This window comes from Diplotaxodon limnothrissa, linkage group LG6 (genome assembly GCF_057381915.1).
Source record: "Diplotaxodon limnothrissa isolate DT_005_m linkage group LG6, D_limnothrissa_male_GT1.1, whole genome shotgun sequence".
Lineage (NCBI taxonomy): Eukaryota > Metazoa > Chordata > Actinopteri > Cichliformes > Cichlidae > Diplotaxodon > Diplotaxodon limnothrissa.
In genome coordinates, this window is record NC_140601.1 from 2,317,400 (window position 1) to 2,389,488 (window position 72,089).

At 42.7% G+C, this 72,089-nt stretch overlaps 1 protein-coding gene across 1 annotated transcript; it reads right to left on the reverse strand.

Annotated features, from left to right (window-relative positions):
• Positions 1-4,979: 4,979 nt before the first annotated feature.
• LOC146629894 (teneurin-3-like) lies at positions 4,980-36,410 on the reverse strand. The gene is made up of 7 exons (XM_085355360.1): positions 36,338-36,410; positions 34,409-34,417; positions 21,991-22,102; positions 19,469-19,539; positions 15,521-15,863; positions 5,371-5,508; positions 4,980-5,043 (listed from the first exon to the last, which is right to left on the reverse strand). The coding sequence occupies exons 1-7, from the start codon at positions 36,408-36,410 to the stop codon at positions 4,980-4,982; spliced, it is 810 nt and encodes a 269-aa protein (XP_085211486.1).
• Positions 36,411-72,089: the final 35,679 nt, after the last annotated feature.

Sequence of the window (72,089 nt, forward strand, 5' to 3'; positions counted from 1 at the left end):
AGTTACATCCTAAGGTTTTAAAAACTGAGCTTAAATAAATGATTAGCGGTAATAAAAGCCGAGGGAGGTCAACAGTGGTCGCTGACTGTTTTAGGAGCTTTTTGAGATTAAATAGAAGAAAATACAAAACATTAAACATGTTAACAACACAAAAGCCATATTAAACGCAGACTACTTTAGGCCCGGAAGTAGGATTCGTCACGTCATCACTTAACGACCGGATAGACACTGAAAATGTGACGTCATTTCCGGGGTAAAACCGCAAAGGATTGTAGTTACGAGTGGCAAGTGGCACTAGCGCACGCAGGCTTTCACATGAAAACAGTCACACAGCGATAAAAAGAAACACAAAATTGGCAAGAGGCTGTTGTATTACTAACTGCAATAGCCGGTCGCATGACATCCACGGGAAGCCGATGGGTAAAGAGATCGGTTTTTATCGGATTCCGTCGTGGAAGAGAAATTGTTCAAGCCATGTTTCCGAAGTAACAAAGAGCCGACGGATGGCCTGGATTGCAGCCATTCGAAGACCAAATATAACGTCTCAGAACACTCCAGCTCACACGTGAGTCTGCTCCAAGCATTTCCACAAGTCTTCTGTTGTAGTTATTACGTAATTTATCATAACAATATTGTTGATGTAGGTTACAAATAAGTCTTATATTGATTTGAATTGAGTTTGTTGCGCTATGCTGCTTTGTTCACTGTGGCTTTGCGGGCTAATGTTTGTTGTGTTTTGTAGGAAAAGCAGCCTACAAAATGCTGGAAGGCGATCCAGACTGGGCCCCTCTATCAACCTGGGTCATACTGAGTTTAAAGCTGCTACCCCAGCCAGATTTGATCGGTTAAGAGGGAGAGCGATATCGAAACAGCCACGAAACGTCCCGCATATATGTGCCCAAGTGTTGTATCGAAGCAATCAAGTGATGAATAACTGTTTCATTTAGAGATGGACCGATTCGATATTACGTATCGGTATCGGTCCGATACTGACGTAAATTACTGGATCGGATATCGGAGAGAAATAAGAAATGTAATCCGATCCATTAAATATCAAAAAAGCACCTCACAAAACTTGCAACATGGCATAACTCGGCTCATAACCGTAGCACGTGGGAGCAGTGTGGTCACGTGATAGAGCGGCTGTGTGTGTTTGGAGCCTCGCTACCAATCCAGCATTTCATCTCCGAGGAAGTGATCCCAGAGAGAAGCATTCCCACATTAAGCTTAACAACCGATATATGGAGCGACTGCCTCTCTCTCTCTCCTGCTGCTACTTCAATCATGAAACTGATCAATGATCAGCTGATCGGCTTTTCTGTCGCGAGTCCGTCTCTCTTCTTTGTTTTTGGCCCACTTTGCACCAGAAAGAGGAAACCAGCGGCTGAACAACAGCAGCACGTTTAAGCTTGATAATCTGTTGTTAGCATGTATTTAATATTACTTTCTACTCGAGGATCTTTTTCTACAGCTGACGGCTGGTAACTGTGCAGGGGCGGATCTAGCAAAGTTTAGCCAGGGGGGCCGATAGGGCATGAACAGGGAAAAGGGGGCACAAAGACATACTTTTCTTTCTTATTCTCATTTAAAATGGCGAGCTTTTAATAAATAATTATCTGACTCTGACACCCAAAGTTTTAATCTGATGTAAAATGTATAGAAGTCCATTACTGTATATAGTAATTGTTAAGTCTAATATACCCTAGTAAGCTATAGTACTTTTTCCTTTGGGAAGGTACCATCTGTGCAGTCTGCAGTTCTGCTGAAGAAAGATGTTGAATCTATTTAATTATTCTTGAAAAATAATTGATTTCTGTGCATTTTTTTTTCACACTGCATCAAATTAAAGTTGATTACGTTGATTAAGCATCATGAGGTGGAGGGTGGGGGGTGGTTCCCTTTGTTTTGCTGGGAGTTTGCAACCCTATTAGTTAGGTTGCTTAATATTTCTGCTAAGTACTCTTTAAAATACCAGAACAGGAAGGATGGAGCAGGTTTAAGTTTATTAGATTGATCAGTTTTGCTGAACTATGAAATATTTTGGGTGCAGTGTATTTTTTTACATACAGGTATAACAGAATAGCTTTAGTGTTGTTTATTTAAGCTTGAGTATGAACTTATACAAAATGCAGCAATATATATATATATATATATATATATATATATATATATATATATATATATATATATATATATATATATATATAAAGTTTTATAGATTAAAAAACACTATATCGGATTCATATCGGTATCGGCAGATATCCAAATTTATGATATCGGTATCGGTATCAGATATAAAAAAGTGGTATCGTGCCATCTCTAGTTTCAGTATGTTGTTTTGCAATAGTTAAGGTTTTTTTTTGCATTGTTTATTTGTTTTTCACTGAAGCAGCTAATAAAGGAAAATGGATTTTTACAATTTTGCCTCTTTCTTATAAGATTCTATAATAGAATGAAACAATGATGGCAGTTATAAATAAAGACAAATTGAATGAATTACGAAACACTCATTTTATTTCTATTAGATCTGAAAATGTTGTGTAACACTACAACCTGAAAGGACAAACAGATTGTGTTGGCCTGTACAGGAGATAAAGGAAAAAAACAACAGCTGTGAGATGGAATAGTCCAAATCACCAAAGTAAACTGGACCTGGGCTTGTTGCAGGGATCTGAAGTTACTAAACATTTTGTGAGTGTATGCACTCACACTTAGGACCATATAATAATAAATATGTGCGTGATGAAAGTCGGGCAGCACGCTAGCGTCCTTACTCCACTCTGTATGCTCGTATGGGTCTGACACAGGGGTCCCCAATCCCAGTCCACGAGGGCCGGAGTCCTGCAGGTTTTAGATCTCACCCTGGGTCAACACACCTGAATTACATGATTAGCTCATCACCAGGCCTCTGGAGAACTTCAAGACATGTTGAGAAGGTAATTTATCCATTTAAATCAGCTGTGATGGATCAAGGACACATCTAAAACCTGCTGGGACACCGGCCCTCGTGGACTGGGCTTGGGGACCCCGGTCTGACCCTCTCACTCTGATTTTTTCCTCCTACTTTTTTTTGCCTTTTCACCACGTCTGTCTTTGTACGGAGCTGCCGTGTTCTCCTTCATTTTGAACATAACTGTTTTTGGGGCAAATAAAATGCAAGTAGGGATTAAAACTGCAGAATTAATGATTACCGGTGCTGGAAATGCTAGCGCTTGATGCAGTGTTTTGATTTTGCTGCCACTCCTACCCACAATGCAATGTGCGAAAGTCACGTGGTCTGTCGATCTCTATTAATCAACCAAAGACCCAGACAGAGTTTTAATGTATTTGAAAATCTGAATCTTAGCCTTGTCCACACTAGTCCAGACAGATTTGAAAACGGTGTTTTCGTCTGGAAACGCTCCGCGTCCACACTATCGTTTTCATTCGTTTTCACAGTTGTGCGTCCACATTGAAATGGCCGAAAATGCTTACGTTCCAGTCCTGCGCATGCGTGACATGCATGACGACTCGACCTGCCTCATTTCTTTCTGCCGCTTATTTACTTTCCGGTTCTTTGAAACGTTGCGGCAAAATGTCGAGGAAAAGCACCGAGTTTTTCAAATAGACTAACAATGAGGTGGAGTTGTTGCTGCGAGTAACACAAAAGTACAAAGTTGCAAACGCGAGTGAGAATTAAAGAATTTGAAGAAAAGATATCTGGAGCATGTACAGACTGATATTAATCTTAATAGGGCTGTCAGAACTGAGAGCAAACGAAACAACTGCTGTATAATGCCCTCCGCTATCTTAGTTTAATTGGTCACATGACTGCATCACATGACTAAAATGCGTCATCACTGTTTTCAAAAAGGCTCCGGGTTCGCTGTCTACACTGGGACTCGAAAACGGCGTTTTCAAATGTGTCCACTTTGGAGAGCGTTTTCAAAACGCTTCGTTTTCCTTGACCAAAAACGGCGTCTCAGTGTGGACGGGACGCCAAAACGGAGAGAAAAAGATGCGTTTTCAAACACGCATTACTGTGGACGTAGCCTTGTCCACCTTAACTGTAAACCTCAAAATACTGTTTTGTTTTTCGTCGCCCTTGACCTTATACTGTCTGATTTCTCAGACTTTTTATCAGACTTAGTTCTGAGCTCAGATAAAATAATTATTGTGGGTGATTTTAACATCCATGTAGATGCTAAAAATGACAGCCTCAACATGGCATTTAATCTGTTATTAGACTCAATTGGTTTCTCTCAAAATGTAAAAGAACCCACCCACCACTTTAATCACACTCTAGATCTTGTTTTAACATATGGCATAGAAACTGAACATTTAACAGTGTTTCCTGAAAACCCTCTGCTGTCTGATCATTTCCTGATAACATTTACATTTACAATAATTGATTACACAGTGGTGGAGAGTAGACTTTATCACAGTAGATGTCTTTCTGAAAGCGCTGTAACTAAGTTTAAGAATATAATCCACCCACTGTTATCATCTTCAATGCCCTGTACCAACATAGAGCAGAGCAGCTATCTGAACGCTACCCCAACAGAGGTCGATCATCCTGTTAATAGTATTATATGTGAAAAAAAACCTCACTAGAGTCAGAAGTACTTGACTCTCTGGTATAACTCTCAAACTTTTAAGCTGGGGAGGAAATGTTGTAGCACCAATTTAGAAGATCATCATTTAGCCTGAAAAAAGATTATTTCACTCTATAAATATTGCCCTCCATGAATCCTACTATTCGTCACTGATTCAGAATCAGAATCAGAAAGACTTTATTTATCCCCAAGGGGCAATTAACAAGCATAACACTGAAGATAAGGACAACAAGAACAGGCAATAAGAGTGAGATAATAAATACACAGTATATACAGTTTTAAAATTAAAGTGACTGAAAGGTGAATAAATAACTGTAAGCGACTAAAAGTGAACAAAGTGTGTAGAGTGTAGAGTAGTTTATGTTTCTGGTGTGGGAAATGTTCTTATCGGCTGGAGTTAAAAAGCAGAGTGGCTTTGGGGACAAAGGTGGCGCTCCTCCTCTCAGTCCTGCAGGAAATGCAGCAGAGGCGTCGCCCAGAGGGGAGCCATTGAAATGCAGGGTGAAGAATGTGAGAGGGGTCGTTGATGATTTCGGCTGCCTGTCTGAGGGCCTGTTGGCTGAAAACCTGTCAGAGTTCTGACAGGCCAATGATCTTAGAGCACACTGATGCAGTGTGCTGCAGTCTGTTCCTGTATGAAGGCTGAGGGAGTGGAACCAGCAGGTGATGGAGAAGGTCATGATGCTTTCCAGGAAGGCATAGTAAAAAGTCATCATGATGGGGGTGCTGACTCCAAAGCAGTTGAGTTATAAGGAGGTGTAGCCGTTGGTGGCACCTCCTGAGAATCTCCTCTGTGTTGGCAGAGAATTTCAGGAGGTTGTCAAAGATGGTTCGCAGGTATTTGTACTCCTCAGCTACCTCCACTGGCTTCCCGTGGATGGTGGTGGTGACTGAGGCAGCCAGATCCCTCCCTCTGGTTGAAGAAAATAAGAACAACCCCAGGTTTCTCTTCAGCACAGTAGTCAGGCTGACAAACAGTCAGAGCACCGTTGAGCTAACCATCCCTTTAACGTTAACTAGGAATGACTTCATGAATTTCTACATTTATTTAGTCTTCATTCTTACATTGTGCTGTTCTTTATATTATGGCAAAGCTGTCAGTGTGATCAGGGTGAGAAATTATATAGCAGTAGGTGTGGCTCTAAACTGGTTGGTGTGACAGCCAGCCAGACTAGCCTTCCCACTCAACAGGCCTGCACAGAGACACACAGGCACACTCACTCATGTTTGACTAACCAGCCTTTGTTAGTGTCATAATCACATTTAGTAGCAGCCATATGACAGTAGAAATAGCAGCCAAGGAAGACAAGGCAATGTGGGAGTCTGTGAGTTTGAAAGCAACTAAAGATGAAAATAAATAGAAAATAAAGCTGTGTGTGTGTGTGTGTGTGTGTGTGAGAGAGAGAGAGAGAGAGTGTGAAGTTTCTCAGTAAAATCACCCATATGCTGAGGTCAGTCACACTATCGCTAGCTTTCCAGACACTTTTGACAAGTGTGTGTGAGAATGAGAGGGTTGGTGGGTGAATCATTAAATGTGAGGCTAGTTATCCATCTGCAATGAAAAGCATTGCTTCTTTGTATAATCTGAGTCAATTTTCCAAATTAAGTATGTTGAAGAGTTTCTTGCAACTGCAAACCTTTCTTCCCCTTTGGGCCACTGAAGTGTCAGTGTCAGGAAATAACTGTTATAGTAATTATGGTTAGTGTGTGTGCAGCCTCAGAATGGCCGACGCGTTTGCTTAATCTTTAAATTAATTACACCTGAAGAAAAAATGCACAGCTCATATATAATAAACACTTTACTTTCCAATTCCCTCTGCAGTGTATTTAATTATCTCTGTTAGCTCGGGCCCAATTGATGCACTACCATTGCAACAGAGCTGCTGACAAATCACGTAGCTCCAAATGACAGAATTCCTTCAGGTTTATGATGAGAGACGGACTCTTAGTGGTCACCAGGGCTGCATCTACAATAAGTCCATATCAGCACAAACGCTGTCCTAAACAGGGTGTTTTTTACATTTTCCTTTCACTCTGGGTCCATGTTAATAAGAACACATGTACACAACCAAACATCCAAAGCCATATAGATACATAGGAAAAAACAGGAAATGTAATGCCCTTATGAGATGCAGAGGAGAAAGGAAAATGAGAAAGATGAAAAAACGAAGGAGGAACTGCATGGGGCAGGAGACAGAAGGCTACTGGTAATGCCCTAATGATGTAGTGGCTGTCAGAAGATTTGCTTCAGTGGCCAAATGATCCTGTAAGAACAGCACATTTATCGATCCAGCTATTAAATTGCTTCACATACTAATGATTCTGTGTGAAAGGGAGAGAGAGATGAGACAACAATATGAAATAAAAACAGGTGAAATCCTTTAAATGAAAGAAAACGAGGGGACCAAAGGTTCAAAGAGCCTGTATTTACAAAGCTGTGTGCACGGGAGATCTCTCTCTATTTAACCAAGACCCTCTAATACAAATCATATTTGAGTTTTGAGAATACCTCATGTTAGATTTAGTGAAGTTGCACTTAGGAATGTCCTTTGCAGTGATGGAAACATGATTCAGTGTGGGTGTGCTTGCAGTTCTGACATGTCTTTCCCTTAGTACTTCCATTACAGTGTGATAGCTATGAAACCATATCTGAACCTGATCTGTGTGATATTCGATATCAGTTCTCACCTTGAATGTTTTCAACAGCTTTCCACCCCCCCACACTCACACCCCCCCCCCCCCCCCACACACACACACACACACAATCATCTTTATGGTCAAAAATCACAGAGAAATCGTCACATTGTTTCTTTCACCAGCTTTTCCCTTTTGTTTTGCTGATACAGATTTTTTTTCATTTAAAAAGGTATTTTTGGTATATCAGTGTTGAGGTCTATAAGATTACATTACTCACTGCTTTTGTAAACAAAGTCATGTACTACATTACTTATTTACCTACAGTAAACGAAAGCTAATAAACTCTCGTAGCTCCACAAATCTGAAAGCCAAACTGGGGAAATCCAGCCCAAAGATAAGTTAATAAAAAAGTGGGCAGACGTGACCCACGTCTTCAGTGCAATCCCCGACTGCGCATCACTGCTTTTATTATCAATTAGAAATCAAGCTTTGGTGTTCTTGGCTGGGGTTGGCATCTACTCAGCTTTGGCTGGGATTCTTTCTACCAGCATCTTATTCTTACAGATGCTGGTGTCAGCAGCTCCACGTGTTCTGGCCTCGCTGCAGTTTGTCCTCTTCTGTTGTAGACCGCTCTACTTTATTTTCATTTCTTAAACTCTAACCCTGTTTAACTTCAGAATGTTTATGATGTCAGTGTTACGTCTTTTGAAAGAACGTAGTGGTGTCCCCACTATCATCACCTCCAACTCTAGCATAGGAGAGAGGAACAGAGAGTCAGTGACAGAGCACATGAAAGCCGCTGAAGCATCATGCAAACAACTGTTCACCTCAACACAATGCTGTAACTCATAAATGCTGCTTTTTTGGTTCTTTTAACAATGTTTGGAATTTAGGCTGTCAGCATAATAATGCAAGCAAAAGTCAGTTAAATCAGCTGTAGCTGCTATAAACGTGCTTTGCTTGTCTTAAACTCAACATCGATCTTATGATCAATAGGAAATCTGACTGTGCACCTTACTGAATATAATTTTACATAAGTTGTTATAATGATCAGATCAGCACATCCAGTGGAATAAGTGTGTATAACTGCAAAACTTCCTGATGAGTCTCCACTGAGATGAAAAATTAATGTTTTTTAAAGGCCACATGACGTTTGTTAAATTGCTGTTATAAATACATTAAAAGTGAAATATCATCACTTTCTATAATAACAGTTATGCAGACCCAATGCTGTTCAACAACATACTGCAGCACTGATGAGAGGTAAAACTTATCCTATTGTGTCTCATATCCTTTTGAAAATGCTTCTGATGTGAACAATAGTTGGTTAGAACAAAGATGATCATGCTCAGTGTGCTGCTTGTCATTTATAGTTTATGTCTTATATCATATTTCAAGCCGGACTTTGTTGTCTCTGGATGGGGCTCTCAGTCGGCCCTGTTCAGGGTTTTTTTTGGATTTTATGTGTAAGTTTTACTCTTTCATTTCTCCTGCGGAGACAATTTTTAATCAATGAGGAAATCAAAATAGAGCAAGAAATGTTCCAGTGGGGGACTACTGTTAATGAAAAGCAAAATATTTGGAATTCAGCATGTTGTTTCTGCATATAAGTGCTAAAGTAAAGTAGTTTAACCAACACGCGCAGAGTTAGCGTATGAGGTTTGTGCAGAACTGCAGTGAAAGCTTTTCTGTCACCACAAGTAAAAAGGCCATCATCTATCAGAACTCAAGGAAACTGAGAAACATTGCTGGAGAATTTATTAGGTTGAACGTTCCCTCCATCTCCCTCTTTCCATTCCCCTCTGTCTATCTAACTCACTAGTTCCTTCTCCCTCTGCACTTCTGGTAATGGATTCGGCCTAAATGGGTTCTGAGAAACACAAGTGAAGAGGGGGAAAGGATGGAGGAGGAGGAGGTGAGGCAAAGGGAAAGGAGACTTCAAAACTTGTTGCTTGTGATAGCGTTATAATTACTGTTACTGTAAAAGCACTGACACTACATCATCTGTCAGTTGTACAAATAACTCAGTCGTCAGTTGTTACTCTGGATAACTTCATACAATATTTAGTCTTACAATACTGCGATCACAACTGCATACACTGATGACAAAGAATGAAACAACAGCAATGACTGTATATTCTGTATATTTTGAAAGACAAAATAGGATAAAAGGAGCCAGAGCGGAGGAGGGTGTGCAGAGCAGTGGTGTATGGTTAATGATTTAATGTTAGCCACTCCATGGAATCAAGTCTTCTCCATGTTAGTGGCGCCAAAGTTAAACCCTCTAGTCAGTTAGTCTGTTATTCATTGATTTCTCTGGTCAGCACTAGATTGTTATTGAATATGACTGGCACCAGCATCTTGTGTGTCTGTGTGTGTGTCTGTGTGTGAAGGGTGTGCATCTCGAGAACTCGAGTACATTTCCGCTTCGGCTGAAAAACACATTTTTCTGTATGCATGTGATTCTCCACAGCCATCTGTGCGCGCACAGACACACAGACACACACACACACACACACACACACACACACACACACACACACACACACACACACACACACACACACACACACACACACCTTTGATAATCCAAGAGTGAAGGCAATAAGCCTAAAACACAGCAAGCGCATTCACTGCCACTTTAAAATGATCACAACGATACATTATTTATTCCTGAAGGCTGTTTAAATACACAACAGCATCTGCACACAAACAAAATCAACAGTAATATCTGTGTCTAAATACTGCATCGAGCATGAGAACACCGACTCTAACTGCATCCTGGTGAGTGTGCACGGGTAATCTTTCTAGTTACATATGCACTTTAGTTATTGCTGCTATCTGTCTTCTCCAGCAGTCAGATCTGATGTCTCCTGCTATAGCATCACACTATATGCTCTGTAATATATGATAATATATGTGTCTGCGATTCAACAAACTATTCCATATACACTACGTGTGAGTAAATAAGTCTTGAGCACACGGACGCAGCATTAGGACTACCTGATGTATAGTTTAATAAGCGCACAAAATAAATATTTTATGAAATACATATTCTAAACAGCACATTATCACAGCACTGCACAACACTACAGATTTACATTTCATCTGCTTTTCAGCTGGACAGTTTTGGAAACGTTCAGTCTAAAGCTCTGTTACACTTTCCACTGATTACTTGTTGCTAGGAGATTTTTACCTATTTTCCCCCCAATAGATTCACACTTCACACCTTGAAAGCAATGAGTCAGAAAGAAAGTAGCCAGTTTGCCAAATTGCTTATTTGTAAAGTAATAGCATTAGCACTTCTGCACTTCTTTATTAGGCTTTGTTCTGTGTAAAAATACAAACTAGCACAGATACTACGGCACTGCTTCACAAATCATTTAGATCCAATTTATTTAGAACTTTCTTTAAAAAGAAAAAGAACTCTAGAAACAGAATTGCTTCTGTGAGCGAGTCCCCGTTTAAAGTTTCATTTTACATAAAGGTGACAGGACTTTTACCTCATCCATTTGTGTTCAAGAAGTAACTATAATAATGATAACAAAGCAATCAGAATTTTTGGCAGGTTTCTTAAAATTTAAAAAGTGAGTCTCCTCCAAATGTCTTTTCTCTCTAAGACTGAGCAACACAATCAGCATTTTGGAGGCTTCATCTGTACCTTATGTTTTGGTCATTAGATGTCATTGCCATAGATGGGAGTGGGTAAATCAAGGCATCAACTAATGTTTGGAAAAGCAAAACAAAAACAAAAAGAAGTTTCACATACATACAGCAATTAAAATGACAGAAATAGATCAAATAAAGTCTGAAGTTTAAATATAGAGTCCACGGCCCACAGTCAAAGTCACCTTTTTTCTTCAGCCTGGCTCTACGTACAGCCAACACTGATCAGCACTCATCACCTCAGAGATCTAGATCTTATGCATGGTAGTAGCTCACTGAAAATGGAGGCAGCTGACTGTAGAGGGCTCCGAAAGTGGTCACCAAATATTTAAATAAAACCCTAAATTTTATGAGGAGCTTTTGTAAGAAATCTCTGTCAGACGAGACCATTTATGGACCTGGTTAGAAGCCTCGCAGCAGCATTCTGGACCGTTTGCAGGCGATCCAGGGACAGTTTGCTTAGGCAGAGGAATAAGGAATTGCAATAATCGAGGCAGGATGAAAAAAGGTTCTATACATACTAGAGATGGCACGATACCACTTTTTTATGTCCGATACCGATACCGATATCATAAATTTGGATATCTGCCGATACCGATATGAATCCGATATAGTGTTTTTTAATCAACAAAGCTGTTTTTTAAATATCTTGCTGCATTTTGTATAAGTTCATACTCAAGTTTAAAACAACAACTACACTAAAGCTATTCTGTTATACCTGTATACAAAAAAAAATATTTCATAGTTCAGCAATACTGATCAATCTAATAAACTTAAACCTACACCATCCTCCCTATTCTGGTATTTTAAAGAGTACTTAGCGTAAATATTAAGCAACCTAACTAATAGGGTTCCAACTCCCAGCAACAACAAAAATAAATAAATAAAAAATAGGGAACCACCCCTCACGCTCCACCTCATGATGCTTAATCAACGTAATCAACTTTAATTTGATGCAGTGTGAAAAAAAATGCACAGAAATCAATTATTTTTCAAGAAATATTAAATAGATTCAACATCTTTCTTCAACAGAACTGCAGACTGCACAGATGGTACCTTCCCAAAGGAAAAAGTACTACAGCTTACTAGGGTATATTAGACTTAACAGTTACTATATACAGTAATGGACTTCCATATATTTTACATCAGATTAAAACTTTGGGTGTCAGATTCAGATAATTATTTATTAAAAGCTCGACATTTTAAATGAGAATAAGAAAGAAAAGTATGTCTTTGTGCCCCCTTTTCCCTGTTCATGCCCTATCGGCCCCCCTGGCTAAACTTTGCTAGATCCGCCCCTGCACAGTTACCAGCGTCAGCTACGTAGAAAAAGATCCTCGAGTAGAAAGTAATATTAAATAAATTCTAACAACAGCTGATCAAGCTTAAACGTGCTGCTGTTGTTCAGCCGCTGGTTTCCTCTTTCTGGTGCAAAGTGAGCCAAAAACAAACAAGAGAGACGGACTCCCGACAGAAAAGCCGATCAGCTGATCATTGATCAGTTTCATGACTGGAGTAGCAGCAAGAGAGAGAGAGAGGGAGGGAGAGAGAGGCAGTCGCTCCATATATCGGTTGTTAAGCTTAATGTGGGAATGCTTTACAAACATTCAGAGATGAACTTACACACTTGCTTCTCTCTGGGATCACTTCCTCGGAGTTTGGCAGCGAGGCTCCAAACACACACAGCCGCTCTATCACGTGACCACACTGCTCCCACGTGCTACGGTTATGAGCCGAGTTACGTCGTGTCGCAAGTTTTGTGAGGTGCTTTTTTGATATTTAATGGATCGGATTACATTTCTTATTTCTCTCCGATATCCGATCCAGTAATTTACGTCAGTATCGGACCGATACCGATACGTAATATCGGATCGGTCCATCTCTAATACACAGCGATGGTAAAAGGAAAGTGTTGAAATCAGAAGCTGTGCGGCAGGCTGAGATGTTGAATAAAGGGAAGGTGTGAACACAGATAACTGGTGAAAGTTGGGCAGGTTGCTGTATGAGCGACTGTAAGGACACAACGGTTTGAAAACGGCACCTTTATTATGTTTCCTTTTCAACACGACTGACATGAACAGGGACATGAGTCCCATGTTGTGTACAGCCTCAATAATGAGTCATTTGTGCAAAATAATTATTATTGCCTTCTGAAAAACATCGGCTACTCTGAAGTAATGTTTTGAGCAGTTTATAAAGTATTCTTTATATCTTACTGTGTTTATGAGTTTGTGTTGCCCTTAAAGCTTTGATGGGTGCTGCAGCTGTCTGTGAGTGTCTCTATAACAGTTTAGGTTACAGTGTTAAGCAGCTTAGAGATGCCAAATGGATTAAGTGTTTTGTTCATACATAGTAAAGTAATCTGGTTAGCAAAGATGATACATTCCTCCTCCTCTATCTGCCCACACTCCTTTCTTTTTCCTCCATATTTCCACATTTCTTTCCTTTCATCCCTTTCAGTTAAACACACACATACATCTGCAGAGAGCAGTCTTATAGAAAGTGGTCTGGAGAGGTCAGCTTATATATTTTATGCCCATCCATGATACAAAAAAATTCCATTTGCAGTAGGGTAGTGTCTTTTTTTCTTTTTTTAGCAGCTGCGGTGCTTCTGTGATTGTTTTTAATGCAACATTTTTTCTACTTATTCAAAATAAACATGAATTGTATAAGTTCAGTATGTCTGTGTATGTGAGAACAGCACCTGTAAGTATGTTCAGGATGAAAATCTTCCTTTTTCTGTCCCTGCAGCTCAGATCACCAAGTATCAAGTAGCTGGGCCCTCGTGGGTCCGGACACAATAAGTGTTTATATCTGCCAATGTGCGTGTGCATGTTTGCAAGTGTGTCCTTTGCCAGCCAGACAGCTCTGCTCTAATATTTTCTTGGGTAATATTACCGACAATGCAGACAGGCTTCTCACTTTCCCTTTTGTGTCTTTATTCTCCACTTTCTGTGCTCCTGTTTTGAACTCTGAAATCTCGCCTCTCATCATTTTCTGTTTTTCTCACATCTTTGTTTTTTTTTCCATCTTACTACAACAAAGGTTGCAACAGAGCCAGAAGCCTTACTGTCCACACACACACACACACACACACACACACACACACACACACACACACACACACACACACACACACACACAGTAACCTGCAACAGTATCAATGGATGTATTAAACCGCAGTGACACTAACTTTCCTCCTATACGAACCTTCTAAAGAGGGACAGAATTAAGCGTAACATGTTTTGTGATTGCAAATCCTTTAGGTTCAGACTTCATGTCTGTTGTTCTACACTAGAATTATGTTAAAGTTTCAACAATTTATTCACTCAACCAAATCAGTTCATTTTCTTTGGGTGAAATGACGTGATGAAAGTCCATCCCTTCATCTTGTTCGGCTTATCTGTTTCAGTGCCTTGGCTTTGGCTGAGCGTATCCTGTCACAGGGTGAAAGGCAGAGTACATCCTGTACAGGTCACTGAACCACTGCAGGACTAACACAAACAGACAGCTGCTCATGCTCACAGTCACACCTATGGCCACTTTAAACTCTCCAATTAACTTAAAGCCATGGATGTGTTGGAATGTGATGGGAAGTCAGAGTACCTGGAGAGTACACAACAAGGCCCCAGCCACCTCTTAGATTCAAACTCAGCACCTGTAAGGCAACAGTGCGAACTATTTCTTTAAAATAGTAATTAAAACATATCAAATACTTAAACTGAGATAATTATAAAAATCAGTTTGCAGCATGTCTCAGAAGCAACAGTTGCCTTTGAAAATTGAATAGATTCTCACCAGGCAGCCTTGACTTGCCAGATATACGTACATTTAACTGGCAGGGCTTTTTGGTTTTGCCCCCCGCTCGACCACCATGCGGGACACTTCCTGGGAGTGTGCACAATAATCTTGGATATCACTTTAAATGTCAGAGAACTAAGTTTCTCAAATCCATGTTTGTGCTGTTTTGTCTTAAACAACTTAATGGTTGCAATTAATAGATTTTTACATAAACCCCAAATATCAGAATTAGGTAAAGTAACATGTTTGGAAATTGTTATCAATGCTTTTATTTACAACTTATGATCCTTTAATAACAATAGCTGATAGTTTTAGATTGCTTTTTGTAATTACTGAAAGAGGTCTACTATTGCATTACATGAACAGATAAATGACTATCATTGACCAAACTGTGAAATAAAGTTCTATACGTTTATATACATTTCTGTCTAAATAGTGTAGCAGCTGGTGCTAGAACCATCTGTGCTCGTCTCTACTGAGACTGAAGAAGGCAAACATGTGCTGCATGACATTCAGCAGCCCAGGTTTGAGTCTGACCTGAGGCCCCTTGCTACACGCCTTCCCCTGCAATCTCTCCCTGCTTTCCTGTCGACTCTCCATTACGGCAGCATCCAATAAAAGGCAAAAGGCCCCAAAAGAGATTTTAAAAAGTAAAAGTGCAACTGGATTTCTTGTAGCATTTTAACAGTATAACGTTACTTTCAAGTTGGCCCACGAAGATGTCTAACCCATCAGCTACACAACAGTTGAATCAGAAAGACCGAGCTAACTGTTGTGACTTGTTGTTTCTAAGTGTGACAGAGATGAATAAGAACTGTTACTTGAGCACAAAGCAGGACATGATATCAAAAATGGAGCGAACAGTTGATCTCCTACCATTGTCGCTGTCCGATTTGTTCTCGTGCTCAGTGTCAGTTAGAGTCAGCACTGAGTTGGAGCGGCTCGACAGGCAGGAACTCCTCCCGGATGATTTACCCAGACCTCCGCGGCCCCACAGATGCATAGCATGCTCTGGGGACATGACTGCCTGACTATCAGTGTCTAGCTCCTGAGCTGTACCAACTGAGAAACCACGGTGGGGTGGAGGCATTTCAGGGCAGAAAGGCAGGCCGCGACGAGACGGTGGCTCACAGATCCCCAGCTGACGAAGACTGAAGTGTTGACCTGAAACAGATGGCCGTGTTCAAATCATTTAGAAATCATTAGATCATCGCAAATGACTATAGATCTAATACACAGAGATGGTGTGACTATGGCATAAAATATACACTATATTGCCAGTGTACACTCACCCATCCAAATCATTGAATTCAGGTGTTCCAATCACTTCCATGGCCACAGGTGTATAAATTTAAGCACCTAGGCATGCAGACTGCTTCTACAAACGATTGAGAAGAACAGTAACTCAGCCACAAAGTGGTAGGCCATGTTAAATCGCAGACCGGGGTGCTGGGTATGCAGAGGTCACCAACTTTCTGCAGAGTCAGTTGCTACAGACCTCCAAACCTGATGTGGCCTTCAGATTAATTCAGGAACAGTGTCTCTTTATTAATCTCTGTCTCTCTTCCACAGCATGTCTTCATCCTGTCTTCCTTCTCTCTCCCCAACCAATCACAGCAGATGGCCCCGCCCCTCCCTGAGCCTGGTTCTGTTGGAGGTTTCTTCCTGTTAAAAGGGAGTTTTTCCTTCCCACTGTCGCCAAAGTGCTTGCTCATAGGGGGTCATATGATTGTTGGGTTTTCTCTGTATGTGTTATTGTAGGGTCTACCTTACAATATAAAGCGCCTTGAGGCGACTTGTTGTGATTTGGTGCTGTATAAATAAAACTGAATTGAATAGAAAACTTCATCGAATTTGAGTTTATGACCAAGCAGCTGCAGTCAAGCCTCATATCACCAAGGACAACGCAAAGCATTGGATGAAGTGATCTAAAGCAGACTTCCAGTAGACTCGAGAGCAGTGGGGATCTGATCTCCGGGGTGACAAATCGTGTTTCTTTGTATGGCAATATGATGGCATCTGAGTTTGGCGACTGCCAGGAGAATGTTACTTCGCTGTCCAGTGTTATATTTGTTGGTGAGGGGATATGGTGTGGAGTTGTTTTTCAGAGCTGGGCTTGGCCCCTTAGTTCAACTAAAGCAAATCTTAATATTCAGCATAACAAGATACAATTTCAAGCTCCCAGCTATGTGGGAACAGTTTGGGGGTGGCCCCTTCCTCTTCCTACAGCACTGTGCACCAATGCACAAGGACAGAGTCCTGACCTCAACCTGACAAACACCTTCGGGATAAACTGGAAATATAGACTGAGATCCAGGGGCTCTCGGCCAACATCATTGTCAGATGTTGCAAATGGTCAAAAAATTCCCCCAAACTCACTCCTAAACCTTGTGGAAACCCTTGATCTGAAGCTATTATAGCTGCAAAGGGTGGGCTGACATCACATTAAACCCTATGGATTAAGAACGGGATCTCACTCAAGTTCATATATGTGTGAAGGCAGACGAGTGATTAATTTTGGCAATACAGTGTATATACAGCAGGTGGAAGACAGCTATGGAAAAATAGTCAAACAAGTCTGTGACAAAGCAATTCTTATGAGACTGAATGAATAACTCAGAAGACAAACCAGACAAAAGGTGCCTCAAATCCAGTTAGACGTTGAGAATATAAGTGCTTTAAGTCTCATGTATGGTGGTGCAGCTCACAGTGACATGTACATGTTTAATATAATCAATATGAAGCTGTGCTTTAGTTTTGTACACAGTTTGTTCAGATGTAAATTAGAGAGTTAAAGATCAATTTTACTGCTAATTAAATGACAACCTTTACTCATTATTAGTGTTATTACAGTAAAAGCAGTAAGTGAAAAATAATAATAAATAATTATATGATAATAGTAAACATTATTGATTTTAACAGCTCAACAGCTTTTTAAACAGTGAATAGCATTAAAAAACATTTACCGTTTGTACCGACACTTTCCCAACTCACTGTAGTCAAATTTGGAAGGTTTCTAAATAACAAGCTAAGTATGTGTGCGGGAGGTGGAGCGGTCTAAAAAGAAGGACAGGAGCCTGATATAAAATAAAACAACGAGAATGTATTCAGGGCAGCCAATAACCCAGAATCATCTTGATGCACGCTCAATCATCCAGGTAAGAACATCTCCAAAAGCTGGTTCTGTTCATCTGGATATTTTCAGTGGGAGAAACGTTTCGTCATCTTCAGTCTCAGCTGACTGCAGGCTTCAATCTTATAAACAGGACATTTGCATGATGACTGAAACCAGCCCACTGAAGGAACAATGGGCTGGGAGCTCAGTTCCTTAGTCTTAATTATGCAAATTCTCATGACCATTGATCAGCAACCACTGATCAATACCCACTGATCAATGGCCATTCACAGATGGTACTCATGGCGAAAGTGACGAAACGTTTCTCCCACAAAACGCTACGTCCAGAATCAACTTTTGGAGAAACCCAGAATCATGTTTACGCTGAGTGTCTGATGATCCTAGCTTTCCTGTCAGAGCCTGAGCTTTAACAGGTAACAAAGGCAGTGACGAGCAATAACGTTTCTATGCTAGAATCACTGCAGTTGCCTTGAAGTCTGTTTGGGCTGGTTGTCATCTTGGTTTGTCAGGTGTGTGCTCATACATAAAAAAGATTGCATGTATTTCCTCAGTAAGACAGGGATCTGTGTTGGTGTGTGAGTGTAGCCTCAGGTTTATTTATAACTGATGTGTTTCAGGGCATTTTACAGAATAACAAAGTAACGTACGTATTGTCGAAATTACTTTCTATGATGAGTAATTAAGTGAGGTACTGCATTACTTTTAAGAAAGGTAATGAGTAACATGTAATACATTACTTTTTCTCAATAATGACTGTAACATGGGAATAAAGTAGTCTAAGTAAAGTCTGCGTTTTTTTCCCTCCTGTACTCTTGTTTAAAAATCTGCTATAATTTAAAAATAGATACAATACAACAGAATGAAGACGCTAAATAGTAAGTAAAAGTAAATAAATAAAATTCAATTTTCTATTTCAAATGCTGTTTCTTTGATATCTGTATTTCATATGATTTAATTACATTTAATTGGAAATGAGGAGTAACTGGAATTGAGCTCAAATCGTTTTCAAATAACAGGATAATCCTTAAAAACATATTTAAAATCTAAGTGTGTGCTTCATTTTCAATCAGCAGATATAAAACCATTCTATGATTAACAGCACAGCAAGAGAGAAGCCGTGGTGCTGTTCAAATTCATGTGACATGAATTCATCCTCTCCACTTTAAATAGCTGCAAATATACAGGTGATAGGATAACTGACTAATTTTCTATTATATGTTCAATAACGTATACTGTTGTAAGTGGACTTGGAGAAAAATGGGTTTAGTCTTTTGTTGATTTTTATTCATTTTACTGTGTGATTTTTCTCTTTTCTCACTTTTTCACTTTCATTGGGCGATTATAGCCTTCAGACTTATTATCATATGCTTCCATCCTCTTTCTGGACTCCTGTCATATATACTTTTAATGTTAGGTTATGCAGATTTTATGCATACAATTCTAGGTTGTTTAAATTTCATTTATATGTACTTTAATGTCTCTACATTGTAATCATATTTTTAAAGAAAGACAATTCATATTTCTAAAGTAACTGATGGAAATATCTTTTTTACAGTAGTTTTGTTGGTCTTAGTGCACACATACAAATAGATGGGGATAGCATTGCTGTCTGTGCACTTTTGTAGACTCTCACCTTGTCTGTTAAAATCATCCTTTTCATGGTGAACCATGTCCTTGTGTCCCTTGGTTGTTCCGTACAGTAACCTGTCAAAAGCCAAGGGCAAAAAGGATAAAGGAAGGTGCTGCACACACGCTGTAGACTTTTGATGATCCATGTTCGGAACTATACAACTACCACATCATCATTATACCATCATCAAAAATACAGGAAACAAACTACACTCTGCTTTTTTATGAATGTTATGTAACTAAATGTATCAAAGTGAAAAACAGACAAAGTGCAAATTCTTATGATGAAAAAACTGATACTAGTAAATAGGGCTGGGCGATATGGCCTAAAATCCATATCGTGATATAATTTGAAGCACGTGCGGTAACGATATATATCTCGATATATTCTTTTCTTCTGTATAATGTATTTTCCACACTATAAGGACTTGAAATCCTTTGATTTTCTCAAAAATCGAGAGTGTGCCTCATGTATGAATTCTGGTTGTGCTTACTGACCTCGAACCAATTTTGGCTGCAGAAATCTGTTAAAAATGTTTTAGTACAACTTTGGTAAGCCGCACTGCTTGATGGATTGTCAGAGCATTACGGCTGCCGTAGTGAGGAGCTTCACGGAGTAATCTGGGTCCAAAACTCCGTCAGCTTCAGGTCCCAAAGTCAAAGGAACACTGAGAGTTAAAAACAGTCTAAAGTCTTTCATCTTTAATAAAATCATCAGCGTTGCTGCTTTACCAGGTGTAACAATTAAGTTTAACATCCAGGCATCCATGAAAACAGAATTTAAATTTAACGGAGTTACAAGTTAACAGGAAGTTAGCTCGCTAGTTTCCACCTAAACATGATATAGCATGTTCTGACTGAGAGATTTTTGAAACTAATTCAAACGTACAGCTCTGCTACCACTTCCAACATAAATGAAGACAGAAAACTAACCAGCAGTGGCGTTTGCAGGGTTACTGAAGTTGGGCTAGCTGGTATATAATGTTGTGCTACGTGATTGCTAGCGACACAGCTATGTTAGCATAACATTAGCACAGTGAAGCTGGAGGATGAACGCCAACTTTTTTTCCACTCGATAAAAGTTAACGTGAGGGATTCTGGTGGTCAGGGACAAATGCAATCGCATAGCAGGATGCTGTACACGGGCCAACCTTCAGTCAGGAGAACAACTGAGATTATTCATCCACAATACGAGGTTAGTTATTAATATACTGCAACAACATGGGAACAGAGCAGCTGCGAGAGAATTCAACATTAATGAATCGATGTTACGGAAGTGGAGGAAGCGCAGTTTTTGGCTTTCCCCATATTTCAAAAGTGCTTCATCTCTTTGCTGTGACTGTTGCCCGCCATAATTTACAGATGATAATGGTTTTAGCCGCTGCGATGCTTTCAACCAAAACAGGCGCAGCTTGATGACATTATCAACATGCGCTATCGTGATAGAGCGGTATAATCAAAATCTCTATCGTTGGCCAAATTTATATCGTTTCTATCGTATATCGTTTATATCGCCCACCCCTACTAGTAAATTAACCTACATATATTTACTGGAATTATACAAAACAGCATTAAGTAATGATTACTGTAAGATGATTAAATAAATGTCTATACTAAGAACATTGTATTTGAATGTCTTTATGCATGCTGAGTCATTGAGGTAAGAAAATCCCAGAAAGTTGATTCTGTTCATGTGGACAGTGAGACACGTTTCACAACTACAACCACAATTTACTGGTCACGTTAACTTGGTGGACAAATACATTAATTTCACTAGAAGAATATGAAAAATGACAGGCTAGCCTTCTTAGACTGAGATTTCCTTGAGTAATGGGGGACATTTAAAGTCGATGTGCACCGTAAACAACATCCGAGATCTCAGGAGAGCACAGTCCCACGAACAGCTAAGATACTGCGAGGGCCCTCAAGCTCCCAGGCCTCTGGTAGAGGACCTGAGCTTGAAGGACAGACGGGAGGGGTGAGAGGGGAATTTTTTTAATAATATAGTCTCATCATCCACTGGACACAAATATCATCAAAATGACCCAACACAGAGCGAACACCATCACCACAGACACAATGGCTAGGGAAGAAGAAGAGCATCATATCAAAAAAGGCCCTGACTCCCTCTGTGACCATTCATCGATGGTCAAGGCTGACCTCATGGTCCGTTCTTGTCAGTGGTGCTAGTTTCGGTCATAATGCAAATGTTCTGCTTATAAGGTTGGGAAAAGCGGCAGCTGGCCAAGACTGAGGAAGGTCTACGTCAACCTAAGTCTTTTTAAGTAGAGATAAACTTTGCTTATAAATTCCCATATATGTAGGTTTATTCAATAGAGTATAATTAATACGGTAGATTTTCAGCCAGCTGTTTACAAAGGTGAATTACACAGAGGAAAAAATAGAGATACTCACATACAGAAAAGAAATTCTAATCACGGCAGTTTGTGTTTTTGACATTTTTGACACAGTTCTGATATTGCTCAACAAAACAGAAGATAATATGCGTGTCATCTATTTTCTAACCTGGTCTGGTCTTGGTGCTGGTCAAAAGCCTTCAGTGTTTCACTGGAGGAATAGGACTTCTGGGTGGGGACCCGGAGTCCCTGGGAACCAATAGCACAGCCTTCACTGTCCCCTGATAAACATAAAATAGACAGATTAAAAAGTCTTTATGTAGATGCAGCTCAAGCCATAATCCATCACTATGTACAGTTAAAGTAGAGCATCAAAATCAACTCTGAACGAGAAGGGTGCAAATGTCTGCCAGGCCCAACACACTTTTCAGTTTTACTTGCTTAAAATGTTGGTAGTTTAACCTCCTAAGACCTGAACTCTTCCACGACATGCATTTTTAAGTTCTCTTTGGTATTTGGGCTGATTGGGACCCGATGAATGTAAAAATAAAGAATTACCAGATGGTTTGTTTTTTTTTTACCTAATTTTTGTTTCTAAGAAAAATGAGAGCCACATATGAGGATATTTATTTAAAATTTCAATAGAACAGTAGCAGTATAATGTCCTCGTGAGTGGATATCGGGCCTTTGTAGTGCTAAATTGAGTATTTGGTCTAAATAACCCAAAATGTGATGTCCACATATGTGGACACCAGGTCCAGGAGGTTAATTTACAACAGCAAATATTTTGACTTCCAACAAATAATTTCATTGAGGAAGGATACAATAATATAATCAATAACCATCAATGAGACACTTTCATTTTTATCAGCACAAGTTACAAACAGTGCCAACTAAGGTGCTGAAAACGAATGCTCAATGGCTTGAAGATGAGCTGTGAAGCTGTAGTTTACTTGCTTTACTAATTACTTCCGTCTCCTCATGTCCTACACAGAGAACTTCTGCTGTTTTCTACCTACATGTCCCTAGGCTTTAAATACACACTGCAAGGGCTAATGAGAAATGACACAGAACTAAAGAACTAAACCAACCTTGACTAAAAGAGGGTAACCAGATAGGTAAATAGGTTAAGCACAATACACAAGTGATAACAAAATAAAACAAGAAGTGAGATGCAAAAACTAGCAGATAAACACCGGCAGAACTGAGCTAAGTATAGGGGAATTCCCAGAGACAGGAATGCTGTGAAAAAACTGAGGGAATAAACACCAAGGCAAACCTTTAAACAATAAGCAACCTAAGAATTAAACCTAAGTTATTAAGTGATTCTTGGCATAAACTGAACTGAACTGTTGATATTATTTTATGTTACACGTTTATGTTAAACTATTATAACATAATAGCTTCAAAGAAAATTTCAGGATTACTGACAGTAGTAGTAAGCTCTCCACCAATCATTTCACCATAATTTAGCTTCTTCTTTAATCGAAAAAAGACACAAAACAAATAATGAAACCAGGTTGCATTTACTGGATTTACTGAGGAGGGTAAGTCACTGCAGACTACGTGATTTTTATGTTGTGTCTGTTCCATTAATAACTAACAGAAAGAAGTTTTGGTCTCAAAACGCTTAGAAAGCATCAACTTATAAAATTAAATTAAAAAAAAGAATAAAATGTCCTTGATAACAACTACATTAAAATAGCTTCTCTTTTTATTGAATAAATCCAATCATATTATAATATAAACAAAATTATTCACACATACGAGGGACAGAAAAGTGTACGGTCAAATCAAATAATAATTTTGAATGTTTAATATCCAAAATCAAACATTGCGGTATGTTTAAGAAACATGCAGATGGATAAGATAAACTCAAGGAAGACAAAATCATCACCACACAAAGCCACTCCTGACATACCTTTGACTTCTCAGGAGTAAAAAATGAGGTGATATACACAAACCAAAGACAGAGCCAGGCCAAAATTTAGTTGTAACAAAATGTAACAGCTCATCTAAAAAACAGGAAACTGACAGGAGTTTGCTATTTGGCTTTTGAATACTCTTGTGGTAGTACAATGTAGTAATAAAATATTTATATACTGTGAGGACCAATATCTTAATAATAATGAATAAGAATGGTGGTATATGTAGATTACATTGTAAGGGTTGCAGACGATTGTCTAGCTCTACAGCACATGGACATCAACGCAACCTGTGTATGCACAGAAATCATTTGACAAACAATCTCTATGATAATCTACTGAGGAGGCCTCACAATCTTGCTGCAATGCTTTCCTGATCCTGTTACCCAGTCATGATTTAAAAAGAATCTCAGCTGTTTTTATGTTTAGTGTTTAATTCATTTACTGATTGTTGTTTTAATATAATTAAATTATAATTGAGAATGGAATTATAGATGGCATTAAAGAAAACCTAAGAACCTAAGCCTTCACAGTCACAGGAAGCATGCAATATATAAATTCCCCTCTCGTCCCTGCGGGCAGTCTATCCTTCAAGTTTGGGTCTTCTACGGGAGGGCTGGGAATCTGAGGGTCCTGCGTAGTATCTTTGCTGTTCCTACACTGTAAAATGTAATATTGTGTTTAATTAAAAATATTAAGTAGGCAGAACTCAGTTTTTTATCAATTTGTTATTAGAACTCAATTTAAGTAACTTACCAGTACTTGTTATGCAAAAATGCTGATCAACTCAATTTATTTGAGTTTTCTTAACTTAGAAAAGCTAAGTAAGCTGGAAATGTTGCTTCTCAGGGCGGAAGGATGAAACGATGTGGTTTGAAAACACTACCGTCCTCCTCCCTCTCGGATCAGTTCATGGTGCATTTGTTATGGAATATGTTGAGCAAACCTGGAGAAGCGTCAGCTCAAGAGATTATTGTCGTTGCTGTGGATCTTTACCTGATACACTGACTTGGTGAGTAAATGTTTACTCTTATTCAAACTGATTTTGTGGCTTCTCTTAGTTTAGCACCAGGTTTATAATCTTGCTAGCTAGTTAGTGTTAGCCTAGCGTTGCTGCTGCCGCTGGGATCATGTTACTTAAAAATTAACACCACAGCCTTAAAAACCTTATAAAATATGTCTGTGAAATTTTCTGTTGATTGTTTGAAATAAAAAAGTGAGATAAGAGCCCAGACAAAATTCTTCGGGAGGTGCAGCCGTTAGGGGTGGGGTGTGGTGTGGGGGGTATTTTCAATCCATAGCCATAACTAACTAACTAATTATTTATATCATGTTTAACCTGAGTAGCAAAAGACCGCAGGGGGGTTGAAAATAATACGCCAGCAGTTAGCTGTGCTCGCGGACTCTATTGAGCCTTGACCTCCCGGTCAGCTATCGCGCTGGTGGATAACAGAGCTCTCCGAAAACATGGAAGCACTTTTGCAAATATGTGATATTTTGATAAATTAAGTAGATATTTGAGCATTACACAGCTACATTCTCGCCTGAAAATATCTTAAAAGTTTATTTGGTGACCCAGAAAGGGTAGTCTGGGGAAACGGAGGCCGTGGTTGTCGGAGCCTGTCTATGTGTACTTGTGTGTACTTGTGGTCTCGTGGACTTGTGATACGTTGGACAACAAGTACTGTTCCAGTTCAAAGTACACATGAAGCTGGGAACGCGAAAATTTCCGGGATGTGTTTTTGCTCCTCTCGTTTTATCGAGCATGTATCCTGACTTGTGTGGACTTCGAGGGACGTGGTACAGCTAAATATCCCAGAATGCAATTGTCCAAAACTCAAACGCGGCAATGGCGGAGGAGCGCAGCTAAAAAAACTTTAAATATTACATTTCCCGGGTCACAAAATAAACTTTTAAGATATTTTCAGGCGAGAATGTAGCTGTGTAAAGTTCAAGTATCTGCTCGATTTATCAAGACATCACATATTTGCAAAAATGCTCCAACGTTTTTGAAGACGTCTATTTTTTTAATGCTTTGTGGCAGCTTTTGAACATCTGTGGCATCTATTAATGTCAAATCTAGACTTTCTTTAACAACATAAGCAAACTGCTTTTATATTTAACCACTTTTCTGTTTAATTACAATTTAAATAATAATATTAACAATAGTATTTGTTTTGTTAAAACGTGCTTAAAAACAAGTTTTGTTGTGAAAGCTATAATCCAGATTAGTGGCCTGTTAAATGGTTGAAGTCTAGGTTGGCTTTATAACTGAGAATAAAGTATTGTTGTCCTTCTAAAGAATTAAGTTAAATTACACAGTTGAATCATAAGAAACATTATGTTACATATAAACCCTGCCATATGTTAGATCTGGTCATATTGCTTATAAGAAACTTTATATACTGGAGGTTAGCTTTGAACAAGCATGTAATGATTATATTTAAATTCGGGGGTCTTTTTTTAAACACACTAAACTGACAGTGCCAATACCACACATTCAGACACAGTAGTAGATGCTGTTTTTATTACTATATGTGTTAGTCTAATTTGGTTGTATGGGGTCTACATTGACCCTCTGTGTTGTAAGTTATTATGATTGCACAGCCATTAAGGATCAAATCAGCTTCTGTGTTTTCTCCCTCTGCTTGCTTCTTACTGTCTTTGAGGCTCGGGACCAGCACTCCTGCTGCTGGACAGAAAGACATCAGTAAGTATTTTGGTTTTCCAATATATTAGCAACTGTCAGTGACATTTATATTAATCAGGCTGAACTTTAATCATACTTTAGATCAGCCTGTTTCACTTATTGTTTTATTTGTGCTTTGGTTTGGGGAAGTTGTTTCTGTACTGATCTTTTCCTGTCTTCTGTTATTAGACTTGAGATATGACTGCACTATGCTGTTGCTGGTGACTCCAGTTAATTTTAAATATGTTTATATTGTCTATCCTGTAAAATAGTCAGATGTCTATTCATATTAATGTACAGAATTCACCAGCTTGCTGCTACTACTGCACATTCACCCAGTGTGTGTGTATATATATATATATATATATATATATATATATATATATATATATATATATATACATGGAACGCCATAACCAAGTGGCCGGCATAGTGTACAGGAACATCTGTGCTGAGTATAACCTGGAAGTCCCGAGGTCAAAATGGGAGATGCCCCCAAGGGTGGTGGAGAATGACCGAGCTAAGATCCTGTGGGACTTCCAGATACAGACGGACAAAATGGTGGTGGCTAACCAACCGGACATAGTGGTGGTAGACAAACAGAAGAAGACGGCCGTAGTGATCGATGTAGCGGTTCCGAATGACAGCAATATCAGGAAGAAGGAACACGAGAAGCTGGAGAAATACCAAGGGCTCAGAGAAGAGCTCGAGAGGATGTGGAGGGTGAAGGTAACGGTGGTCCCCGTGGTAATCGGAGCACTAGGTGCGGTGACTCCCAAGCTAGGCGAGTGGCTCCAGCAGATCCCGGGAATAACATCGGAAATCTCTGTCCAGAAGAGCGCAATCCTGGGAACAGCTAAGATACTGCGCAGGACCCTCAAGCTCCCAGGCCTCTGGTAGAGGACCCGAGCTTGAAGGATTAACCGCCCGCAGGGGCGTGCTGGGTGTTTATATATATATATATATATATATATATATATATATATATATATATATATATATATATATATATATATATATATATATATATATATATATATATATATATATATATATATATATATATATATATATATATATATATATATATATCTCCCCATAGCAGCTGGATAGCGTAGTGGTTAGACTACACGCCTTTGGAACAGAGGATCGCAAGTTCGATTCCTGCCTGGGGCGTCTGTATCCAGTAAGGGTCCTAAGGCTAGACCCCCTATGCTAAGCAAGCCTACCGCAGACATGAGCGAGACAGATAAATATGAAGGCATGCCGGCTCGGACGTCGCCCGGATCAACAAGGTCCGCGTCAGGTGTTGAGGAACCAGGGCACCCTGACGAAAAGTGGGCTACTGGAACAAGAAGGCATCGGTGGGCAAGGGACGAAAACAGGGCGTTGTTGGAATGCTACTACGCAAGTAACCCCGGCGGAAGGGGCTACATGAATAGGATGAGGGACCTATGGATTCTTCGATACCCAACATCCACAATGACGGCGAAACAACTAGTAGCTCAGTGTTCCAACATTCGAAAGAAGGGACTGCTCTCACAGCTAGAGATTGACGAGGTACAACACAAATGCTACGGCAAGGAGGAGTCAGGACGCCAGGTCAGGGGGGAGATATCATCACCCCCACCCGAGATTGGGTACATAGCCCCAAGTGCGATAGGAGAAGGATCGTTGAGTGCGAGAGGAACTGACCTGAAAAATAGGATCATGGCCAAGCTTGAAACCTGGATCCCCCGTAGCCGGTTACCAAGATTACGTGAAGTACCCTCAGAAGGTCTGCTAGATGATGTTAATGCAGCACTACGGGCAATACCTACAACCACGATTACCGACACTAACAAGCTGATCTACAATACGGCAGCAGTGATCAGTGAGATGCTTGGCTACAAGTTGAACAGCCACAAGGGGCAGTACCCTCCATGGAGAAGGAGGCTAGAGGGCAAGATCAAAGTAGCACGGAGGGAGGTTAGCCAACTAACGGAGTTGCAGAAAGGTGCGACAAATAAGGTGCCTAAGAAATACAGCAAGTTGTCCATACCTGAGGCCTTGGAAACTGCCAAGCAAAGACTCACAGCCTTGGCCAGCCGCTTGAGGAGGTACACCAGAGAGATAGAAGGCAGGAGAATAAACCAGCTGTTCTCCACAGAACCAGCAAAGGTGTACTCTCAGTGGCAAGGGAACAATAAGAGAACAGCACCACCAAGGCTGGAGACGGAGCAATACTGGAAGAGCATATGGGAGAAGGATGCAACCCATAACGACAATGCTCAGTGGCTAGTGGATCTGAGGGCAGACCACAGCGACCTCCCTGAACAGGGTCCAGTAACCATCACAGTGGCAGATATCCAAGAAAGGGTCTCCAGTATGAAGAGTTGGACAGCACCAGGGCCCGACATGGTTCACGCCTACTGGCTGAAGAAGCTGACTGCACTCCACGAGCGTCTGGCAGCACAAATGAACCAGCTGCTAGTTAACGAGAGACACCCGGAATGGCTAACTGAAGGCCGGACGGTCCTGATCCCCAAGGACCCCAAGAAGGGACCGGTCCCCTCCAACTACCGACCAATAACCTGCCTCAGTACTACATGGAAGCTCCTGTCAGGCATCATATCGGCTAAGATGAACAGGCACATGGGTCAATACATGAGCGAGACACAGAAAGGAATTGGCAAGAATACCAGAGGTGCAAAACACCAGCTACTGGTAGACAGAACAATCAGCCGAGACTGCAAGACCAGACTGACCAACCTGTGCACTGCCTGGATTGATTACAAGAAGGCCTATGACTCAATGCCCCACAGCTGGATACTGGAATGCCTAGAATTGTACAAGATCAATGGGACCCTAAGAGCCTTCATCAGGAACTCAATGGGGATGTGGCGTACAACACTAGAGGCCAACTCCAAGCCCATAGCACAAGTTACCATCAAGTGCGGGATCTACCAAGGAGATGCTCTGTCCCCACTGCTGTTCTGCATAGGCCTGAACCCCCTCAGTGAGATCATTAACAAGACTGGCTACGGATACCGACTACGGAACGGAGCAGTTGTCAGCCACCTCCTGTACATGGATGACATCAAGCTGTATGCCAAGAGTGAACGAGACATCGATTCACTGATCCACACTACCAGGCTATACAGCAATGACATTGGAATGTCGTTCGGACTGGAGAAGTGTAGTCGGATGGTAACAAAGAGAGGGAAGGTAGTCAGAACTGAGGGGATTGAACTACCAGAAGGCAACATTGCAGACATAGAGGACAGTTACAAGTACCTGGGGATCCCGCAGGCAAATGGGAACCATGAAGAGGCCGCTAGAAAGGCTGCAACCACCAAGTACCTGCAGAGGGTCAGGCAAGTCCTGAGGAGTCAGCTGAATGGTAAGAACAAGATCCGGGCCATCAACACATATGCCCTGCCCGTGATCAGGTACCCTGCTGGGGTAATAGGCTGGCCAAAGGAGGAGATAGAAGCCACTGACATAAAGACAAGAAAGCTCCTGACCATGCATGGAGGGTTTCACCCCAAGTCCAGCACCCTGAGGCTGTACGCTAAGCGGAAGGAAGGGGGCCGGGGACTGGTGAGTGTCAGCACCACAGTCCAGGATGAGACAAGGAACATCCAAGAATACATTGGGAAGATGGCCCCAACTGACCGAGTGCTCAGTGAATACCTCAGGCAGCAGAAACCCAAGAAAGAGGAGGGAGACGAGGAACCATCATGGAAGGACAGGCCCCTGCACGGTATGTACCACCGGCAGATAGAGGAGGTGGCTGATATCCAGAAATCCTACCAGTGGCTGGACAAAGCTGGACTGAAAGACAGCACAGAGGCACTAATCATGGCAGCACAAGAACAAGCTCTGAGTACAAGATCCATAGAGGCTGGGGTCTATCACACCAGGCAAGACCCCAGGTGCAGGCTGTGTAAAGATGCCCCAGAGACAATCCAGCACATAACAGCAGGGTGCAAGATGCTAGCAGGCAAGGCATACATGGAACGCCATAACCAAGTGGCCGGCATAGTGTACAGGAACATCTGTGCCGAGTATAACCTAGAAGTCCCGAGGTCAAAATGGGAGATGCCCCCAAGGGTGGTGGAGAATGACCGAGCTAAGATCCTGTGGGACTTCCAGATACAGACGGACAAAATGGTGGTGGCTAACCAACCGGACATAGTGGTGGTAGACAAACAGAAGAAGACGGCCGTAGTGATCGATGTAGCGGTTCCGAATGACAGCAATATCAGGAAGAAGGAACACGAGAAGCTGGAGAAATACCAAGGGCTCAGAGAAGAGCTCGAGAGGATGTGGAGGGTGAAGGTAACGGTGGTCCCCGTGGTAATCGGAGCACTAGGTGCGGTGACTCCCAAGCTAGGCGAGTGGCTCCAGCAGATCCCGGGAATAACATCGGAGATCTCTGTCCAGAAGAGCGCAGTCCTGGGAACAGCTAAGATACTGCGCAGGACCCTCAAGCTCCCAGGCCTCTGGTAGAGGACCCGAGCTTGAAGGATAAACCGCCCGCAGGGGCGTGCTGGGTGTTTTTTATATATATATATATATATATATATAATGTTTTTCCTCTACACCCCCCCCCCCCCCCCCCCCCCAAATTTTTTTGCACATGTCGAGGAGCGTGTCAGGCTACATTTCACTGTGTGTTATACTTGTATAACTATGCATGTGACAAATAAAGAACCTTGAACCTTGAACCTTAATTCTACAAGACATGCTGTGTAAGTAAACAAACAACAACAGTTTGTCTGCATTTCTTGAAAGATCACATCCCCCAAACTTAGTTTAGAGGGTCTACACTGTATATAGTGAAGTCTGCAAGTTTTCTAACAGCAAAATTTGTTTTGTGCCCAAATCATTTTGCACATCTTAGAATGAAAGTTATTGGCCATGTTTGCATAGCCCTTTTTAAAATGATGCTTTCATGACATTATTGTGTGTTGGGTGGCGGTCACGGCTATCCAGACTGACAGTGGGACATTGAATGTCACCTCTCCGGTGGGGAGGGAGCCTGAGATTGTCTAAATTTGAGTTTGTTTTATACCAAATGCAGAAAAAAATGTTTTAAGAAAGCAATTAAGTTCATGTTCCAAAAAATATGATTGTTTGCTTGCAGGACACCAGGAGAGATGAGTCCTCCGTCACAGATGGTGTGGTCAGTGAAGATGGTCGCCTGCAGGTTCAAGCTCATTGCATCTCCAACCCACATCCACTGCCACTGTACTTAAGGGAAGTTAAAGACTTTCTTCTGCACCTACATTTGGATCACCTCGATCCATGACAGTCATTCAGGCAGTAATGCCTGGACTGGAAACAAGCATCCTTAAAATATTACAACATTTCAGCTCCTGTGTTGGAATGAAAAACAAATGTGTTGTTTAAATCAGAGACTGCACTTGTGACAGAACTACAAATATTTTATTTCGGTTATATAAGTAATGTAAGTACAAAACAAACTTGTGGTAGGCCTAAACTTATTTTCAGAATAATTACATCTGAGACTTTGTTTCATTGTAAGATTATAACAGTGATGGCAATATAATTGCTTGTTGTTCAGCCAAACAGTGTCCAGTATGTTGGCTGTTATACTTTGTTGTGTTTGAAAATAAAAGTTGGGCTGATTTTAACGTCATTACAAAAAGTGTTGTTAATTATTTTTAATCATATTCAGGTTACCACAAATAGTTTTTTCATTCAGTTGAACTTGAAATGTTTGTCAGTAGGTAAACAATTAGTTCTGTACAGTCAGAAATATCAAGTTATTCTTAATACTGCAGACTTGCAATGATGGCTGTTGTCCTAACAGTCATCTTAAGTAAGCTTTACTTAGTTCTTTTGAGGCGACGAGTTTACATAGTTTTTTTGAGTTCTGGGAACTAATTAGATTTTACAGTGTAGGACTGCGCTCTTCTGAACAGAGATCTCAGATGTTGTTCCTGGGATCTGCTGGAGATACTCGCCTAGCTTGGGAGTCACTGTACCTAGCGCTCCGATTACCACTGGGACCACTGTTGCCTTCACCCTCCACATCTTCTCTGAGCCCTTGGTACTTCTCCTGCGTCTTGTGTTCCGTTGTGTTCGTTGCTGACATTCGGTATTGCTACTACTGCCCGGCCTCCTTCCTTCAGCTTAGCGTACAGCTGAACTTGGGGTGAAACCCTCATGCACAGTAAGGAGCTTCCTGGTCTTGATGTCAGTGGCTTCCATCGCCGCCTTTGGCCAGCTTATTACCCCAGCAGGGTACCTGATCACAGGCAGGGCGTAGGTGTTGATAGCCTGGATCTTATTCTTACCATTCAGCTGACTCCTAAGGACTTGCCTGACCCTCTGCAGGTACTTGGTGGTTGCAGCTTTCCTAGCGGCCTCTTCATTTGCCTGTGGGATTCGCAGGTACTTTAGCTGTCCTCTGTGTCTGCAATATTGCCTTCTGGCAGTTCTGACTATCTTCCTTCTCTTTGTTATCGTCTGACTGCACTTCTCTAGTCCGAATGACATCCCGATGTTATTGCTGTATACCCCGGTGGTGTGGATCAGTGAATCGATGTCTCGTTCACTCTTGGTATATAGCTTGATGTCATCCATGTAGAGCAGTTGGCTGACAATTGCTCCATCCTGTAGTGGGTATCCATAGCCAGTCTTGTCAATGATCTCACTTAGAACCACAAAAAGTTTTTTTCTGTTCATCTGGATGTAGCGTTTTCAGTGGGAGAAATGTTTCATCACTCATCCAAATGACTTTTCAGTCTCAGCTGACTGCAGGTTTCCCCAACCTTATAAACAGTGCTTTTGCACAAACTAGCCCACTAAACAATGGACTGTGAGGTCAGTTCCTTGATCATTACTGAGTCACTTGGATGAGTGACCAAACATTTCTCCCACTGAAAACGCTACATCCAGATAAACAGAATCAACTTTTGGGATTCACTTACCTGGATGACTGAGCATGCATCAAGACATCCCATTGAGGAGGTTCAGGCCTATGCAGAACAGTACTGGGGACAGAGCATCTCCTTGGTAGATCCCGCAATTGATGGTGACTTGTGCTGTTTGCTTTAAGTTGGCCTTTAGTGTTGTTTTCAACATCCCCATTGAGTTCATGATGAAGGCTCTTAGGCTCCTGTTGATTTTATACAATTGTAGACATTCCAGTCTCCAGCTGTGGGGCATCGAGTCATAGGCCTTCTTGTAATCAATCCAGGCAGTGCACATGTTGGTCAGCCTAGTCTTGCAGTCTTGGGCAACTGCTCTGTCTACCAGTAGCTGGTGTTTTGCTCCTCTGGTATTCTTGCCAATCCCTTTCTGTGCCCCGCTCATGTATTGAGCCATGTGTCTGCTCATCTTAGCTGCTATGATGCCAGCAGCCATGTGGTAGCGAGGCAGGTTATTGGCTGGTAGTTGGATGGGACTGGTCCCTTCTGGGGAACCTTGGGGATCAGGACTGTCCGTCCTTCAGTGGTTTATTTATGCTGCCAGACACTCATGAAGTGCAGTCAGCTCTTCAGCCAGAAGGCATAAACCATGTCGGGGCCTGGTGCTGACCAGCTCTTCATACTGGAGACCCTTTTTTGAATGTCTGCTACAGTGATGGTTACTGGATCCTGTTCAGGGAGGTTGCTGTGGTCTTCTCTTAGATCCACTAGCTACTGAGCATTGACATTTTGGTTGTGTATTTCTCCCTTATGTTCTTCCAGTATTGCTCCATCTTCAGCCTTGGTGGTGGTGTTCTCACATTGTTCTCCTGCCACTAAGAGTACCTCTTGGCTGGTTCTGAGAGAACAGCTGGTTTATTTTCCTGCCTATCTCCCTGTTATACCATACTTAGGCCTACTTCCTTCCGTGCTACCTTGATCTTGGCCTCTAGTCTTCTTCTCCATGGAGAGTACTGCTCCTTGTAGCTGTTCAACTTATAGCCAAGCATCTCACTGATCACTGCTGAGTGCTCCGATTACCATTGGGACCACTGTTACCTTCACACTCCTCATCGTCTTGAGCTCTTCTGTTAGCCCTTGGTATTTCTCCTGCTTCTTGTGTTCCTTTTTCCTGATGTTGCTCTCATTCTGTATTGTGTCTCCCATTTTGACCTCGGGATTTCCAGGCCATACTCGGCACAGATGTTTCTGTATACTATGCCGGCCACTTGGTTATGGCGTTCCATGTATGCCATGCCTGCTAGGGCTAGCAACTTGCACCCTGCTGTTATGCGCTGGATTGTATCAGGGGCATCTTTACACAGCCTGCACCTGGGGTCTTACCAAGTGTGATAGACCCCAGCCTCTATGGATCTTGTGCTCAGAGCTTGTTACTGTGCTGCCATGATTAGTGCCTCTAAGATGTCTTTCAGTCCAGCTTTGTCCAGCCACTGGTAGGATTTCTGGATGTCAGTCACTTCTTCTATCTGCTGGTGGTACATAACGTGCAGGGACCTGTCTTTCCATGATTGTTCCTCCTCTTGCTCCCATTTCTTAGGTTTCTGCTTCCTGAGGTATTCACTGAGCACACTGGTGGCGGCCATCTTTCTGGTGTACTCGTGTTCGTTGTCTCATCCTGGACTGTGGTAGTAACACTCAGTAGTCCCCGGCTTCCTTTCTTCCACTTAGCGTGCAGTCTCAGGGTGCTGTACTTGGGGTGAAACCCTTCATGCATGGTCAGGGGATTCCTCGTCTTTTATATATATACCCACATAGCAAAATTGGTATGGCCCAGATCTAGCCCACACAATGTGCTTACACATGGCCCACATACCGCCATCAAAGGCATTTTGTGGCCCAGATCAGGTTTGCCAGATGTGGCCCACACATGGACCAGCACAAGGGCAGTTGCAGACACACTGGAGGTCCTGTGCTGGCCCATGTGCTACCTCTGGTAAACCTGATCTGGGCCACCAAAGGGCTGTCAATCTTTGCTGTATGTGGGCCCAGTGTAAGTTGTGTGCAGCCATGGGTCACTTGCAGACACACTGTTCTGGCCCTGTGCTGGCCCAGAACAGTTTCAGCTCTGGTCCCAGATGTCAGCCTAATGTGTACCTTAATCAAGCCATGTAATAACAACATGTGTCGGAACATAACAGTGCAAAAGTAACATGACAAAACTCTGTTCAGACAGTGAATGGACTGATTCTTATATAGCGCTTTTCTACTCTCCCAGATTACTCAAACTGCTCTATACAACATGGCACATTCACCCAATCACACACTTTCTCTAAACTGACTGCTTCCTAACTACATTCATACACATTCACACTCTTGACATGCAGACTGGAGGAGCCAGGGATTGAACCACTAACCTACCAATCAATAGGTGACCTACTCTACCTCCTGAGCTACAGCCACCAACTGGCTGTAGCTCACAGGGTTTTGAATAATGTGTACACCCACAAACCTGTCAAAGCCACATGTGAAACGTTGGCTACCATAGCAGTATAGTATTGCAACATGGCATTTGGGTCTTCTAACTAAAGTAGGAAAATAGGAACATAAATAGTGCCATCATTGCCGGACCTGGCCCAGATCTGGTTGACATACACCCTGCCATGACATCAGTCAGTCAGAAAAAGTGCCAGCTTGATGCTGGATCCGGGCCAGACCTGTTTTCTATGAGCCTGGGCCACACACAGCAAACCACAATCAGACCAGATGTGGCATGCCATCACATAAACAGTGCCATCTATGCCAGGCCTGGCCCATATCTGGATGATATACCACTTACCACACCAGAAGTCAGCCAGCAGTGCTGGCTTGATACCAGATCCGGGCCAGACCCGTCTGCTATGTGGGTATATATATATCAGTCAGCTCTTGGCTGACTCATGAAATGAATGGATGGACAAACACATACATAATAAAAGAAACATAAAAGACTCTATGAATGTTCTAAATGAGCTGTCTCACCACTGTATGGCCCCTCTTTGTCCTTCCGGCTCTTTGTTAGGGAGCAGTATGGACGTCTCTCTTTCACTTCCATAATGCTTCTTCTTATGCTGCTGGCAAACATACAGGCATACTGCTGTACAGCTGCGTAGACAGAAAGATAAACAGAAAGAGAGAGAAAGACAGATGAATAAAAAACAAAGAAGAAAAAATGAGTGAGAGAGCGCTAGACAAAGAGTGAAGGGTTGTTGGTCCACCTACAATCACACATAGGGACAAAAAAGTGGTAATATGTTCCAATGGTGTTGTCCTGCAGTTACTGTTAAAGTTAAACATGACAGTGTAACCTGCCATCGCCAGGTACCAGAATGTGATCTTGACTTCATTACAAAAATCACAACCTGCATTCTCTTTAATTGTGTCCTTATTTGTAACCTGCACAAATCTCTGACACGCAAAAGCAGCAGGCTTAACTGGTGTGCTTACAGATGAAGATATACCAAAAGGCACATTCTGTGAGTCATGCAAAACGTCTGTGTTGACACAAACTCACACACATAAAGACACTGTAAATATGCAAAGTATAGTACAGTATATTGCACAGAAAAAATGATAATCGCATTTATTTCATGATTAGTTACACAAAATATCTGCAGCTGTTTGATTGTTTTTTTTTATTAAGTTTTCTTTTATTCTTTTGATGTAGTTTTAAAAATTTAGATAAAGAAGGAAAAAACACGTAGATTTTTTCATTACAATGGAATTCCCTAAAATACTTTCAGCGTAACCCACGTGTATCCAAAGCTCTTCTAACATCTGCTTAATGTCTCTAAAATCAGTACTGAAACCATAAAGTCAAAGTCTGCTCAAAGTCAGCTTTATTGTCAAAAGCCATATGCACAGATCATACACAGGCATTTGAAGTTGCAAAGCTCCCATGGCCCTCAGTGTACACTAAAACAATATAAAGATAAAACGAGGGAAGAGTTGAATGCAGGTCTGGAGTTCCTGTGTGTGAGAGCAAGGAATGAATTCAGCATCCTGACAGGCTGATGGATGAAGCTGTCTCTCAGTCTGCTGGTCTAGAGAGGCTCTTCAGTCTCCTTCCCGAAGAAGCTGTTGGAGGGATGAGTGGAGTCACCTGTAATGCTTAGAGCTTTCTGGATGAGGCGGGTGCAGTAGAAGGTGCTCATAATGGGTGTTGAGGCTCTTGCTCTTCTCAGTCAGCAGAGGAAGTAGAGTCGCTGTTGGGCGTTTCTGACCAGTGATGCTGTGTTTTTTAACCAGGAGAGATCTTCTGAGATGTGCTCACCCAGGAACTTGGTGCTGTTTACCCTCTCCACACCAGCACTGCTGATAGTTAGTGGGGTGTGCAGGGTGTGAGTTCTCCTGAAGTCTATGATGTTCTCCTCCTTCTTCACATTCAGGGACAGGTTGTTGTTGCTGCTGTGACCTACCACAGTTGTTTCGTCTGCAAACTCGATGAAAAGGTTGGAGCTGTGTGATGGTGTGCAGTTGTGGGTCAGCAGAGTGAAGAGAAGGGGGCTCAGCACACATCCATGGGCCTCATCAAACTCTGGCTGCAGATAGTGTGGCATTGGAAGAGGAAAACAGGATTCAACAACTCACCTCACGTCTTCTCAGATCCCTTCCAAGCTCTAACAATGTATGCCCTGACACCATAGCAGCTGTATGTAATAAGCATCTTCTCAATGGGAAAAGTGAAAACTCACCTTATGTCATTCTAGTTGAGTCCTTGGCTATGAGTGCTGATGCCATTCCTGATGCATACAGTGATGTGAGATGCTCTTAGTGAGATACTAAGCAGGTGTTACATTTGCAAGCCACAACAGCGTTACGACACCAGACATCCTTGATGTAAACACAGAGTCCCTCTCCACGAGTCTTACCCCCTTAGACAAGACCTCTGTCGCTGACCTCTGCCAAAAGCATGTTAGCCAGTCAAGTTGAATGGCACTGTCGGGAATGTTATTGTTAAGCCAAGTTTCTACAAAGATGAAGACACAGCGCTCACTTCAAAGTGGACCGAAGTAAGCATACAAGATCCAGCTTGTTGTCCAGGGAGCACACGTTGGACAGTACAATGGTGGGAATAACAGGTTTGTGTGGTTTAGCTGCTAGCCTACTCCAGACGGCTCTGTGCTTACCCCTCTTCCTCCCACACCACCTGAGACGTTTCCACTGTGGGCAAGATCTAGCAGGGGGGGTTGCTGATGGTAGATGCCCCTGAAGCAGTCCACAGTTCCTCAGTGTAATTTGTAGCTCTTCCATGTGTGAAAAGTTTGTGGATTTGCTTCTGTTGATTTTGAGCAGGAGCTCATGACTGTATGAGCCCAAAAAGCTAAGTCTGTTCATCTGGGTGCAGCGCTTTAAGGACAGAACAGAATCAACTTTTTGGGATGTCCTTACCTGGATGATTGGGCAGGCATCAAGACTGTTCTGGAAAAGCTTGAGTAACACAACACCCATGGCACTAAACTAGCCTCAAAACTTTGTCATTCAAACAGGTCTATTGTGTATTTCCATGGTGGCAGTGAGGTTTGACAAAGTCCACATATGGTGATAGTGTCATAAATCAGAAGACCAACACATCTAATATAATGCTACCCAGTCTGTTCCAAGCTAATGACAAGCTGTCCTGAAAAAAAAAAAGAATAAATAATAATAACAATAACATTTATTTGCATAGCACAGAGTTACAAAGTGCTTCACAGTTTGAATAAAAGTTAAATTCGACACCTCACTGCATCTCTTGACTTCACTGAGTTGACCCACACGACAAAGCTAGCTACCAGGTATGAGCGAAACTAAGAGAGAACACTAAGCATTTGCTAGAGGTCTCTCTCTCCTGGTTAGGAGCCATGGATCTGGTGGATGTAACAACATGCAGGGAGTTTACAGATATAGCAAGAGGAATTTAAATAACCTAGCAATGTTTAAACATTCTGTAGCAGTACGGTTAGAGGGAAAATAAATATGTAAATTAAAGTCACCTTATAAATAATATTGTCAAATTTCACAACAACAGATGAGAGCAGATTAGAGAATTTATTCAAGAAATCACTGAAGGGTTTGGGAGGTTGCTAGATATTACAACACACTGTATATTCACACAAATATTTGTAGGACAGTTATTCAGAGGAAAAAAAATGAGCAAGAGTAAGTTTAAGGCAGGGGTGTCAGTCATGCCCCCCGATACAATTATATCCGGCCCGCGAGATAATATCATGTGTCAGTTATTAATGGCCCGTCGGTACGTTGGAGCTGAATCGTCAGACCTGCTGAGAATCCACGCAGGCAGGGCTGGGACTTTATTTTGATGGCCACACCATACAGCCAATCACATGCAAAGACAGACATAGATACCATTATGTGAAAGACGGAAGTGGGCAGACATCTCCAGACAGCAAGGGTAGTGGTACAGGCCGGTTATACAGAGAGATGGGGAGCTGGATTTAAATGCAAGCTTGTCAGGAAAAAGTGAAGATATCAGGGAAAACGTAAAATGTGCAGCATCTGGCTGCAATGATACTGGAGACTGCAAAGCCGAGTGCAGAATTTATCGAATTAGGAGCTCTCTAAAGCATCCATTTCTATTTTCATCCATTTTTCATTGTGGAGAACAAAAGGTTTCAAATTTGTCCAGGACCTTAAACCTCATGTGTGTTTCTTAATCATGTAGAAAAACTGTTAAACATGTAACTTCTTTACACTGACAGAAAGGGGAGTTTCTCTTGTCCGGCCCACTTAAGATCAAAGTATAAGTATGTGGCTCGCAAAGTAAAATGAGTTTGACACCACTAGTTTAGTTATCTTATTAAAATTTAAAATTTGTAATTAGATGTTTCTGGGCATTTCTCCAGTGGTCACCGAAGCCATGTCAGAAACGTCACGTCACTCTGGAGAAGATGACCAGGTGAGAACTCAACCGGTCATTCAGGTGCTTGAGCTTTCAAAAGCATGGTGCCACTGGGCCCAGCTTCAGTTTTTGGATACCATCCTGTAGCAGTGATTATGCTTGTAGGCAATGTCCACACCTGTCTCAGTCCAGTTCTTGATGCTTGGAAATGAGGTGATAATTTTGCATGTCCATCTCCTGCTTTATGAGTATCAACAATTACTTTTCTCAGGTCTAAATTGGTTTCTTTAATTTTTGGTGTTTTTAAGTGGCATCTCCAACCGTTGCTGAAGTTTTTATATTGTGCGTAAATTAGAAGATAAGCCTCAGTTTCAACTTGATTTTACAACCATTGAGCATTATCAGGTTAAAGCACATCACTACATGTGTGCAAACAGAAATTATTTATACTTTTTGCCTCACCTTTACATACAACTCTTTTAATATTTTTTAAATGTTGCACTGGAGCAGGGGTCGGCAACCTTTCTGATGATGAGTGCATCTAAAATTTCCTCATAGGTCAGTGTGCCATATGATTGCATTAGCAATAAATGTAATAATGCTCTATATTAACAGTTACACACTATATAGAACCACTTTATAGGATTATATTTGTTCGCAGATGTTGGCAGCTATCAGCGAATAGTTATCAGCTATTTAGAAACAAAAAAAGACTTTTTATCCATAACAGCAAATGAACTGAACAACAGAAAATACAAATGCTATTTATGGTCTCCTCACAACAGTGATAAGAAGAATAAACTGGGCCAACATGGCATGTTTGTTAATACAGAGACACACATGTTACTGTGATCTCTGGTCTCCCACTCAGACACACAGGTCTCCCAGTGTCCAGCATTCAGAGGCTACCTGAGGACTCATGTGAGAGAAAACCTGCTCACACAGACATGTAGAGCCAAACACTGTCAATAAGGCCTCTGCAATGTTCTGAAGACAGTTAAACCTGTCAGGTAGTGATGTCCAGCAGGTGAACATGCAGCTCCATGAACACACACAGCTGTGGATTCCAGCTGCATCGATGTTGCATTAACTGGCATTAACTCAGCCAGTTAATGTGAGACAAAACCAGCTGCTCATTAAAGCTTTATGGTTTGAGCAGAAAAGAAAACTTTGGTCCAAACACCTGAAAGTCCCAAAATGCATTGTGCCTCGAGTCTACGGATGTATCCATGTATCTCTTTGGTGCTGATGCTGTGCTGAGCGAACAGCTGCTGAAGCTTTTGAAGTGTCTGAATGTGGAAAGCTAACAACGTCCCTCTGACCAGTAGGTAAGTTATTTTTAGCCAATTACAAGTTGAATCTGGTAGTTGGGGTTGTTAGCTAAGATACCATCATTAAGAACCAGCAGAACTAATGTGTCTGTGCGAGCTGATTTGCGATGTGCACCGCTGGAGTGGCCATTTATTTTTTAATGCACCTTCTCAGATTAACTCACTGCGTGTGGTGTCCAGGGCTGGACTGGGACAAAAAATCGGCCCGGGCATTTTGACTAGAGACCGGCCCCCAGGTATTAAAGCCATAAAGCCTTTGAATGAAAACAGATGCTGTGGTGACAGTGATGTACAGTCTTGTTGGTATATGTATGATTTCTATACATTTTACATCAGATAAAAACTTTGGTTGTAAGATTCAGATAATTATTTATTAAAAGTGAGACATTTTAAATGAGAATAAGAAAGAAAAGTATTTCTTTGTGCCCCCCTCTCCCTGTTAATGCCTACCTGCCCCCCTGGCAACACTTTGCTAGACCCGCCCCTGCACAGTTACCAGCTGTCAGCTACTTAGAAAAGGATCCTGGTGTTATTTGTGTCTCAGAAACAGTTCATAACTTCAACTCATTCATGTCACCTAAAAGGTAAACCTGTTTCTCCATCACCTGTTCAGCTCTGATGATTCAGTAAGGACGTCTCCTGGTTTCATCTTCATGTTTCCCTCTCACCACATATCCAAACCGACATCATGACCAGCAGCTTTACAGCTGTGGCTCCAGCAAACATCAGCTGATACTAGAAATTAATATTAAATAAATTCTAACAACAGCTGATCAAGCTTGAATGTGCTGCTGTTGTTTAGCGCGACATCGCTGGTTTCCTCTTTCTGGCACAAAGTGGGCGATAAACAAACAAGAGAGACGATCAGCTGATCATTGATCAGTTTCATGATTGAAGTAGAAACAGGAGAGAAGAAGAGTCAGCTGTGCAGCAAAGACAGAATAACTCCAGCTTTGTGTCTTTTTTCATTGTAGCTGAAGTCCGGGACAAACTGCTTCTCCTCTCAGCTCAATACGAAACGTGTAATATTTTCTCTGAATGCGAGACGATTCCGTCTTTTTACGGGACGGTTGGAAACTCTACTAACTAACCTTATGAATAAAGTTCACTATCAGTAACATCATAGCACCCGCCCAGCTGTATAGAAACTCCGTCATGCTAGCTAGTAGCAGTACGAGTTATTGTAACTGACTGTAAAAAGTCAGCACAACGAAAATAAACTCCACCTAAACTTGGTTCATATCTGACCCAGATAGACTGCAGGTCATAACTTCTTACCTGATGTTCAGTTCACCTGACACTCGGACCGGCGGCCGCCACGGGTCTCTCCTCCTCCTGCCTCCCCTTTCTCTCATCCACCTGCTGGCCTCCACCACTTGCTAATGTTACTGAATCTGTGGAAGCTACGCCATAGCCACCACCAAACAACTGAGTTATTTTTATACACCGGCCAGCATCTGGCCAATCCACCCCCTTTATTGTTTATACTGTTACAAAAAAAAAAAAATCATCGGCACATAAAAATGAAAAATCCCCATCGGGCATACCGGGCAAATGCCAGTCCAGCTATGGTCGTGCTATCAGTTTAATTAACCCTTCGCGTGCAAACTGTGGCACGCGTGCCAAGGGTTGCCGACCCCTGCACTAGATGCTTCTGGTAGCCATCAGCAAGTTTCTTGCATAGTTCTGTCTGGTATTTAACCAATCCTCTGGGCAGAATTAATAAAGTTTATTTAAATTGGTTGGTTTCCTGGCATAGACCCAGCTTTAAAGTGCACTCTCCATTCCAGAAGTTTACCCTATTCCAGAAGTTTACCCTACTCAATCATTATAAAACCAGTTTTGATATGTGCTTGGGATCTTTTGGAGTAGCAGATTCTGCATTGCCTTGAGTCAGGGCTACAACCTATTCTCCCCTCGGCAATCCTCGCTGCCAGCACTCAGCCTCAGTGCTGTGCAATTGCAAGAGCTTGCTTCAGGCTGTTCACATCTGCACGCTTTTACCATCTGTCTGCAAGGTCTAGTGAGTGCAAACAGCAAGCTCCCCACGCAAATCGCTTGTTTAACCGACATTAGCCGGAGTACTGTCCCTGAAGTTGGCCTCCATTTTTGTTGACGGCTGCAAAATTGCTTCCTCCTTGGGCTGCCCTTCATTCCTCAGGCTTCAAATGTGTCTTTTAATCTTTGCATAAGAATTCAAGAATCTGCAAGGTAAGTGCAGTTTAAATAGTCTCTTGCTGTCATGTCCAGGATGTGATTTTGGATTAGAAACAAAAAAGTTCTGAAATCTTCTGATGTAAATTTATGCGATTTTGTTTGACCTTGGCATTTCCAGCCAATCGGTTAGTCATTTAGCACTGCAGTGATCATCTTAAGTAAGCTTTGAATATTTTCTATCACAAACCCTTCCCTAAACCCAGACACCACATAATTTAGCTCAATACTTGCATCTGTCGTATTATTTAAATATAAACGGGTCCACTGCAATGACTCATAAACAACGCTTTATTTGGCCATTCGTACTCTGTTCAACATAACACTCCATTTGTGTTCACAACCACCCGTCTCGCCCCCTAGCTGCTGTCATACCTAACCACACTGACTGGCTCTGTTAACATCCTACTATGCAATGCAATTACACCACATCTCCCCTTTCTAGAGTCAATGGGTAGACTACCATTGACTCAACAGATCTTAGAGGGTTATTCTGCCTCTGTGGCTGGTTTGTTCCTATTCACACCTGTAAGAAGTATCATATGATGAAAACCTTAACTCTAACTATGCTGTTTAATAAAACAAATTTCTTCTAGTCTACCTCGTGCCATATCTGGCATTTCACAACTTCTGAACATATATATTTGAATATGACAAACTTTACTTTACTGTTACCCCTTACTGTGTAAAGAATACTGTGAAAGAGGGGTATTCTTATCTAAACCTGTCCTTTCATGTGACCAGTCACAAGTCCACTCTCACAACTACTCTCCCGGACCTGGTTCTGGGTATAGATGGAAGTTTTAAAGAACTTGTCTCTGGAATGTCCTTAGGGCACTGCTCCGCGGCTCTTGCAGATTCCGGCTCCCCACTATCATTCACAGTTTGGACTGGGATGCATTTCATGGGAACAAGGTGCCGCTTGATTGTCCCGCGAGATCCATCTGTGATATATGATCTTGGCCTGGTGTGGTTGCCAATATCAGCATCACTGGCTCTCTGGTCTGTGATTCACACTTCTTGCCCCTGAGTGAGCCTGTTGAGGCTTTGTGGGCGATGACGTAGGTTGTATGACTGTGCCTCTTTAGTCCTCCTCTCCTTCTCCCTCCGGGCGACAACCACACCGTCAGGAAGTGCAGGGTCAAGCAGAGATGACAGTGTTGGCACTGTGGTGCAAAGTCATCTGTCCATCAAGAGTTGGGCTGGAGTGTAGCCGTTCTGCAGTGGGGTGGCTCTCTAAGCGAGTAGAGCCAAGTGTGGATAGGTAGCTTATCAGTCTTAACTGCTCGTTCGGCTTCGCCATTGCATTGGCAGTATGTCAGGCTTGTCATGATATCGCTAAAGCCATACAATTTTGCAAATGTCTCAAAAGCTTCTCCCGAAAACTGTGGCCCATTATCTGTTACCAGCTGCTCGTGGATCCAATGACATGCAAAAATTCCTTTGAGATAATGTGAGAGTGGTGTGTGAGACGGGCAATCTCCACAAATCTTGAGGCATAATCCACAACAAGAAGGTAGGTTTTCCCTTTTAGCATAAACCATGCCATGGCCGCCCTGGATACTGTGATGTATCAGTGGTTCGGTGCGGTTTTGTGTCCCACCTCCTGAAGTTTTTCTTAGAAAGTAAGTCTCTTAGAAGTTTGTCTCTCTCTGTGAGCTATGGGATAAACTTTCCAAGCTGGTTAACCATTCCCAGTAAGTTCCTTAACTCACTCACGCTTTGTGGCTCCTTCATCTCCCTCACACCCTGGGTCTTGCTTGGGTCAGGGCTGATACCACTGGCTGACAGAACATGCCCCAAAAATGTCACCCACTGTTTTGCGATGTCACACTTGTCAATGTTCAGGGGGATGCCAGCTTTGGATCCTACCCAGTACAGAGTGTAGGTGAGAGTCATGCTCCTCTTGTGTTCTGCCCCAGACCAGCACGTCATCCATGTGGCAAACCACCACTTCTATACCATCTGTGACCTCTGTGACCATCCTGTTCTGGAAATGCTCTCGTGCAGAAGCAATCCCGAAAGGCAGTCTCTTGAAGTAAAAACGACCGAACGGTGTGATGAAAGTGGTGTATTTGGCTGAATTTTCCATCAGAGGTATTTACCAGAACCCCATGTTAGCGTCCAGCTTGCTGAATATGCTGGCTTCAGCCAATCTGCCCAATGTTCATTAAGGCTTTGGATAGCAAGTTTTGAGCGGTGTACAGGTGTCTGATGACAAAGACATCCTCTAATATTTCTTTTTCTCCCTTCCTAGTGCAAGCTCGCTGACAACAATGAAGTCCAAATGACTCCTCCCAGGTCCCAGCAGAGCCTTGGTTGGTTTTTGGAGACTGGGAGGATGATTGGGCCTGAAGAGTTCCTTAAACACTTTAAGGGGTAGGACTGTCACATCAGCACCTGTGTCAGTTTTAAATGGCACGTTCTTGTTACTTATGCTTAAGGTGACCATCTACGGTTCTCCCTCGCACTTAACGCTACCTGTGAACAAACCATGTTTGTCCTCTTCAACTTTTATGCACGGTTTTGGGTGCCCTGCATACGCGCCTGTAATATCCTCTTTTCCCACATGCGTGGCATTTTACATCAATTGCTCGACAATCTTGCTTTGAATGGGATGGAGCGCAGAGACATTTATGACACATTGGGTTCTTCCCGGAACGGAGGTTTAACAGTATTGTGCACTGTAGAAGTGCGAGTGCTTCCTTCAGCGGATTCAATAATAAAAGTGTAGTAAGCAGATTTAGTATAATAAATAGCTTCTTTATAATGTTGTATATGACTAGTAAGTCCTGTTTTCCTGAAGAGACATTCCAGGCGGCATCCAGGAGCTTTAAGTTTGTAAAGTTCAGATGAATACCATGGGGCAGAGTGAGAGAAAGAAACGGTTCGAGTTTTCTGGGGAGCCAAGGAATCTAAGAGGTCGTCTATGGAAGCTGAGACATCAGTGGTAGGTAAATTACTCTGCAGGATCAAATCTGGGTCAAGCTGCATGCGTTCTGACAACCGTTTGTCCGTGAGAGCAACAACAAGCCTGTCACGTATCAGTTCATCATGTAGCACTCCATAGTTGCAGTGTTCCGCTAGTGCATACAGTGCAGTCACAAAAGCATCCACTGTCTCGTTTTCTCCCTGTCCACACATGTTGAATTTGGCACGTTCGTAAATCACATTTTTTCGTCACGATGAAAAAAGCCTGGAATCGATCACATACCCCCAGATATGTTGTCCTTTGCTCGACCGTTAAACTTAGACCGTGAAGCACATCGTCCGCATCGTCTCCCATGCAGTAAATCAACGTGTTGACTTGGTGCTCCTCCGAACTCACATTCAAATTACTGGCAAAGTGGAATCTTTGGAAACTCCGTATACATTTGGACTACTCTTGCGGCTTTGAAAAGTCGATGGGCTCCAGTGGTTGGATGCTGAATGTCGTGCTTGATCCGGCCCGCTTACTGTGCAGTTTCATCCGACATGTTCTCCCCCCTATTTTTTTCTTTTTTTCCCGCAAGCTCCAAAAGATACAGGTTCATTCAGTCGAGGTCGTACGGATCAGTAAAGGACTGACACCATGTTGTGTTGTTTAATTATACACAGGTCCACTGCAATGATTCATAAACAACTCTTTATTCGGCCATTCTTAGCCTGTTCAACACAACATTCCATTTGTGTTCACAACCACCCGTCTCGCCCCCTAGCTGCCGTCAAACCTAACTACACTGACTGGCTCTGTTAACATCCTACTGTGCAATGCAATTACACCACAGCATAAATCGGCCAGTCTGTGCTACCAAGCTTGCATTCTCAGCCCAACGCCTCTGCCCGATCATTCCAGCCGCTCCCCATCGACCCATTCAGGTCGATCATTCTGTGCAGTAAGTTCATGTTCATCTACAGATAAGTCTGCAGCAATTTTAGTGAAATGAGCCCTCTGCAGCTTCCTTACCATAAGCCATATCACTCCACAAAACACACACATGTTCACTTGATTATTCAATCCTGGCTTTAGAGTGCCATTTCTGCCTATGTCAATCTTTCAGCCTTGTTGCAGGCTCTCACACTCAACTATTTTGCTTAAACTACACTAGCTTATCAGCCTAGTCGCAGTCAGTCTCAATACACCATTACTCTAGTCCAATCATTTTCTTGCCCACCCTTTTTCAGCCAGTCAGCCTCCACTTTGAGTGGTTTAAATTGGTGCTCTCCGTCATTCTCCCTTTCAGGATCTCATTTGTGCAACCCACCTCCTCCTCATCCCCACCTCTCACACACCTCAGCCAGAGCTCCATACAAACTTCAGTCTTCATCTTCGCTAACACCAGTGTTTAGACTTCGGGGGGTCCTATCACCACTGGGACTCCATTCTGGCAGAATTGTTCATTGGAGCTATTAATACATTCATTTCTCTGTCACTAAATTGTGTTCATTCTCTCCTTATTGAAATAAGAATCAAACAAAGTTTCCATGTACCCAAGAAATCTTTTTCTGAAACATATTACATGACTTATAACTGCGTCAGTCTGCAGTGTCAAAGGGTGAAAGTGATGCGCAAAAACAGAGATATATATGTGTGCACAGTGTTGGGGAGTAACGGAATACATGTACCACCGTTACGTATTTAAAATACAAAGTACGAGTAACTGTATTCTGTTACAGTTACTGTTTGAAACGGTGGTATTCAGAATACAGTTACTTTTTTGAAATAAAGGGATTACACAGCAGTCTTTTCCTGTTTCATATGTTCGGCTATGCCCTCTCTATTTTTGGTAATTGCACACTGGTGGAAACCCAAACAAAACACACATTAAGAGGCTCTAATGTCTGTGTCTCAATCTCGCGGCCCATGTCACCTCTGAAGGTGACGTGAAGAAATATTTTTAAAAAGTATTATTCAAAAAATGATTTAATATGAAGGCAGAGTGTTACAGGCATAGCATGTATGAAGCATGTAAGTCAGCGCCATCAGATCTGATATTTTATCCTCTCGTGATATGATTTTAAACACATCTGAGGGCTCGATTGTACCTGAGGAGACCCTGGACAGCTTTGTCCTGGTTAATGCTGAGAACCTTAAGAAGGTTTTCTCTTTTTTTTTTTTTTTTTTTTGCCTGTCCCGTTTGGCTCTTTTGCCATCAGAATTGTTGTCTAAAGGCAAAGAAAGATGCCCAACGGATTTACTTTACCAAATTGACCATCCCAGCCTTGCCGTAATGGTCCATTTGATTCACCTTTTATTGTTCATTTTATTTTCACTTACTGAATACGGGACAGACTTGACTGGGGGAAAGAAGGGGAGAAAGAAAGAGGGAAAGAGAAACAGCTGAGAAGAGGGACGGGGGAGAAGGGCAAAAGACAAAAACCAACAGAACGGGCAGAGAAGAAAAAAATGCATATATCAATCACCTGGGTCACCTGCTGAGAAAGAAAAAAGAAAACAAGTAGAAGAGAACAAGAGCAACAGAACAAACAACACCACAATGATACATGGGAATACGACAGCAAATACCAAACACTAAACACCACTGTGCAGCACACAAGACCAACAGAACACAGTGTGCCCTGAGGTAGGAGCCAAAAAGGGTGCAGTTTGTGGGTGTGATCACCCGTGTGTACACCTGTGAGCATGGACGCGCTTGTTTTTTGTTTTTTAAAAGGTTCCTTCTTGTAATAATCTGCTAGAGGGTGTGTGTGTGTGTGGGGGGGGGGGGCACAGCCCCGTCCTCCAGGGCATGAAGCAAAAAAAAAGAAAAAAAAAAAAGAAAAAGAGAAAAAAAGAAGGTTTTCTCCAGAGTGAGACCCACCACATGTCTTTTCGATCCAATCCCCTCTTCACTTTTTAAAACACTTTATGGATTTTTTGAAGCTGAGCTTTTATACATGATGAATTGCTCTCTTCAGTTGGGTGTCCTCCTGCTGCCTTTAAAACGGCGGTGGTGAGGCCCCTTCTGAAGAAGAGCAATTTGGACTGTAATGATTTTAATAACTACAGACCTGTATCCAACTCACCATTTTTAAGTAAAATCTTAGAAAAACTTGTTTTTACTCAGATTACTGATTTTCTGAATGATAGACAGATCCTGGAGATATTCCAGTCTGGATTTAGGGTGAACCACAGCACAGAGACGGCTCTCCTAAAGGTTCTAAATTATCTTAGATATAACTGGGACGCCCAAAAGCTCTCAGCCCTGGTGCTACTGGATCTAAGCGCAGCCTTTGATACAGTAGACCACGCTATTCTTTTAAACAGACTGAAACACATGGTGGGCCTCTCTGGTGCTGTACACAACTGGTTCACTTCCTGTCTCTCTGACAGAACTTTTATGGTGAGTATGGATACATGTGTTTCAGGATCGATTTTAAAGTTTTTTTTATTGGTTTTTAAATGTCTTAATGGTCTTGGGCCTTCTTATCTCTCAGATCTGCTTTTACCATATGAGCCCTCGCGGACCCTGAGGTCCTCTGGTACTGGCCTTTTGATTGTCCCTAAAGTCAGGACACATGCTCACGGAGAGGCAGCTTTTCAGTGGTATGGTCCTCGTCTGTGGAACAGCCTGCCGGAGGAGCTCAGGGCCGCAGAGAACGTACATGTTTTTAAGAACAGGCTCAAGACCCACCTTTTTAATTTAGCTTTTACTTAATGTTTATTTATTTTATGCTTATTTATCCTGTTATTCTATTTATATTATTAATTTAGGTTTTACCTAATATTTATTGATTTTATTCTTATTCATTTTTTATCTTCTTACTCTATTTATATTTATACTGTATCCCATTCTTATTTATTTTATCATTTTACCCTGTATATATCCGCCATCTTCCTCATCCCCCAGTATAAACAAAGCATACGGAGGGAAGACGTGACCACGAGGGAAGTAAAACGGTGGACTGCCCAATCAGAAGCTACGCTACAGGACGCACTCAACGACGTAGACTGGGACATGTTCAGAGCATGCGCAGTCGACATCAACGAGTTTACGGAAGTAGCAGTATGCTTCGTCAATATGCTAGCGGAGGAGATTATCCCCACTGCGAGAGTCACCACATTCCCAAACCAGAAACCGTGGATGGACAGATCGATCCGCACTGCAGTAAACGCCAGGACCGCCTCCTACAACGCGGGTCTCGCCACTGGCGATATGAGCGCCTACAAAGCGGCCTCATACGGCATGCGGCGCGCGGTGAGAGATGCCAAACGCCGGTACCGGGAACGTGTGGAGTCCCGCTTCCACCAGGGCGACACACGGAGTATGTGACACGGACTACGCACCATTACGGACTACAAAGCCAGGGACACTGCGCCGATCAACGCCGACTCTGCATTCACCAACGAGCTGAATCGGTTCTACGCCCGTTTCGAGGTTAGCCAGGCGGCTAATGCTATCTACCGCCTGACTACCGAGGACAGTGACGTCATCAGCGAGAGACCGGTGACCAGCATCGCGGAGCATGACGTCCGAGCGGCACTGAGGAGAGTGAACACAAGGAAAGCGGCGGGGCCAGACGGCATCACCGGCCGTCTGCTGCGCTGCTGTGCTGACCAGCTAGCAGGTGTGTTCACTTACATCTTCAACGAGTCCCTGGCGAAGTCTGTGGTCCCCACATGCTTCAAAAGATCCACCATCATCCCTGTGCCCAAGAACAGCAAACCCTCATCCCTGAACGATTACCGGCCAGTTGCACTGACCTCGGTAGTAATGAAGGTGTTTGAGAGGCTGCTGAAGAACATCATCTCCCCCTCCATCCCAGACACCACAGATCCGCTGCAGTTCGCCTACAGATCCAACAGATCCACAGAGGATGCCATCGCCCACGTCCTACACACCACTCTCAGCCATGTGGACAAGAAACAGGGTAACTATGTGCGAATGCTTTTTGTTGATTACAGTTCAGCGTTTAACACAATAGTGCCCTGCAGACTGTTCACAAAGCTCAGGGATCTTGGACTTAACAGCGGTCTGTGTGCATGGGTGTTGGACTTCCTCACTGGCAGAACTCAGGTGGTGAGGGTGGGCAGGTGCTTCTCCAACAGCATCACCATCAACACAGGAGCACCTCAGGGATGTGTCCTCTCGCCACTGCTCTACTCCCACACGGCTCCAACACCATTGTGAAGTTTGCTGACGACACAGTGGTGTTGGGTGCCATCTCCAACAATGATGAGGCGGCCTACATGGATGAAGTGAAGAATCTGGCATCGTGGTGCCAGGACAACCACCTCCAGCTGAACGTCAGCAAGACCAAGGAGCTGGTGGTGGACTTCAGAAGGGGTCAGCACAGAGACTACAAGCCCATTATCATCAATGGAGCTCCAGTGGAGAGGGTGCAGTCCTTCAAGTATCTTGGTGTCCACATCTCCTCAGACCTGACATGGGCTGCCCACATTCAGGTCCAGACCAAAAAGGCTAGGCAGCGCCTGTATCACCTTCGACAACTGAGGAAGTTCAGGGTCTCTCCAAAGATCCTCAGGATTTTCTATACAGGCGCTGTGGAGAGCATCCTCACACAGAACATGACATCGTGGTTCGGGAACAGCTGTGTGAAGGACCAAAAAGCTCTCCAGAGAGTGATCCGTACAGCAGAACGCTGCTGCAGGATTGCTCTCCCCCCGCTTCAGGACACCTACACCAGGAGATGCCGGACTAGAGCAGCGCAGATACTGAAGGACCCGTCCCATCCTGGCAACAAACTGTTCCAACTTCTGCAATCTGGTAGAAGGTTCCGCATCTTCCGGGCAAGGACAGAGAGACTCAAGAGGAGCTTCTATCCCCAAGCCATCCATGCCCTAAACACACACACCCGCCCTCTCACATAATCTATAATTGACTGAGACAGGACTCTCTTCCAGACACTCTAAACCAAGGCACAATGTACATTTCAAATTCCTTTAATTTTAAATATGTTTATATTGTCTATCCTGTAAAATAGTCAGATGTCCATTCATATTAATGTACAGAATTCACCTGCTTGCTGCTACTACTGCACATTCACCCAGTGTATATACTATATATATATATATATAATGTTCTTCCTCTACACCCCCCCCAATTTTTGCACATGTCGAGGAGCGTGTCAGGCTACATTTCACTGTGTGTTATACTTGTATAACTATGCATGTGACAAATAAAAAACCTTGAACCTTATTGTGTCATATCTCCAGTGTTTCCTCGGAGGGTGCTCTCTGCACCGGGGCTGTGACCGACCGTGGCTGCTGGGTCCTCTCAGCCTGGCTGGGGGGCTCCTGTGCCTCCCTCCTGCTGTGTGCCCAGCCTGGAGGTCTGTGACCGGCTCCCGGTGCAGACGGCTCCCTGTGATAGTGTTTCCTCACCTGGCTCATATGTGCCCAGCCCAATTTCACTCTTTAAGTGTGTGTGTGTGTGTGTGTGTGTGTGTGTGTGTGTGTGTGTGTGTGTGTGTATCCATGATTGTTTATGTTAATGAGAGTGTGGGGAGTGAGTTGGAGGGTGGGGTGGGGTGGGCTGCTTTTAACCATGTAAAGCACTTTGTGCTACATTTCTGTATGAAAAGTGCTTTATAAATAAAGATTGATTGAAATATAATAATAACCACTGCAGCCAAACAGAGTGCCTGACGAGCCCAGCTGTAAGTAAGCTATTAAGACTCGACTGTACGCTGTGTTCGTGTTTACCTCTGAAACAATAAGTCCCGTTGCAGCAGTCTTTCAACGCCTCTCTCTGTCTCTGCTAGCAAAGTCGACCCAGACAACAAAGTTAAGCTAGTTTTCATCTACGAGCCCGACACGAACCCGACGTATTAGCCAGAGGTCCCTTTACTACGGTTCGGAGCCGCGGACCTGTTTTATATACGCGTCGAATAGTTTTCTATACGAGATCGCTGCAGCCTTACCTAATGTCCACCTACTGTTACTCATTTATATTAAGATTTAAACATCTGGTTGGTGTTGGTATGGAGAGTAACCTTCAGTAATAGTAATAAATCACACAGCAGTAGTACATTCATGTAGTTGTAAAAAGCATGATAATATATTAAGTAATCCAAAGTATTCAGAATACGTTACTCTCATTGAGTAACGTAATGGAATACGTTACAAAAAACATTTTGGGGCATCTAATCTGTAATCTGTAGTGGGATACATTTTAAAAGTAACCTTCCCAACACTGTATATGCATTATATAAAGCATCCAGATGATATGTTGCCGTTTTGTTTTTTGATAATTATATATAAATGTGTTCTTATACACGTATGTCTTTCAGGTCTCTATGTATAAGAGAACATGAAGATACTGTCTATATTTGTAATGCACACTGGGCACACTAACTAAGGAGCTTCGTGGAGCAATTCATTTAACACAACTGAGTCGTATATTACCACTGCTTTGTTTAGTCATGCAGATATTAATTTTAAGATCACTGGTGTTACGTACTTCCACGAATTCACAAATTATGCTCGCAGTGACGACCCTCCACTAACCCTCTGTCTTCCTCTATCTTTCATTCATGTTCTGTCGTCTCTAGTTCTACTTTCACCTTAATGATGATTGAAAAATCAGAAACAACTAGATGTGTTTGATATCACTCTGTCTTTTTTTTTTTGCTATGGATTAACTCCTCTACTTGGGTTTTTTAATAATTAGGGAGGCAGTACAAACTGTCTATTTATGTAATAAAATATTGTCTCTAGACCTTTAAACTCCAAGGGTCAGTGCCTATGATGCAGAGTAGCTATGTACACATTGTTACCTTGGCTGTTGTTTCCTGATAATAATTTGAAGAAATCACCATGTGCGACAGGAGCAACAAAAGTTATATCATTACTTATTTTGATATTACCACTTATATATATTATTATCACTTATTTTGATATTATCTGCATTTTTAGTACCAGACTCTGGTGGCAGAAATACGTCCGTCTCATTAATAAGAAATGAAGGTGAAGTGTTGGCAAAGCAGCTGATTAGATGTATTATATTCAGACAAACTGAAAGCACTGCTGATCCTGCACCAGGTTACCTTGTCAGTTGTATAAAACTGGAAATCATCAGAGCAGCCACCCCCTTCTGTCCTAAAGGAGTTGTATTCTCCATCTTGCACTCTCACATTAGTTTACCATGAAAGGCCTGGTTTATCCTCAGTGTTAATGGGATACGCACACGCCATCAAAACACATAGAGCTGCAGTTTTCTACGAGACTGAAAGAAGAGCAGCTTTCAGTGACTGTCTCCAACGGTGGCTACAAGATGGCAGTAATGTAAAGCATAGATACACATATTAATTGGTAGGCAAGGAGCTCTATTGCTATGAAATCTGAGATGAGAGGAGAGTGATTGCTTTACTGTGGTATGTTTTAACTTACATCTGTTTTTAGATTTTTCAACCTCTCCTGATGGGACACTGTCAGACTCGTCTTCTACTTCAGCTATTCTCCTCTGGATTATCACAAAGAAACACAGCGAGTTCAGCTGTTGTGTCCCAAGATACAGAATTTTGGTCATAGAAAAAATGGTTCTGGAAAACAGAAGAAAAACAAAACAAAACAGGATTTTAGCTCATGATTGTCGTAGTGTCAAGTTGTTATTACAGCTAAGATGTGTTTTTCAGCCTAGACACATATGAATCGCTCCTGCACTTGAAATCATCAGGGATCATAAATGCTGGGAAAAATATAGCAACTTCCAAAGTGACCATTTTAACACACTTTAATGTACTGCAAGGGCCTGTAACCCTGACAGTTATCATGGTATGAGGATACAATTTGGCATGGCTTCAGTTATTGTACAGCTGATCATGAGTGGGCCAGGTGGGAGGCACTCACCGTTTGGAGTGATATTACTTTTAGTTGTAATGAAGTTTATAGTAAAAATAATACAGCCAAATCTGGCTACAGCAATAGCTTCCTCGTGGAAGATTAACATGAGATTTGAATACAACAAAATGAGAAAACATAGGTGCGTAGGAACTTTCAGATATCTGTATAGAAGCACTTGATCACTGGTTTGCAGTGTTTCTGAGCGGAAGAAAAAAGACTGGGTGAGCTTTGAGATGTGTTTGAAAATTCAGCTTATGGTCAAAAATGATACCAAGGTTTTTAGCAGAGGACATGATGTCTTTGGTTTTGGCAAGGCGGTACTAACTGACCTCCTTAGAGCAACTGGACTGAGCACTAGAACCTTAGTTTACCTGAATTACGATGAAGGAAATTTCAATACATCCAATTAGTAATGGCAGAGAAGCTTTCACTCAGGCAGCACAGGCTGTTGAGGAGGCTGGGCTTGACAGAAAAGTATAACTGTTAATCATGTGCACAGCAATAATTGGAGATCTATTAGACTAATGAGGGTGAATGTATAAAGAAAACAGAATTGGTCCCAGGATTGAACTCTGGGGGACTCCACACATGAGTGGTCCAGATGAGGACATACAAGGACAAGTATGAAGAAAACCATTAGAGAGCAGAACCAGTGATGGCAGACAGTTTTGTAGTCTGATTAACATGATAAGCAACATCAAGCTGTAGATAAGTCAAGCAGGAATAAAATAGCTCATAAAAATAGAATTAGTAATTTTCAATAAAGCTGTTTCAGTGCTGTGGTTTTGTCTATAACCAGACTGGAATGTATCAAAGATGTTGGGTAGGATGAAGTGTGCATGTGTGACAAAAAACACCCAAAAGATCAAAAAGAAGGAATCTAGAAATCTGTCATAGTCATTGTAGTGCGTCACTGTTTTCAGGGATGAACACAACCTTAATGTTAAAAAGTAAAAGAGTATTTAACCTCATTCATCAAAAAAAAAGGGGAAAAAATGAATAATAACCAGAAACAATGCAGGAAACATTATTACAAAGATGAGAAAAGAACAAAAGATTATTAAAAGACGTGGAAATGGACTGGCATTTATAGTCACATTTAACCATACATTTATAAAGTGCTTATTCTATATACTCTATACTAAACTGTGCAGTTTAGAATCAGCAATTAACCTATCAGTAGAATATGAGAGGAAGCCAGAAGAAATCCATGCAGGCAAATGAAGAACATACAAGCTCCACAAAGACAGGCCCCAGCTATAATTTAAAACTGGATAATTGTTGCTGTGCGGTGACCACTCCACCACTTTGTTACCCATTCAGAAAAACTAACGTTACAGAAGAGGAGCACATAACCCGGGAGAGGACAGTTATTAAACGCAAGGAAACTGCTAACAAAAAGAGAAGCATTGTGAGGAACATTTTCTGTCGATAGATGAAACAAAAGGAACTCAGTGCTGAGAATAAGTACAGTTTTTCAGTGAAATGAAAGAAACAATCATTCGATACAAAGCACTTAGTTATAAAAATGTCACTTATTCACTTTAGTGAGATGAAGACGGATGTTGAAAGAAAAAGAGGAGGAAAGAAGGAGGAAAGACGAGTAAAACAGAAGATAAGAGGGATGGAAAATGAGTGAAAGCAATGATCAGTTTGCTGGTTTTGTTTTGGTTAAGAAGTGAATTAAGAGAGTTTGATTAGGTTTCATCAGTAATTAAACAGTTAATTAAAAACACTGTGCTTCAGTGAACAATGAAGAAAACCTAATGGGGATTAGAGCGTCACTTTAAAAAACAGCAATAAGGAGTTTGTTGAATGTGCTTATACCAACATCATTCATTTAGATTTCTCATCTAAACATAATTTAGTTTTGTACTTTTCACATGTTTAGCACATGAAGTAATGACAGAAGGTATTTATGTTCTCTCCCAAAGCCCCCCCCCCCCCCCCCTCGAGAACAGTGTCCTTCCACTTTGTCTCTTGCTTTGGAAATGTTACCACGGTCCTTCAAATTCTGCATTTTAATGATAAATAAACATTTAAAATTCCAGTGAAAGAGAGGGTGCAGACCTTTAACTGAGTGCTGTTCTTGTGATCTTTATCATTCTCTCTTTTTGAGCTCCTGGCTGTCTTCTTTTCTGAGTCTTTGTTGATGCATTTTTCTATTCTGGGTTGTAGTGATTGCTTATTTTGATTCCTGGACTTTTAGATGATTCCCACCTCCCCATGTTTCTGCATCTGGTTTGTCTTGAATGTGTTTGCATTCCTTTCTTTTTCCCCATCGTGTCCCGGTGTCTGTCTGATCTCTCTGTGTCCTGTCTCCGTGGTCCTTGTTTACTTCTGACAGGTTTGTATGTCCTGATCTTAGTGTCACAATTTGTTACTTCCTGTTTTATTTTGATAGTCCCTATAGAAATAATAGTGCTGTTTCTTCATTATGTTTCGTTAATCTGTCAGTTTCCAGCTATATAAAGCAGAGTTTCTGTGTAGAAAGTCCTGTGCTGGGATTCTAATCTTGCCTGCCACACAGTCAGAGTTTTGTTGTACTGTAACAATACCTCTTGGCAATAAATCGAATACCGTTGATAAACCTGTTTTTTTCCCTTACAAAAGTGTAACATTTGTAAGGAAAATGCTTTTGTGGATTGCACCCATGAAGAACGTGCCAAATCCTTTCTGCCAAATGCCTCATTCTGCAACTGACTCCTATTTAATGCTGTTTATTGGACTGGATCATTTAAAGCTGAAGGAACAAGACATATTGGCAATGTAACAATGTGTTCATTGAACAAGCAGGAGCCTCAGTAGCATGTGGAAAAACCAGACACCAGCCACAACAGCCTGGCACCTGCTCCCCATGCTGGTCACCAGCTTGCTCAGACACTGCTGCGGGACAGCGTCACATTCTTCCACCAGCATTTATTGCAAGTCAGTCAGTATGGTTGTGTTAATCACACTGTTTGAACAGCACATCCAAGCTATTCCCACAAGTGTTCAGTGCCGTTGAAGTCAGCACTGCGGGCAGGCCACTCCATCCTCTCCACTGCCAAATTCTGATGCTAATCCCTGATAAACCCTGCTCTGTTGGTGCAAGCGTTGTTGGAGGATAGAATTCAGTCCCACACTGTGGAGATATGGGATTGCCACTGGTTGCAGAATCTCATCTTGATGTCTCTCTCCACTGATGATGATGACAAGCTTTGTTTTTCCAGTGAGGAAGACTGCCTCAATCAAAAGCTTTTGCCCTATTGGTACAGCAATCAGCGTAGCGCCCTCTGCATCTTCTCCACATTTTGAACTTATAATCCAATCAATTGGAGTCTACGATGTTCAGCATCGTCAGAGAAGATTTGACAAGTTTATTTATGGGCACAGCCCACACACTCTACTCTGCTTCCTAACACAGACGCATTTTCCTTACTTGCACCAGTATCCTGTTGTAAGTTATGTTTCCAGCAGTTAAAGAAGCTACTGTAGGGTGGGGAATATGATTAGATTAACTCCTGCAACAGTAAAATTCACACTCATGTGCCATGCTTTTATATAGATATACATTTTTCCACTAAAGACTTTCTAATGTTGATTTGGTTCCTGCACATAGCCACAGCCACTAAAACATGCATATTGATGCAATGATGTAGGCCCTGTAGTCAGCAGCTAACAAACCCAAGATTCAGTGTAACAATAGTCCAGATGTTGTGCATTTTTGCTAGCCCAGTAAATGAAATGAAATAAATAAAATCCTCAGGCCTTCAGTTAATGTTGTCTCTGTACTTTTAGCATAATTAATAATTTTAGATCTGTGATATTATCCTGTACAGTTTCCATGTCATTTTGAGTGCTGTTACCAAGGTGAGTATTCAAACTGTGCACTTTAGCCATTTAAATAAAATTTTTATTGCAAATATGCTCTGTATGACCATGATGACATGATGAGAAATGTATTTCTTTTTGATAGAAAGTTTATGAAACAGTTTTTTAAATATAACGATTGTTCTTTGCACAGAGATGTGCAGTGATGTGTCCACATCTTGGGAGTCATGTGCTGTCCAATGACTGCAGTCCTGAGAGAAAACTTAGGTCCAAAGCCTGTAGGTCTTTACCACCAACTAAGCTTTGGTTCGTGGATGTACAGTTGAGAAACTATTGAACCTTTTTTCAGTGGATAGAGTACAGGGCAGTGTACTTCCAGGACACTTACACACTACTGTATGCCTTCACTGGCTCGGTGACTCTAGTGGGAGTCTCAATACTATTAACCTGACTTCTGTGACTCTGACACACTCAGCTTATTCAGCCAGAGGACATTTTGGTCCTGACTCTGATGTTCCTCAATTTTCATTTGATGAAAACCTGAGACTTCAGAGACACAGGTGTGATTCCACTTATCGAAGGATCAGAGGCGAGGCTGCCAGACACTGGCGCCACCGGGCCCTCTGACCACCACCAGTAGGCAAACATGGGGTTAGCATCTTGCCCAAGGATATTTGGCATGCAGCCAGGAGGCAGCCTGGGATCGAACCACCGACCTTCTGATTAGTGGCTGACCTGCTCTGCCACCTGAGCTACAGCCACCAAAGACCCTACAATAATACGGAGAGACCCCCAACAATCAGATGACCTCCTATGAGCAAACACTTTGGTGACAGTGGGAAGGAAAAACTCCCTTTTAACAGGAAGAAACCTCCAGCAGAAGCAGGCTCAGGGAGGGGCGGGGCCATCTGCTGCGACCGGTCAGGGCTGAGGGGACGGTCGATATGATCCGTAGTGGCTCCATAATGGCGTGTAGCAATTTAGCCCTTCGCTGCCTATAACAAGCTGCCTATACAAATACATTCAGTATAATGCTGTATAACATATGCTTAATGATTTTTGAGGCAACATACAGTGAATAGAAAATATTGTATTGGGCGTATTAGTGAATAATGTCCTTTGTGATTATCTGAACTGGTTTATTTTTGTTTATCTTGATGTTTATCTCGATGACATAGTCATCTCTTCCAAGAACCTTCACAGGATCCAACAAGACATTGTTTCAGAGAGAGAACCCTAACTCACATCCCGTATCTGGAGAGAGTTTAGAAAAGAGTAAAGTAGAAAAGTGCTATATAAGAACCAGTACACTAACCATAATATCGTCCATGGTTTTCAACTGAAACCAGCTCTTTCCAGACCCACTAACATTCGTTCTTGTCATGGTCCGGAGTCTGCGACTCCGTGTTTATGTTTAGTCTATTAGTATTCTGTGGTTTTGGTTACCTTGGGTGTTTGTATTCTTCTGTTCATGTTCCTATGTTCTGTGTCCCCCAGTCTGTGTTTAGTTGGTGTGTTATGTCATTGCGTGTATGTGTTTCCTGTTTTATTGTGAAGGTCTGCGTCTTATGTGAGTGTTTTCAGTTTGCCTCCCTAGTCTCGTCACGATAATCACTCCCAGCTGTGTTCCCCACCTGCGTGTAATCTCCCTGTGTTCTCTGGGTGTATTTAAGTTGTGTCTTCTGTCATGGTAGTTGCTGGTTCGGCTGTGTTATTTCCCTTCCACCCTTCTGTGTTGATTCTCTGGTCATTCTCCCTGCATGTCACGTTTGTATTCCGGTTAGTGTTTTATTTAGTTTTCCCAGTTTAGAGTTTTCACCGTTTTGTTCCTCGCCACCCTGTCTGTTGTACCTTTTAGTTGCAAATAAACTCACCCTCCACTTCAGCAGCCTGCAGTTGGATCCATTATTATTCACACGGCTTGCCCCGGCAAACCGTGACAGTACGAACCAGCCACAACATGGATCCAGCAGACTTGCCCGGGGAGAGGGATCTGATGCAAGTCCAACGCCTGGTCGACTGGATAACCCACACCTCGAATACGAGAGCAAGGATCGTTGGGATAAATGGTATCGAGGCGATCCTCAACAGAAATCCCTATCTCCGCCAGGTCAGAGGATGTTTGGACTTATTGGCCAACTTGTATGAAGCCCGGGAGGCGGCGCAAGCTCGGGAACTGGGTCCTGCAGCAACAAACTACAGCCACCCCGGAGCAGCCGCGTCTGCCTCGCCTATCGGATGCGGTTTTTCCAGGCCCGTCGGAGCCCTCTGCGGGGAGGAAACGCCGATCGCGCCGCGGTCGCGCCACCCCACAGCCGGACGTTCGGACTTCTAATTCGCCGGCTGTGGTGAGTGAGGACTCTGTGTCTTTTCCAGACAACGTGACTGTTCATTCAGGGGCTGTGTTTTGTGTGGCGGATGTCAACGCGAGCTGCGTATCGCCTGCGCAGCTACTCCCAGCTCAGTTAGCTCTCCCGCAGCTACTCCCAGCTCAGTTAGCTCCCCCGCAGCCACCCTCAGTTCAGTTAGCTCCCTCGCAGCCACCCTCAGTTCAGTTTCCAGTGTCCCCCTCAGCTCAGTTTCCAGTGTCCCCCTCAGCTCAGTTTCCAGTGCCGCCTGTAGCGCAGGCCCCAGTAGCTCCAGTGCCGCCTGTAGCGCAGGCCCCAGTAGCTCCAGTGCCGCCTGTAGCGCAGGCCCCAGTAGCTCCAGTGCCGCCTGCAGCGCAGGCCCCAGTAGCTCCAGTGCCGCCTGTAGCGCAGGCCCCAGTAGCTCCAGTGCCGCCTGTAGCGCAGGCCCCAGTAGCTCCAGTGCCGCCTGTAGCGCAGGCCCCAGTAGCTCCAGTGTCGCCTGTCGCGCAGGTCCCAGTAGCTCCAGTGCCCCCGCTACCCGTAGCCCTGGCTCCAGCATTACCGGTTCCACTCATTCACTCCTTGCAGGGAGAAAATTTAAGGTCCAGTCAGGGAGTTTCTCGCGCGTTAGCTGCTTCAGGCACCGTTCTGCACTCCAGGGCTTCCCCAGAGGCTAGGTCTCAGTCCCCAGCTGATTCTGGACCCCTGAAGGTTGAGCAGCCCTCAGAGAACAACTCCGTGTCAGTGCTGTCTGAGCAGGGCCAGTGCTCAGCACAGCATCCATTGCCTTCGTGTCTGCCAGAGGACTCCATGCCTGCTGGCTTTGTGATGGCTTCTGCTGGAGGGTCCGAGGGACCGCTCCGGCCTTTGTCTCGTGTCTCCGCTGGAGGGTCCGAGGGACCGCTCCGGCCTTTGTCTCGTGTCTCCGCTGGAGGGTCCGAGGGACCGCTCCGGCCTTTGTCTCCTGTTTCAGCTGGAGGGCCCGAGGAGCCCGTCCAGCCTCCTGCTTCGTCAGCTGGAGGGCCCGAGGAGCCCGTCCAGCCAGCAACAGCTGCAGCCTCATCGCCAGCTGCAGCCTCATCATCATCATCAGCCTCGTCTGGTCCAGCTTCAGAGCCTTCAGCCTCGTCTGGTCCAGCTTCAGAGTCTTCATCCTCGCCTGGTCCAGCTTCAGAGTGTTCATCCTCGCCTGGTCCAGCTTCATCAGAGTCTTCATCCTCGCCTGGTCCAGCTTCATCCGAGTCTTCATCCTCGCCTGGTCCGGATCACCATCGCCTGAGTGGCCGCCGTTGCCTTCCGCACGGCCGGCCCCCGGACCGCCATCGCCTGAGTGGCCGCCGTTGCCTTCCGCACGGTCGGCCCCCGGACCGCCATCGCCTGAGTGGCCGCCGTTGCCTTCCGCACGGCCGGCCCCCGGACCGTCATCGCCTGAGTGGCCGCCGTTGCCTTCCGCACGGCCGGCCCCCGGACCAGCGCTGTCGTCGCCGCCGTTGCCGTCCGCACGGCCGGCCTCCCGAACTGTATCCACGTCGCCGCCGTTGCCGTCCGCACGGTCGGCCCCCTGAACTCTTTTTGTCTTGGACTCCTGTGCTGTCGGCCTCCTGGCCGGCCCCCTGAACTCTTCTGCTTTGGACTCTGTTTTCCTGTGCTCTGGGCCCTGTGCTTCGTACGTCGCTTACTACATCCAAGATCAAATGAAACATCCAAGACCAAATCATCGCGCTAACTCTGAGCTCGCTATTCCGGTTCCCCGAACACACCTGTTGTTGACGATCAGTACAGCTGGATGAAGTAATGTGAGATCACTGGGTGGCCCAACAGGGGCTACGCATCGATAGTAGAAACATTGATCGGCAACCCTTTGATTGGTCGGCGAAAATGTCGAAGGAGCGCGCTCGGCTCGGTATTTTTCGGCAGCAGAGCAAGAACTCCTGAGTGAGGGATTTCGGGAGTTTCAGAGTTTAATTAAAACGCAAGGGAACACTGCAAAGGCTGCAAAAGCAAGGAGAGAGGGCTGGCAGGAAGTTGCTGACAAATCAAACTCGTAAGTAATTCAATAATAACAATAATAATGGAGTGGATTTATATAGCGCTTTTCAAGGCACCCAAAGCGCTTTACAATGCCACTATTCATTCACTCTCACATTCACACACTGGTGGAGGCAGCTACGGTTGTAGCCACAGCTGCCCTGGGGCAGACTGACAGAAGCCAGGCTGCCATATTGCGCCATCGGCCCCTCTGGCCAACACCAGTAGGCGGTAGGGTAGATTTATCATATCACACCATATTATCCAATATTATATTACATTATATTATATTATAATATGTTATATTATATCCCCTTTCACATTAGAGCCACAACAGGACCCACTAGAACATGGGAACAAGTAAAAGTGAAATATAAGAATATTCTACAGAATGGTAATATTTATCTCTTATATTGCTTGTCGTCTCTTGGAAAGAGACCCTGGAATACTCTGTTTGTTTGTTCATAACAGCAACCAAGAAAAGGGCAGAGGAAAAACAAAGACAGGTGGTGGTCCTGCACCCCCTCGTCAACAAGTTGGTTAAGTGAATAATACCCTCACGGGAATATCGATATCTCTCTATGAGCACACTGTCGCGCTGAGCTAAAGGATCCTGTCTGTCCCGCAATATACGCTGAATTCTGAGGACTCTCCTTATCAATCTTGTACCTTCCGCAATGGGTTGCTCGCGTAAACGGACAGGACATGGCTGCGACAGACTTCCCAAATCCACCTTCGCTTTTATAGCCGTGGTCTCTCATCTTGATTACACGAAGTAATTTACAATTGCTACTCTGAAATATGAATTACATCTGTAATAATCACATACATGTAATAGAATGTTAATAGTACATTTCCCTTTTTTAGGGAATGACCTGTATGTATCTGTGTGAAAACAATACAAGGATCAAGTGCTGCATTATCTTTAGTTACATTGATGTTATTTATTTATGGTGAAACAGTGGTGGAATATCGCTGTTGCTTTCGTATGAATGACGCGGACATACCTGCGTGGCCGCGATCTAATCCTGTTTACATAAAGTAAACCTGCTCCCGAGCAGGTTTACGCTTACGGCTCTGTTGCTATGACAGCAAGTCCCGGATGGGCTTCGGGGAACCGAACGATCCAGGATCACGCGAAATCGTCAACAATCAAATCCAGCTAACTCACTTAGCGCGGTACGAAGAACAGGCCCCTGGTGTGCCTTTCTTTTTGTTTTGGACTCGTGTTTTTGTTTTTCTTTTTGTCTTTGACCTTCTGGTGCTCCTGTTTTGTTTTGCCCCGGGCCCTCCGTCCTGGACCCCCGCCGCCCGCCCTGGTCGGGTTGTTTTCTGTTTTTCTGGCTGTTTTTTGTTGGGCTGTCTGGAGCCAGCCTTTGAGGGGGGGGTCCTGTCATGGTCCGGAGTCTGCGACTCCGTGTTTATGTTTAGTCTATTAGTATTCTGTGGTTTTGGTTACCTTGGGTGTTTGTATTCTTCTGTTCATGTTCCTATGTTCTGTGTCCCCCAGTCTGTGTTTAGTTGGTGTGTTATGTCATTGCGTGTATGTGTTTCCTGTTTTATTGTGAAGGTCTGCGTCTTATGTGAGTGTTTTCAGTTTGCCTCCCTAGTCTCGTCACGATAATCACTCCCAGCTGTGTTCCCCACCTGCGTGTAATCTCCCTGTGTTCTCTGGGTGTATTTAAGTTGTGTCTTCTGTCATGGTAGTTGCTGGTTCGGCTGTGTTATTTCCCTTCCACCCTTCTGTGTTGATTCTCTGGTCATTCTCCCTGCATGTCACGTTTGTATTCCGGTTAGTGTTTTATTTAGTTTTCCCAGTTTAGAGTTTTCACCGTTTTGTTCCTCGCCACCCTGTCTGTTGTACCTTTTAGTTGCAAATAAACTCACCCTCCACTTCAGCAGCCTGCAGTTGGATCCATTATTATTCACACGGCTTGCCCCGGCAAACCGTGACAGTTCTATTGTCTTGCTTGTTGCCTCTCTGTAAATAAAGGCACTCTAGTTCCTGCACACTGAGTCCGATCTGCACTAGAGGAGCACATATCAATCGAAATATCGATAATACTGATACCATCACTGGTATCAGTATCAGACTGATACTAACACAACTGGATTCAGTCCAGTAAGTCTCCCACTGTCCATCCATTCATACATTCTCTTCTGCAATTCCTCAGTGACAGTCTGTGGCGGGGCTAACACAGAGAGACAGCCAATCATTCACACAGTCTCACCTATGGGCAATTTAAAACAAATCAATGTAGCTCCTCTGTATCCTGAACTGTGTTAAATACATATTTTTATCTTTTTTTAATGAACCTCATCGTCACATCAGTTGTATAGCACATGTAAACAACAGCAGCTGATTCAAAGTCCTCTAAAGACAAGCACATTTATATTCCAGGTCTCTAAAAACAACAGCTGTTCGTGTTCATTAAAATGAGTCTGGCAAATGTACAGCTCATAAGTGATGACATGACACATTGTTCTCCAATACAGATACTCCCTTTATAGGTGAAAGTATCGGTATTGATATCGGCCATACTGCTCTTAATTTACTATTTAGGTTCCCAGCATCACACTGCAATAACCTGCACCACTGACTGAAGTGTAAAAATTCACTTTATACAGTCAAAACAGAGCATAAAAGTCATAAAAGTCAACTGATCAAATATAAAAGACCTAATGTAGAAACTCTGATTTCAACAGCCTGGGCTATAAATATAAGAAGGGTTTGGTTTAGAGGATGCTTTTTTCTGTTAAAGCGATAAGTTATAGTGCAGCTGTAGTTTTAGTATCAGTGTGCACCTTGACTAACACTTCACGTCCATCTGTCCCAGCTGGTTTGACGTTATAAGAAATGGTCAAACTTACCATGTTATTAAATAATCCACCTGTTTCTATTTCTTCATTCTCTCATTCCTTCCTGTTCGTCATCTCGATCTTTTATCTTTCTTTCATATTTACCTCCCTGTCAGTCCTAGATTGAGTCTCAACTTCATGAGTGCAAATCTGCAGAGATAATCTCTCTCTTTCTCTCTCCATTTGCTACCTTTTGCTTCCTTCCAACTAATCCTCCTCTCTGCTCAGATTAAAAAAAGAAAGGGATCAGAAAGACAGATGCAAGGATGGCAATCTTGTGAGAGAAAAACACTGACAGAGCTATTTTGTGTGTGTGTGTGTGTGTGTGTGTGAGTGTGTGGTGGGGGGAGGATGGAGGTGGGGGTGTAAACAGAAATAACAGTAATCCCTGTGTGTTCAGTGTCCAGTTTAAGGTCAGCCTAATACAGATGGACGAATGGAAAGGCATCACTTCTTTTTCTTAAAATGGGCACAAATCAATGCTGGACTGTCAGAAAAATGTCTAAACTTTACATTTAGAAACTTCTTTCTGGAATTTTTGACCACTCCTCCAGACGTGCGTTTGTGAAGTCAGCCATGGATGTTGGATGAGAGGTCTCTGTTGTAATTCAGCCCAAAGGTGTTCCATCGGGTTAAGGTCAGGGCTCTGTGGGGTTAAGGTCACATTCTTCCACACTAAAATCGCTCATCCATGTCTTTAGGGACCGCACTTTGTTCACTGATGTGAAGTCATGTTGGAACCGGAAGGGCCATCTACATTAAGCTGGGAGCGTTAATTTTTCAGCATGCCTAGACACTGTGGAGTCAATTTAAGAGTTCCTTTCAAATGAACTAAGGGGGCCAACTCCTGCAAAACAAGCCCACATCATAATCCCCCATCAGCAAACTTTACACTTGGCACAATGCAGTAAGACAAGTACCATTCTCCTGGCAACTGCCAAACCAAGGCTCATCCGAGCAACACGTATCCACTGCTCCAGAGTCCAGTGGCAGCATCTCCAGCTGCTCCGTCATTATGACCCACTCCATGAAGCTCTCTACGCACTGTTCTCGAGCTGATGTGAAGCTACTGTGCACCCGATGCGACTCTGATCCGCTGACCTCGCTCTGTGATTTTACGTGGCCTACCACTTTGGGGCTGAGTTGCTGATGTTTCCAATCGGTTCCACGTTTGTTATGATGCCATCAACGGCGGACTGGAATATTTAGCAGCCAGGAAGTTTCATGCCTGGACTTGTTGCACATCCTGGAAGTCTCTGAGCTCCTCACAGCAGCCCAGTCTTTCACAATATTTGTTATGCAATCTGCATAACCTAGGTGCTTGGTCTTATACACCTGTGGCCATGGAAGTCAAATCATATGATTGGAACAAATGATTTGGATGGGTGAGTGAATACTTTTTATAGATATTTTGAAGCTACCAATAGAAAAGTAAAATTTAACAACAAAGTTTTTACAAAATTGCTTTTGGTATGGCGCAATCTGTAAAGCTACCTGGACCTGCCACTAATTAGTCTTTTATTTATCAAGATAAAAATGTCATTGAGATTTAAAATCTCATCTCTCTGTGTTCTGTCTCTCTGTCTGCTTTCCCTGTCTTGTTTTTAATGAATACATTTGTAGTCCCGTCAATGTTTTTTGCCCTCTTCATGTTCTCATGTTGCTCTCTCTGTGTTTTGTCCCTTTGTCTCCCCAGTCCGTCTGCTTATCCTCAGTCCCAGTGTTGAGCTCAGTCTAAAGTCTGATTCTGAGCTCCAGTGTATATTACTTCCTGTTTTATTTTGATAATCTTGTGTGTATTATGTTCAGTGTTGCTTCCCGGTGTCTCGTCAGTCAGCTTCTGTGTAGCTGTGTCCACACTGCTCTAGTCTCCCTCTGTGTAAATAATCTGTGTCTTCCTGTCTTCTCTGTTGCGTTGTCCCCTCTTGCTTTGCTTCCAGAGTCTTCTGTGAGTTTCATGGGCACCCTGTAGTTTTCCAGTTGTTTGCTCCTAGTTTTCTTCTTTTCTTGATTTTTTTTAATTATTTAGTTTCAGTACAGCAATAAAGCTGCCTCTTTTAATCTATTCTTTTCTCTGAATGCTGCAGTTGGGTCCCACACTGCCTGCCTCAGAGTGCTACATGATAATTAGGGCCGAGAAGCACAAAGGAGCTGAATAGCTCTGACTTTTCAGTGTCTATATTTGTTTAATCCAACCTCATGCTAATTGTTAAGCGTTAGCATAAACAGTTATATAATTTGATTAACTGACTCTTAAATTCACATTTAAAAAAGAAATTTCAAGAGGATTCACGACTAAAAAGACACAATAAAGAGAACCAACTGCTCTAAAAATGTGAACTGAGCATGCTAAAGGTCATTGCTTCCCACAAGCGTCTGTTTAGCAATATTATCTGAAATCTGACTGGCTGGTGGATACAGTACCTAATACCAAAACAAATACCCTGAGCAGTTGGAGTGAGGGATGGGAGGTAGCTTGAAGGTGTAGTGTAGGCAGGGAGAGAGGGAAGGTCAGTGTTAACAAAGACTCCATTGTTTCCAAATTCCTTCACTCCTTCATTCCCTTCGTGCAGCCGCCAACTTCCACATTTCCTTTCCTGCTATTTTCCCATCCTCGTGTGTTTATCACTGTCTCGTCCCTCTAGCTCTCAGCTAGCCACAGCTCGAAGGGCCGGCTGTCCTGCGCCGTGGAAATGTTTGCTTTCCTGAATGAATTTATAACATGTATGTGTCGGGGTGGCTCTGCTGAACATGAAAAGACTGTAGTTGAGGAACGATGAAACAGCCTGTCAAGTTTAACGGACAAAAACATTTCCTGACCAAACTTAGTCAAAAGCTGCTGAAAACAACATACATTTAGACTGTATTGTATACTATTAGATTTAACATCACTGGAATAAGCACCAGGTTCATAGAGCTCATTATAGAGAAACAGAGACAGACATGACAACATCATTTGGTGAAAGAGCGCAGAACAAATGGGCCAAAACTACAGAATTAGGTTCATCACAGAGAAGGAGAAGACATAAACAAGGAGGACAGACAAAGTCACCGGGGTGTAGTTGGAGTCCAAGAGCTGGTGAAGGTGAAAGAAATAATATTTTAAAAATTAATTAATTGACTACTACTACTAATAATAACTAAATAAACAATCTGTATATAAGTCACAGTGAATTTCTTATTTGGTAACATTGTTAATATGCATAGAAACCTAAACATGACAAATATATTTCTATATATATACACAAATACACACTACAGATGAAAAGGTTGGCTTTATTGTCTTGTCCCTGTGTGTCATTGCAGTGATGCTGCTGTGACGTAAATGTTAGCTTGTCAGTCCACATGTCAGTAGGGTTTTCTCATTCGGTTTGTCCCAGTGAGGACTGTTATTTCACCTCTGAGCCCTCAGCCTTCACTCTGAACCACAGGACTCCCATGCAGGGACTTCAGTACTCTTTAAGTGACACAATACAATGTCTTTCACCTTTATTTATAAAAAAAGCTAAGGAAAAAGAACACAGAGCTAGTTACATAAACACAAAGTGAGATAATTCATGGGTGTCATATGCATAAATATTCACAACTGAACCAGTTTGCTACATGACACATACTTGGTATAGTTTCCTGTTTACATAATAAACGTGTAGACCAGTATGAAGGTGCTGGGGAAGGCTCTAATTTTGTGTCATTAAAAGTGTAATATACTGATGTCATTAAATGACAGTTCTGTGGCGAAGAAGTGCCCTTTTACTGACAACACTGGGACAAACAGAGAGGAGACGTGCACTTGATGTCTGACAGTAATCAGACCTAACACTGATGTCACAGCAGCACCGATCACTGTATTTATGCTGCTGTATTTGTCAGCTAGTGTTCTGTATTTTCTGTTACTGTAACAGTGCTAAGGGCTAAGTCTGCAAACATGCATGTTAAAAAATCGAATTAGGGCATACTGCAAACACAAATACTACTAGCCACATTAACTAGTTAATGATGCTAGTTAGCTAGTTAGCTAAAACCATTACACTCCCGTTTTTGCTGCTCAGCCTAAAGAAGAACAAGAGATTTCTAGTGTCTGTTTATTTCCTCAATATGACAGTACTAACGTACAAAAATAAAGCTATGAAGGACCTTACTGTGGCTCCATTTGTGGCTGTGAATCCAGCATGGTGGACAGAGGACAGTGGGGACTCGTTAGCTTTAGCATGGGAATCTAGAACTGGTTTATGTAGTAAAAGTAAAAGTCGCATTTCTTGGAACTGTTAGTCTGCTTGCCGATCCTGCTTATCGGTTCCACTTGCAGTTACCCTACAATGAGCTGATTGTGGCGTGCGGAGGTGGAGAATAATGGCGCAGCCTTCAGCTTGGATATAAACGCTAAGCTAGCAAAGAACCCAGAGCGATATTAAAACTGAGTGAATGCTGCTTTGTGTGCAGGTCAAATGATTGGAATCCAGTGTTGCTGTTTCCGATCCCACATTTGCCATGTAAGAGGAAGACAGCTCAACCCTCAATCTAACCCCTTCCTTTTCCCCATAACTAACTCACTCACACACTCCCTCAGTCTAAAGCACCTTGAGCCTGGGTGTGCAGTGACATACAGAAAGGAGAGGCAGAGACACCCACACTCAGACAGAGACTGCTGTCCTTCAGCGGAAACAGCTTTTCCTCAAGAGCTGCCTTCAAAAAACACTTGACGAGAACAGAAATTGGCAATTCATTTATTTACTTGTTCATTTATTTTCACCCTTGTTCTCTCCCTGCTCATTTTTTTATTGATCGCAATCACTTGTTCCTTGCACGTGTTCAAATTGCAGACTGGCTTTTTGTCTTTCTTCCCGCCTCAACTGCAGGAAGAATGGCCTAATCAAGGCAAATTGGTGATAATCTACTTGTGAGATTAAGCAGGAAACAGAAAGAACGACTTCAGCAAAAAATGAACACAAAAACAGAAAGCAACGAAAACTTAGGCAGGAAAAAGCGCAACACAAATAGACAACGCAAAACAGTTAGAAATGCACGAGACACAGGTGGAGAGGCAGATGAAGGATATGAATGGAACCTACCGACTTGTTGTGTGGTCTAGTGGTTGGTTGGTACCGGTCTGATGGAGTCCTGTTGCACCGTCTGTGGTTCCAAGACTAAGGGCAGAAAGACACACATGCATTACATGCTAAACGTTCCTGTTGTCTGTAATTCGTGGATGGCAGACGAAGTGCCAACAGACACATCAGCCAATCAAAAGCACCAACTGTGACTGCGCCAACACTGCCTCTAACTAATCACATCGTGTGTTAATTGTGAAGCACACACAATATATTTAGTTTGATGAGTAATCACAATCAGATAGTTGTGTTTTTACTTTGCTGAACTTTGGCATTACTGTTATTGTGAAGATTGTTGTTGTAAAGTCAAACTATATGAAAAGTGTTGAAATGATTTTAAATGAACCTGCAGAACAAAATTCTTCACACGTTTTTGTTTCACCCAAACAACAACATTTCTCTCTTTT

Bases quoted from the DNA above. Each gene is read 5' to 3' on its own strand.
- LOC146629894 (XM_085355360.1), bottom strand. From the start codon at position 36,410: ATGGAAGTGAAAGAGAGACGTCCATACTGCTCCCTAACAAAGAGCCGG. The intron at 19,540-21,990 runs GTTAGAAAATAG...GGCTTTTGACAG, and splicing joins CAGCACCAAGACCAGACCAG to GTTACTGTACGGAACAACCA. The intron at 5,509-15,520 runs GTAACAGTTCTT...TTCTTCAACCAG, and splicing joins ATGTCCTGCTTTGTGCTCAA to AGGGAGGGATCTGGCTGCCT.